The sequence below is a fragment of the Solanum stenotomum genome, chromosome 4 (assembly GCF_019186545.1).
Source record: "Solanum stenotomum isolate F172 chromosome 4, ASM1918654v1, whole genome shotgun sequence".
Classification (NCBI taxonomy): Eukaryota; Viridiplantae; Streptophyta; class Magnoliopsida; order Solanales; family Solanaceae; genus Solanum; species Solanum stenotomum.
Genome location: NC_064285.1, coordinates 63,984,668 through 64,056,756, shown reverse-complemented (window position 1 = coordinate 64,056,756; position 72,089 = coordinate 63,984,668). Strand labels below are relative to the sequence as shown.

At 32.1% G+C, this 72,089-nt stretch overlaps 6 protein-coding genes across 18 annotated transcripts; 3 read left to right on the top strand and 3 right to left on the bottom strand.

Moving 5' to 3' along the window:
* The first annotated feature begins 8,383 nt into the window (after positions 1–8,383).
* On the top strand, positions 8,384–13,613 carry LOC125861909 (palmitoyl-acyl carrier protein thioesterase, chloroplastic). The gene is made up of 7 exons (XM_049541813.1): positions 8,384–8,640; positions 9,528–10,143; positions 10,243–10,376; positions 11,153–11,266; positions 11,529–11,700; positions 11,785–11,853; positions 12,920–13,613. The coding sequence occupies exons 2-7, from the start codon at positions 9,634–9,636 to the stop codon at positions 13,181–13,183; spliced, it is 1,263 nt and encodes a 420-aa protein (XP_049397770.1). The 5' UTR covers positions 8,384–8,640; positions 9,528–9,633; the 3' UTR covers positions 13,184–13,613.
* A 5,405-nt stretch (positions 13,614–19,018) lies between these two features.
* LOC125861860 (serine/threonine protein phosphatase 2A 57 kDa regulatory subunit B' kappa isoform-like) lies at positions 19,019–23,894 on the top strand. 12 transcript variants are annotated; one of them, XM_049541757.1, is made up of 6 exons: positions 19,019–19,431; positions 19,801–19,857; positions 19,943–19,999; positions 20,222–20,277; positions 20,765–21,983; positions 23,325–23,894. In XM_049541757.1, the coding sequence occupies exons 5-6, from the start codon at positions 20,826–20,828 to the stop codon at positions 23,685–23,687; spliced, it is 1,521 nt and encodes a 506-aa protein (XP_049397714.1). In that variant the 5' UTR covers positions 19,019–19,431; positions 19,801–19,857; positions 19,943–19,999; positions 20,222–20,277; positions 20,765–20,825; the 3' UTR covers positions 23,688–23,894. The 12 variants fall into 12 exon arrangements, with proteins under 12 accessions (XP_049397714.1, XP_049397712.1, XP_049397716.1 ...); XM_049541755.1 differs by lacking the exon at positions 19,801–19,857 and adding an exon at positions 19,531–19,575; XM_049541760.1 differs by lacking the exon at positions 19,019–19,431 and adding an exon at positions 19,701–19,717.
* A 5,026-nt stretch (positions 23,895–28,920) lies between these two features.
* Positions 28,921–34,218, bottom strand: LOC125862560 (uncharacterized). Its single transcript, XM_049542668.1, has 2 exons — positions 34,062–34,218; positions 28,921–31,092 (listed from the first exon to the last, which is right to left on the bottom strand). Exon 2 carries the CDS (start codon positions 30,982–30,984, stop codon positions 29,260–29,262), a length of 1,725 nt encoding a protein of 574 aa, XP_049398625.1. The 5' UTR covers positions 30,985–31,092; positions 34,062–34,218; the 3' UTR covers positions 28,921–29,259.
* A 380-nt stretch (positions 34,219–34,598) lies between these two features.
* Positions 34,599–40,633, top strand: LOC125863139 (deSI-like protein At4g17486). 2 transcript variants are annotated; one of them, XM_049543289.1, is made up of 4 exons: positions 34,599–34,956; positions 37,911–38,198; positions 39,224–39,304; positions 40,131–40,633. In XM_049543289.1, the coding sequence occupies exons 1-4, from the start codon at positions 34,791–34,793 to the stop codon at positions 40,268–40,270; spliced, it is 675 nt and encodes a 224-aa protein (XP_049399246.1). In that variant the 5' UTR covers positions 34,599–34,790; the 3' UTR covers positions 40,271–40,633. The 2 variants fall into 2 exon arrangements, with proteins under 2 accessions (XP_049399246.1, XP_049399247.1); XM_049543290.1 differs by having other exon boundaries at positions 34,650–34,956; positions 40,134–40,633.
* Positions 40,634–41,185: 552 nt separating this feature from the next.
* On the bottom strand, positions 41,186–52,946 carry LOC125862598 (uncharacterized). The gene is made up of 10 exons (XM_049542712.1): positions 52,881–52,946; positions 50,765–50,841; positions 50,047–50,161; positions 46,858–46,894; positions 46,599–46,668; positions 46,203–46,307; positions 45,011–45,161; positions 44,841–44,923; positions 41,423–41,516; positions 41,186–41,342 (listed from the first exon to the last, which is right to left on the bottom strand). Exons 2-10 carry the CDS (start codon positions 50,793–50,795, stop codon positions 41,258–41,260), a joined length of 771 nt encoding a protein of 256 aa, XP_049398669.1. The 5' UTR covers positions 50,796–50,841; positions 52,881–52,946; the 3' UTR covers positions 41,186–41,257.
* Positions 52,947–64,962: 12,016 nt separating this feature from the next.
* Positions 64,963–69,239, bottom strand: LOC125863176 (cytochrome P450 734A1-like). Its single transcript, XM_049543346.1, has 5 exons — positions 68,903–69,239; positions 67,466–67,689; positions 66,671–66,912; positions 65,837–66,287; positions 64,963–65,470 (listed from the first exon to the last, which is right to left on the bottom strand). The coding sequence occupies exons 1-5, from the start codon at positions 69,168–69,170 to the stop codon at positions 65,012–65,014; spliced, it is 1,644 nt and encodes a 547-aa protein (XP_049399303.1). The 5' UTR covers positions 69,171–69,239; the 3' UTR covers positions 64,963–65,011.
* Between the last annotated feature and the right edge of the window lie 2,850 nt (positions 69,240–72,089).

The window sequence follows — 72,089 nt, the reverse complement described above, 5'->3', positions numbered from 1 at the left end:
ATAAATATGTCGAATGTACCAAATATATTTTTAATCTTGTAGTCTTAAACATGTCATGTGAAAAGTTAGAATTAAAAAATTATCAAAAAAGGTATTATTTTTAAATAGACTAAAAATGAAAGTAAGACGAACATTTCTCTATATATGTCTCTGATTTAACGAAAAAATTTAAGAGTCTTTTTTCAAAAATAAATTACTTTGTCGAATCCACTACTAAAAAATCACTACAATATGTTTAGTAGACATTTTCACAGATATTTTGATTGAATCGGTGAAAAAATATATATATACTAATGTTTTCACACGAAAAAAATAGGAAGCTTTTAGTATTTCGGTAAGAATCTGTTTTTCACAGTATGTATTTCTAGTGAATTGATTCAATGAGAAAATTATATTTTATAACATAAATTTTCCATTCATTAATAATAATAATAATATTTATTTTTAGTAGGGATCAAATATCATGACATAAAATCATAAATTGAAACAAAGGTAACTTAGCAAATGTGTTTTTGCCATATGAAACACCAAATTACAGGTCAATATGAAATTTGTTTAGTTGCCAACAATCTATCAAATGTGAACTATACTCTTATGTTAAATTAAAAAATATTACGTTAGGCATACGTAATTTACATTTGACAGATAGAAATTAAAAAAAAATAAATTGGGTCAACTAACCCAACTCGAACGTAATAAGATGATTCAAACGAAGAAAATAATTTATGATAGATATTAAAATTTGAATAAAACGAAAGTGTTAATATCTATATTGCGTTTTAAGAGTTTGAACACTATCCTACTTCAATAAAAAAAAGTGATTATATTATTATTTTTACTTGTGTAATGATAAAAACAAGTTTAGATGACCGATACATGTGTTTTTTTAGCTATAAATTAATCCAATCATTACTAAACAAAAGCCCAAAAAAGGATTGAGAAATCAAGCTCAAATTGAAGATCGTAAAGTTTTGATCGGTAAAAAGAAAAAAATGGGCATAGAGCGGAGCAAATTTGGGAAAGTGGGTAGAGATTAATATTATTGAGTTCGAAAATAGAGTTTTTATTCAAACCTCACGATATAGAAAAGTATCGTCATAATAACTCGATTTGTCCGATAAATTATTTGAGAAAGTCGATGTTTTAATTAGAATCAAATCACAACTTATTAGTTTAGTCAAATATTTTTCACAAATTTAACTTACAAACCGTCTAATATTTACTAATTATGGTTCAACACTAACAAACTAAAATAGTAAATTCTTGGTCCGATTATAGATAAAAAGAAAAACGAATACTAGCCTTCAACCTCAATTCGATCTAACTTAATTAGGGTTTGAACCTTTCATTTTAAATGTGAGAGGTATGAGATTTATCAAGTTAGCAGCCTTTAACCTCGATTTGATCCAATTTAATTATAAAGTGTCCAAAATTAAGTTTGATTTGAAGAGTTCCAAACAATTCTTTTAAGATCTAGCTTAATTTCTTCTCTAAATTGAACCATGCACACCTTTATAAATTACTCCATATGTACTGTCTAAATTGGGGAAACATCAACTTTAAGATTTATCAATTTTATCGTTCATGAACCTTCTATTTTTTGCAATTTCTTAATAGATCACATCAACTTTTCAATTTATTTGCTGAATATCCATAGTCCCATAACCTCATTATATATTCAATATGATCGTATAAGTGAGTCGTAAGAATGATAGAATATATATGTGATATTTCACTTTTGTATTAGTAGGATAAAAATGTTTTTATCTCTCAATTCAAAATAATTGTTTTCAAAAAACATTTAAAAAAGACGAGTAAAAAGAATATGATAAAAAAAATTAAAAAGTATTAACAATAAAAACAGTAAAGATAATCAAAGTATATAAAAAAACAGTAATAATAGAATTTTTTTTTAAAATAATTTATTCGTCATACAAGATCATGGGTGACTTCAATCTACACCTTTTTATGTGTGAAAAGATTTTAGGATGTGGATTTATTTCTTTTTCGAATTTTGATATTCAGTATTCGCTTGATACTCGATTTATATGAATACAAGTCAAGTAATCTTACTTTGAAGGTTAAACATTCTCTATTACTACTCAAATTAAAAAAATTTATTTGATAATAAAAAAATATTTATCATTTCACCGCAATATTTAACGATGTGTGGTGAGATACATATACATCGATGACTTTAATGTCAACATTTTTAGTTCGTCGATATCTATGGACTATAGATAGAGACAATGATATATCCAAAACGAAAAAAATTATTAAAATATTTTAAGAGTTATACTATAAGCTGTGCGTGACATTTTTTTTTAAATGAAAATTTTGTTAAAATTATATTCACCCAAAGAGTTTATTGACTTTTTATATCTTTTTGCTATTCTACGGATTGATTATTAATTTACGTATAAGAATAATACAGAAATATTGTGAATTTAAGCAGGAAGGTTCAAAATCAAATTAAAATTTATAAATTACAAATCCATTACTGCTTGAGTCGTTAGTGGTTGGAATTGAAGTTCCAATGTAGAGACAAATTTTATTACATAAAAAGTTAGGCAGTCAAATCTCTTTATAATATTATTGTTGATTTTTAAATTTTTAATTGTTACAGAGACTATTTGTTATATACTTATAATAATAATATTTGATATTTAAGTAATAATTTATTGTTATAGATGAAAAAGATACATGAGATCTAATTTCTCATTATTATTTTTATTATCGTAATTCCAAGCTTAATCACATTTTGCATAAGGAAGTAAATTATTTTAATAATGGAAATATATATTCTTATCGATAATATTCATAATGTATTAAAATATTTGGTCAAAATTCCTTTTTATTATTGAGAATCTTACAGATTCTATTTCTATAAAGATGGTTAATCATTATATTATCAAAAAAAAAAATTGTTACACAAAGATAATTTATAAAGAATGTTCTATTATAAAGATGCATGGTTGTTGTTGTTATAGGTAAAAAAATCGTTATAAAAAAAATAAAACTTGATCGTTATAATAAGACATTATTATATAAGGTTATTAATAAGAAGATTTGACTAATAATATATGTATTTATCCGATCAGATCAATTAAAAAGTAATTTAGACGATACTATTTAATAAATGACATGTTACAAATCATAATAAACTAAATTATTTTGATATTACACACACACATATATATATATATATGTTTGCGTATAATTTAGATCAACTATGAAACCAAATCTTGTTCGAAGCAGCACTTCCAAATGGATCTATCATATGCAAATCAAATTTAATCGAGACTTCAATATAAACTTAGACACCGGACGAGGAAAAAAAAAGTATGGCCAACACGTTATGCCATGACATAAAGTTGAAAAAATTAAGATTACACATGGACGACTAAAAGGAAAAGATATGGAAGACCATTTTAGGTGGCAAAGTTAAGCATTATAGTTCAACCATAATAATTAACATTGAAGTGGTGATAATTCTAGAAGCAACTTTATCCTAATAGATTTAGTGACGTTTGATCGTGAAAATAAATATTTTTTCAAAAAAAGTTATATTTAAATTTATGTATAAATATATATTAAAAATTGAATATATTTTTTAAAAATATATGAAATATGTTTTAAATCTGAAATATAATTTAAATAGAGTTATTTTATAAAAATAAATTTTTGAGGATAATTTTTTTAAAAACAATTAAAGGTGAAAACAGGATTTAGGTGTTTTTTTACTTCAAATTTCAAATACAATTTCAAATTGTACATGAGAATTTACTGACAAAACACCGATTTTAAAATAAAGTAAAAAAATAAATAAAATATTCTCACGTTCGTAAATGGGTCCTTAATATTGTTGTTATTATTAATGAAAGTAAAAGATTCACTCACATTTTCTTCTTTTAAATTATTAATGCATTTGAAAATTTATTTGGAATAGAGAATTTTTCAAAAGAGCCCTTCGAAGGACGAATGTAGAAGCTCATATACGAGGAGTTCAGTCAAATTTAATAATTTTTATGTCACGTACAAATAAAAAAATTAATTTTGAAATTCAAATTTTAATATTTTGCTGCTTAAGGTGTTTCACAATTAATATTAAAAATGATATATGTATAAAAAAATTATTAAAATTAAAATCTGACTCTGCAACTCTTAAAAAAAAGTTTTTTTCTTGAAGAAAAACAATATAGAATGCGTATAATTCGTTGTTTTTTAAGAAGTTTATTTTCATTTCCTATTTTTTTAAATAAAAAAAGTCAATAGAAAATTTCAAGGCAAATATTTGGGGATTTTTATTTATTATTGATTATTGATGATAGATTTATTCCTAGACGCAATACTATCCTATCAAATTAAATATTGTTGTTATTAATCCAAGTAAGAGATTCACTCCCCTTTTCTTCTTTTATATGAAAAACAAATACTTAATTTCGACATTTGAAAATTTATTTGTTAAAGAGAATTTTTTTAAAAAGGTAGAAGGTAGAAGCACAGTTACTAGTTTATTCAAATTCAACTTAATATAAGCTTAAATTATTTGGTAACCTTTTTTTTCTTTAAAAAATTGTTCCAAATGAATAATTTTTTTTTTAATTCTACTAAAAAGGCCTTTTGCTCTAGTTGTGTTGAATTGAGAGGTGTGAAATAGGTGGGTTAAAATGAATCGTTGAATTGAGTCGAGTCAAGTTATTAATATGTCTAAAAGTTACTTGAGTTGAAATGAATCAGGCTAGAATGTGATTTATAATTCAATTCACATAATTTTTAAGTTTTAATTATTATCTTTTAAAATATTATTAATAATTTTTAGTATCAATAATTATTTTTTTACTTTATTATGACTATATATAACATATCAAATTGATTTAAAATTAAAAAAAAAAAACATAATATATCAAAATTTAATTTTTTCTTTAAAGATTGATAAGATTTCTCATAGGTCAAATTGGATTATATTTCAACTCAATTTTTAATAGGCTAAACTAATAAATAGACGAATCAATGATCCACTCAAATTTAAACATATTAAAGTGCCACATTTCCATAAATTAATTTTGCCACCTCTAATTGAATCACAAATTCTCAAATTCATTAAAACGAAATTAAATATCAAACAAAAAATTAGGCAAAAGTTTGGAAGACCAATATATGACAAGAGGATAATTATTCAAACCCCCGCCCCCCGCCCCCCACCCCCACCCCCACCACACACACTTAAGACTAACACTTTGTTTGGATGTACGTACCTACTATTTCATAATATATTATATTATATAGTATTATATAGTTTTGAGGAATATAACACTAAAATAAAAGATAAATCTATAAAAAAAGTAAAGTACGGAATGTTAAAGCTATCAATTATAAACATATAGGGTAAAAAATAAACCAAGGTTATTAGACAATAAGTAAAGACAAATTGAGAGAAGGAAAAGACAACGCTATTACAATAAATCAATTATTACATAAAATGAGACCAATGTAATATAGTTTGAACCATAACACATATTTTCGCGTATATTATACTAATAAAATAATTGATTTATAGGAAAATATTTTCACAATGAAGTGTTTACTATTATGCAATAAAAACCCGAATATAGGTTGGCTGATGGCTGTCATGAACTCGTTAATATCCACACAATATATTTGTTTTTTATTAAAAAGTATTTATAAGTCAATTACGTCTTTTTCTCAAATTATCTTGATGTATTTATATAAAATATATTAATATCTATAATTCCCTATAAATAACAATAGTATTAGGCTATTAGCTGTAACAAAATTCTTCAACTAATTAAGTATGCTTTAAATTAAAATTAAATGTTGCCACTGAATATTTCAAATATAGAATACATAACCACGTGTTAAGTTAATTATATTATTTAAAAAATGAATTATGAAAAAAGATAATATATATATATATATATATATAAAATAACTAGTAAAGAAAGTCCGGGCTCTGCCCGGGCCCAACATTAATAAAGTTATATTGTTACTCTCTCCGTCCCATATTAGATGAGAAGTATGCTTTAAATTAAAATTAAATGTTGCCACTGAATATTTCAAATATAGAATACATAACCACGTGTTAAGTTAATTATATTATTTAAACAATGAATTATGAAAAAAGATAATATATATATATATATATATAATAACTAGTAAAGAAAGCCCGGGCTCTGCCCGGACCCAATATTAATAAAGTTATATTGTTACTTTCTCCGTCCCATATTAGATGAGAAGTATGCTTTAAATTAAAATTAAATGTTGCCACTGAATATTTCAAATATAGAATACATAACCACGTGTTAAGTTAATTATATTATTTAAACAATGAATTATGAAAAAAGATAATATATATATATATATATATAATAACTAGTAAAGAAAGTCCGGGCTCTGTCCGGACCCAATATTAATAAAGTTATATTGTTACTCTCTCCGTCCCATATTAGATGAGAATCTTACTAAAAATATTTCTTTCATATTATTTGAGCACTTATTAAATTATGATAGAATTAATTAATTCTTTTCCATTTTACCCCTACAATTAATATGACCATTCCTATATTGTATGTGTATTTTTTGTAACTCATTTTAATGTGCATTGATATAAACAAAGGGCAAAATGGTGAAGTCTTCCAAGGTATTAATGATTTTTTAATCACCGTGTAAAGTTGGAAGTGCCCATCTAATATGGGACGGAGGGAGTATAGTTTATGTATTGTTATAAAATTAGTAAAGATTGTTATAATATATTTTGTTCATAAGTGAGCTAATATAGAAACTTATTTGTCATTTGTCTTTTTAATTTCAATTTTAAATAGCAAATAAATGTAGCGATAAGATTGAGGGTAGAAATGAAGCATATCTTTCTAAATTTAAGTAAAAATAAACAGAGTAGAAGTAACATTAGAGTTGTCGATAGGACGATTCATTCGGTTATTTTAAAAAAAATTATATCATTCAATTTTTCGACTATTTTATAATGTATAACCAAAATTAAAATTTTAAAATCATCCCAATCCTAATTTATGTGACAGAAGCAGTACACAAATTAGTCTTTTTTTGTTGTCTTGTAGATATTTTAAGTTATTATTTATTGTAAATTATAGTACTTTTTATTAAAGTTTTTAATAACATATGTTACTTTTTATGTTTGAGAGTTAAACCAACTTTTGTTTATATGTCTTTTAATTCTATATGTGTTTTGTCCTTTTCCATTTTGAAAAGCCAATACTCTCTCCATTTTATTTTATATGTCATTTCTTTTTATAAATATATTGGTTATTCCCTCTTCTTATTGAAACACGTGTTGACTTGTGGTGAATACTTATTCCCTCTTCTTATATAGTAAAGTAATATATAATAATAATAATAAAAAAATAAAAAAAATTTAGGAAGTCCATAAAGATTTAGGAAATGAAATAAAGTAGAGGACAACCTAGCAAAGCGTAAGAGTAATATAGAAGTTTTTGGAAGATTAATGATATATTATATGCCCACTTTCTTGCATTATTTTTGAAAATGAATATTCTATTGGTGTCAATTTATTTGGTTATTTTTTTAGTCTTAATTTTTTTAAAAATATATTTTCTATCTTACTTTTAGTGAAATCTTAAATAAAAAAAAAGTTGAAAAAAATGAACATATCGTCACATAAATTAAGTAAAAGAATTATTTAGGTGTTATATCTTAGACTGTCAAGCTATGTAACGACCTTTCACATGTAAACAAGAATTTTGACAAACTGATAAGTATTTTTTATGAGATTTTAGATTTGAGCCTTGCTGTTTATTGAGTACATACTGTTTGACACATTAACTAAACATAACTGTTTTAATTTGATCATCTTACTTTTTTTTAAAAAAAAAAACATTTAAAATTTTTTATTTTTTTTATTTTTTTAGTTACACTTTAATATTAACTTTCAACATTCAATACATTATTACCTTAGTCTAATCTATTTGTTTGCTTTAAGTTGGTAATCCATAGGAGGGGCAAGTCTAGTGTCAGCAACCACGGTAATTCTAGCTCTTATATAGGATGGGCCGATCGATCCGCTCTAGATGTGCATTGATCATCTCGTTTCTTCCATCGATAATGCATTCTTGGCCTTAATTGGCTCGTTTATAGAGTGCTAAAAGCAAATCTATACTCTTTATACATTAGTATGAAAGAACACGTTCAAACAAATTGAAACAAAGGTCATAACGTAGTTTCCTTTTGATAAAAAAAAAAAAAGAAGGAAAAATGGTATTTACGTAAATAAGGGGAAAAATAAGGTTAAAGTTGTGAAGTGAAACGCGAGGCATGAGGAAGCCAGGTGGATAGTTATAAAAATGGGTTAACACTGTATCGTTACCACCCAGATTCCCTTCTTTCTCTCATTTTCATTTTTTTTCTGTTTTTTCAAAATTAAAATTAATTTTATTTTTTTCTCTAAGCTTTAAAACAAATTTAACAAAGAAAAAAGCACCACTTACAAAGATCACAAACCCTAGAATTTGTTCTGAAAATCTTATATATTTTGATCGGGTTTGCTGATCAAATTTGTACTCTTTTCAACAAAATTATTATTATTATTTTTTACAACTGTTATACATTTTTAACAAGCCCAAAAAGGTTAGTATTTTTTTTTTTTAATTTTTTTGGTTGATCTGGTTGAATTTTGGTTGGATTATGTGTGGTATAATGTAGTGGGGAAAATGTTTGTAATTTGAGCGGAATGTGGAGGATTAGAGTTTTTTTAAAACTTTTTTTTACGGTGGTTTGAGGCTCAGATCTGTTGTTGTTATTATAGGTTATGTTTGAATTTTGTTTGTCTGGGTGTTGTAGAAGGTTTTTATTTGTTTTTGAGGAATTTTTTTGTTAGTTTATAGCTATTGTTATTGACAAATTGTTTGAAATGGTTCAATTTGGAAATCAATTCGTTAATTTCAGCTCTACATGCTTAGAAATTTATGATAATAATTGTAGTATAAAGATTTGTGGTGAAAGATGCAAGCTTTGGTGTTGTGTATTAGATTAAATGGAGGAGTGACATTTTTTTTTTGAAATTCATTGTGGTGCTGGTTTGGTTGGCTGGGGATGGTGATAAGATGAGTGGTTTTAATATGAAGAGGTGGTGATGATGTTTAATTAGTTTTATAAGAATATTGGGTGAGATTTTTAATTGTTATCTGAAACTGTATTAGTAATTTGGGGGTTATGGTGCATGCCTATGAAAGCCTATTGTTTCTGTTTGGCTGCAAAAAGTTTATTTCTTTAGAACTATTGTAAATATTCAAGCTTTTTTTATGAGTAGCTACATGAACAAATTTTAGATTCTTGAATTTCGTAGCTATGTAATAGTGATATGTTATCTGGAAACAGACTCTCTATCTACTCGAGGTAGGGGTAAGGCCTGCATATACTGTATGCCCCCCAGACCCTGCTTATGAAACTACAGTGGGCTTGTTGTTGTTGATGATATTGTTGTTAAGTGATGTTTTACTTACGTGGTGTTGCAGGAAGAAAGGTGTCAGTCTTTGATTTGTTTTGGTGTTCGTTCGAAATCCATACACAATATAATTGGAACTAAGGGAGACTGACTTGCTAATATACAATAGTTTGTTCATGATGGCCACTGCTGCTACTTGTGCATTCTTCCCTGCTGCTAATCCACCTCCTGACTCTGGAGCTAAATCGTCTGGAAATTTAGGAGGAAGTCTTCCTGGAAGTATAGATACACGGGGGCTTAATGTTAAGAAGCCTTCTTTTGGGAGCCTACAAGCTAAGGCCAATGCACAAGCACCACCTAAGGTGAATGGAACAAAGGTAGGCGTTATGGATGGCTTCAAAAATGACGATGAGGTGATTTCTTCACATCACCCAAGGACTTTTATCAACCAGTTACCTGATTGGAGCATGCTCCTCGCCGCCATCACGACAATTTTTTTAGCTGCTGAGAAGCAATGGATGATGCTTGATTGGAAGCCTAAGCGTCCTGATATGCTCGCTGATCCATTTGGATTAGGAAAAATTGTGCAGGATGGCTTTGTTTTCCGTCAAAATTTCAGCATCAGGTCTTATGAAATAGGGGCTGATAGGACTGCGTCTATAGAAACAATGATGAATCATTTACAGGTATTCTAGGCTTTCATTTCCATTTGTAAAGAATTATTGACTTTAAGTTGTGGAAGCATCTTGTTTTGATAATTTCACGAGCTTGAGTTGGTTTTGCAGGAAACTGCTCTTAACCATGTCAAGAGTGCTGGACTCATGCATGGTGGGTTTGGATCAACTCCAGAGATGTCCAAGAGAAATTTGATCTGGGTCGTTACTAAAATGCAGGTTGTGGTGGACCGTTATCCTACTTGGTAAGTTTCTACTTGTACATGGATGAGATTACGTCTCTGACATGTTGTATTAGATAAAGTTCACCAGTTTTTTGAACAATCTTTGTTGATCAATGTTTTAGGCAATTCAAGATTGAGTGTCATACTCCAGAATTTGTTAATGATGTTTAATAAAAATTTCTTTGAACACACATTGGTGTAATGTGCTTAACCTCAAGTCAGTTTTCTTTTCTTATGTAGTCCTATAGCCTGTTTGGCCAAACTTCTAAAATCAGCTTATTTTGAAGAGTGCTTTTGGGAAAAAAAGAAGCACTTTTGGCCTTCCAACTTGGGCAAACAGGCTATTAAAGTGTTTTCATAGCGTTTTGCTATTGTGTGATATGGGAATCACTTCGATTAAATTGAATTTAATTTGATTCCCTTATGTTAATATCTGTGAAGTCTTTAAGAACATGATCTATTTAAATGGGAAAATTTTGTTTTACATAATCAGAAATATCTCAAGCTCTTTTAGGTGCGAAGTAACCCTCTGTCGTTGATTGTTTTACTCATTTGCCATCTAGCTACTAAGCATTTAATTTCCCTGTTGTGAATTACAGTTGTGGACTATTCATAGGAGCAATATTAGGTTTTCTTACATTTGTTGTATAGTTGAAGATTTGAAGCCATTTCGGATATGTTGGGGGATTATTCTTTACTTTTCCTACTGATCACCCTATTAATATTTGTAATACTACATGCACAGTTTCTTTGACATGGGAGATGAAGATCCTTTGACTGATTTCTTTTTTTCACAGGGGTGATGTTGTTCAAGTAGACACTTGGGTAGCTGCATCGGGGAAAAATGGTATGCGCAGAGATTGGCTCCTCCGCGATAGTAATACAGGGGATATATTGATGAGAGCTTCCAGGTAGGGGCATTATTGTCTAATCTACTTCAGTTTGGTTAATTTTGACACAATGATCAGTTATCTTCAAGTAAAATGATCTTATCATTCCTACTTAGGTTTGTCTCTATAAGGTTTCAACCTTCGCGTTGGATTTGGTTGTTTTATGACTATGTCGTAGCTCCTGTTCTTTTCTGTTGCATCTTTGGTTGCCAAACATGAAGCGCTTGATGATATATTCATTGGTTCATAACCGTGATGTCTTTATGTTTCCATTTGCTTGCAGCCAATGGGTTATGATGAATAAGGAGACGAGGAGATTATCTAAAATACCAGATGAGGCTCGGGCTGAAATTGAAGGTTATTTTGTTGATTCACCTCCTGTTATTGATGAGGACAGCAGGAAGTTACCAAAACTTGATGAGACAACAGCAGACTACACTCGAACTGGTTTAACTGTAAGTTGAAGTATTCATCAATGGTGACTTTGTCGCACCTAAGGACATCATTTTTATTATATTCTGATTTGTTGAAATTTACAGCCAAGATGGAGTGATTTAGATGTTAACCAGCATGTTAATAATGTCAAGTACATTGGCTGGATTCTTGAGGTAAGACCTCAGCCGTTTCCTCCTCCTTTCTAAAATAATTTTTTCTTCCCTGTTATTGCTTGTAATATATTATGGTTTATAATTAGGGTATGTTGCATAATAGATGAGGTTAGGTTTCATCGTGTTCTGAAATTGTGCGGGCAGGACAATGCAGAAAGAAAAGGAAAACTAAAAGGTTGTGTGTGCACACACTAACCCAACCAACTTCTGTATTTATTGGATTTGTAGTGGTATTGGATATACTAAAGTTTCAGATAGAGCTGATATACATTCAGTGATGTGTATATCTGTTAGGAGCCATTTGCATAGTCCATTAAGTTATGAAACACTTATTTGTTGATGTTACTGCTCCATGCTTGTATGCTCTGTACTGCTTTTCTATTAGTTGCCATGTTTTTTCTTCTCTGTCGTTTTCCCTTTTTATTACTACTTTGATTTGCTTCACTTGAGCCGAGTATCTTTCGGAAACTGCCTCTCTGCCTACCTGAAGTAGGGGTAAGGTCTGCGTACACCCTACCCTCCCCAGACCTCACTTTGTGGGATTTCACTCTAAATGTTGTATAGGGCCACCAATTAGTGTGAAAAGTGTTCCATATAATTGAGCACAGTAATAAACTTTTTCCTGTCTTCTAGCTGATAAGTAAAATGTCTCGCTATTTCTTTTATTTTTTATCTAACAATAACTAGTTTCACCCCAGGGGATCTTGTTGTCCCTGTAAAAGGAGTAGTAGTTATCATTGTTGGGGTATGAGCATGAAATCCTTATATCAACCTTAAACAGGAAAGCTTAATGGACTCAAGTGAGCATTGTGACATGCATTGTACTGAAAAATCGATGGTCATTGATCTCCAACTTTACTGGCCTTTAGTGCTCATTCTCCTTGCCGTTTGCATAAAGCATAAATCGTTTGCCACAATAGTAGTAATAATTCTTTTGGGATTAGTGGGTTGCAGAATTCCAAATTTCTCAGGTCTAATGGTGTACATTAATAAAGAAATATTCTCTTAAAAGTGCTTCAAAATCTTGAGAACATCATGTAATTTCGGAACATGTCATTGGCTGCAGAGTGCACCCATGCAAATACTAGAGGGTTGTGAGCTTGCTGCCATGACTTTGGAGTACCGCAGGGAGTGCAGAAGGGACAGTGTGCTTCAGTCTCTTACCTCTGTACTTGACAAAGGAGTCGGTGACTTCACCGACTTTGGGAATGTTGAGTGTCAACACGTCCTTCGACTTGAAAATGGTGGAGAGGTTGTTAAGGGACGAACTGAGTGGAGGCCGAAACTTGTCAATGGAATTGGGACCCTAGGCGGATTCGACTTCGCCTGAGTTCTTGGAGACTTGATGTAGCTCTATGTCACAATCCTTTGTGAATCCTCCTACTTGTGCTCTTTTGATCTTTATATATATATATTCCCTCTCTCTATATCTATATCTTTATCTATATATATATATATGTTTCCTTCTTATCCCTTTCCCCATTTTTTTCTTCTTTTTTCCCCCTTGCCTCTTTTCTTTCCCTTAGATATTATCAGTGAAATTATCAGTGATTGTAAGTATAGTCCTTGTGTCTAATGTCTTTATTTCATTTAGCATTATTGCCCTATACTCCAAGAACTTTCTTATCTTTTGTCCCCTTTACCTTGCTGGCAATTAAATTTGGCCTAGAAATGACATTGCTGAACTGGACAGCAAATGGAACATTTTTTTTTATTTGTGGCAGTTCTTTTCTTTATCTGTAATGCATTATATTTGTTCTCATTGTCATGTGGTCCAATCTCATTTTTGTCATCAATTTAATGTATGGAAGTTTCCTCTTTGTAATTCCTCCTTCCTCATTCCCCCGCTGTGTTTGATTGGTCACAAAGTTTTTAACGCATATGCTTTCGGAACATATCATAAGTTTGTAGACTTGTGGTATTGTTTAATTCTTTATTTGGTAAGATTTCCATCCTATGTGTAATTGATAGTTATACTACGTATCGTGAAGGATACGATGGTTTCTTTTCATCTGTTCAAATTTTGATAGATAGGATTAATCGATATTTGTGATGGTAGAGTAGATATTTGGTGGAATTAGTTGATGCATATACATTGGTAAAGAATTTTAAATATGAAAAGGTATCATTTGGAATGGTATTAAACAAATATCACTAATAATTATTAATCGATGATGTTTAAACATGCCTAGTTATATCTTGGAGAAGAATGTTAATTAATTTCACTTTTACAAACTTTTTGCATTTTTGTTGTGTCTTTTAGTGACAACGGCCTCTCTTTTTTGTTGGTGGGTGAGTATCTTTTTATCAATCAAAGTTCAAATTTTCAATAGTAGATAAGGATATATCATAAAAGTAGAACCAGACAATCAACTTTACAGATAATTTTGGATTTAGAATAAGTTGTGGAAGACATTAGACATACTTTTTTTTTTTTACTTTTAACTTCACCTGCTAGACTATATTTGTTACGATTCAAACTCATGACATGTATTGTTCACAGCCGATCAGACCTCACATATTTATTCTTTAGGTCATACCATTATTGAGTTCAAATAGTATACATACCTTATGCTTATAGATGTATATCGTCCTAAGAAGTTCCTGCAAATCTTTCGAGAGGAGAGGTAGTTTTGTGTGTAAGCATAACATTTTTTATCGAAATTGATAAACACATCATTTTCCTGTTGGGGAGGTACCCATAGCACTCCGATTTACCTACTCGCGTCTTGTATGAATATGCAGAAAGATATTCTTCACTTTTTTCTTCCACGTAATGAGTGAAGATGTCTTATGCACCTCTTTTTCAAAAGCTTGTTAGAATAGAAGTCTTTCCGTCCTTTTCAGATTGCCTTCATCACTTGTTATTTTCTAACTTCGACTACATATTTTTCAAACAATTATTGAATATCTTTAGAGATCTTTTTTTCTTCTCCATAATTTAATTTGTATGTGTGAGTTTGCTCACGTTATCAATTTTAAGTCCGAATAAAAGAAAAGAATTGTCAAGAATAATAACTTCTCGATCCCATAAAGACAAGGACAAGACATGTGCATCTTATTCTTTATAGACTTCATTGCACTAAATATATTGTTCTAGTATTTTTTTCCTTCATATATAATTTGTTATTAATTAAGGCTACTAAAGGATCTTAAAGAAACCAAAAAAAAAAAAAACAAAAACTTCAACTTTCTCAATCTTGAAATTAAAACTATATATTTAAAAGAAAGAGGCTTCTATTGTCAACTAACAAAGTACTTTTGCTTAAATAAAATTTGTCTTCAAAACAAAAAGGAGGATGGAAATGAATGAGTGGTGGAGAAAAAAAGATAAAAAGCTGGTGGAGAAAAAAAGATAAAAAGCCAAAGACCATGTTCTATAATAATATCACCTTGGTATTTTTTTGATTTTTTTGTCTAATGTCTGATATTCACATTAAAGCCTTGCTATTTCGGATTCACACTACGTAAAACCTCATTCGATGGGAAGTACTCTTATCAAAGATTTTTTCATACTTAGAGCTCAAACTCGAACCCTCTAATTAAGATGGGTATATAGTAAACAACATAAAGAATCTTGAAGAACAAAATAATGTGTCAACCATGAGACTTCACATGAGTAGGGAACAATTCATTAACTTTGTCTTAATTGTGAAAAAATAATAATAATACAATATCCAAATATCTCTCTTATCACATGCTATTTGCTCTTTTTGGTACATTTGTCACATGCAAAAGTGAGCCAGAGTGGATAGGAATATTAAGAATAAAAAGAATATTGATTAAAAATTAAGATTAGGTCAATCATAGAATTTACTATAATTAATTAGACACAATTTTTTAGATGTTACAAGTGACAGTTTCTATCTAGTTTAGTTTATCTGCCCATAATAAATTTATTGTTTTATCTGGTCTTCTTGGATTTCTTATTTGGTGCCAATCATATGTTTTTTTTCACAAAAATAAAAAATAAAAATCTAGACATCAATATTGATATCTACTTTCCCATAGTTATTTTGTTCCTTTTCTAATTTTTTTATTTATTCATAGTGATGTTCAAATTAATATATATGCGTATAATAAAAGTTTATTTATATTTGATATTTATATTGAATTAATAGATTATTCTTTATAAAATTTATTTAGTGTTTGACATTCATTTTAAGACTTCAATTAATTCGATTAAAAAAAAGTTTCGATTAATTTAAATTTGTGCGATGTAATGCCCATTAAAAAAAGTAAAATAAATTAATTACATCGAATGCATGTGTATATAAATATATAAGATCACTCTAGCTATCAAAATTTAGGTAGTTGGTTGTTGAACATACATATTTTTTTAAAAAAATTTACTAAGATTTTGATCCTTAATCTACCAAGAATTCACATACTTTATTAACGGTTAAACCACATTTTTAATTTCATGTTATCTTGTTGTTATTTCATTGCATATATTTTTTTGTCAAGTTGAAATCAATTTTAACACAATTAAGATGAGGACAGTGTAACTAATTAAGCAATAAGTGGATTTGTTAATTAATTAGCTTTAGAATTGCGATTCAACAATTTGTTTTGGTACACCTAATTAACAAATTGATACACTTAACTCTTGCACTAACTCTAAGGGTGCATTTGACATGAAAATGTTTTTCAATTATTTTATATTTAGTTGGTCAAAATATTTCATTTGAGAAAATAAGTTTTTTAAAAACCAAAAAAATAATTTCCTGATACAAGTAAGAAAAATAAGTGTCATAAGTATATTTCACGTTGATTGTTGCTCTCTATTCTCAATACTCAACACTCACGACCCCCCATCCACCTCTCATCCCAACTCCTAACCCTACCTCTACAACATGCTATCCCCATTCTATCTAACTGTTCGTGAGATGATATTTTTTTATTTACTTATTAAATATTAAAAAATAAATTTTAAAAATCACTTGTTTTCAAAAAAATATTTTCTGTGGAATTTTTTTCTTCCTTCATCCCAAACACACCCTAAATGAAGTTTTTTCCCGATAATTAAAGAAACTCAATAATAATTATCACCGCAAACAAAAAGCATATAAACCACCTAATTAAATACATGTTTTTTTAAATGAAAAGTGCAAGAAAATAAAACAAAAAAGACACATAAAATTAGGCTAAAATAATGGTATGCAATTGGTCCAACATATAATCCACTAGCTATTATTACACATGATTTAATTTAAGTTGCAATGTATTTGGACTAATTAATTTGGATCCTGTTTAACAAAGTAAAAAAAATAAAATAAAGTGTATACCGACATAAACATTTGTTTGAAAAACATTGATGTGACATAATCTTCATTTCATTTATCCACGCTTATATGATTAATAATAATTATTATCAAGGCATACACACTCAAAAATAATAATAATTGTTGTTAGTTTATTTTGGGCAATCAATCACCATGAAAGCACTCAACTTGGGAAAATATTCACAAGATGAGAGTTGCGGAGATATAGAAATTAAGATGAATGTGTGATTTTATCAGAATAGAAATGATCATATTCATAAAGATGCAAGTAGCATACGTTGAGGATAAAATGCAAGAAAGTCGCTTGAGATGATGTGGCATGTTTTGTGTCGATCTATAGATAGACTGTTCTGTAAATGTGAAATATAACAAGTGAAAGTGTAAAAAGTAGACAAAATAGACCTAAAATCACATAATAGTCTCAAAGATTTGTAGCGCAATTGCTTGATATCAATACAGACTTAGCTAAAGATAGAACATAATTAAAGAAAAAGATTCATATAGGTAATAATCACTACTTAAGAATATATTTTGGACTCGGATGAATATATTTTTAACTTATTTTTATTTTTAATCTATTTATTATGATAATGATATGATGAGTTTAAATATTGAAATGAATATTTATACAATCAATTTTCACTTGTTTAGAACTAAGACGTAGTTATTATTATATTGTATATAAAACACACGAATAGAAAAAAATAAAAAGAGTGACCACGTGATTTTTTTCTTTCAAAAAAGTTTTACCCAACTTTTTCTTTTTAACTACTACATTGTAATTATATAATAATATAATATATTTGAGCAAATTCACTTGGTCGTCCCCATGACTAATAAGATTTACATTGATGTTGACGTCTAAGAATGTGACCTAGTAATTGATAAAATTAAAATAAAATCGTGAATGATTTGCCGTTTGAATTTATAAAATCTAAATACTAATGATGATGTGGAAAATAATTGAAGAGAATGAAAGACAAAATCAATTTATAAAACCTAAATATACTACTAATAATTTATAGATTGGGCTAACATAAATATTCATAATTTTTGTGATTGAACAAAAAGAATAAATAAATAAAGGAAAAAAAAAGGATAGTAGAACTAACAAGAATCTTGTGAAATTATATCACGAGCTGAATGTGTCAACAACAAAGTGTGTATCTAAATGTATATATATTTTTTATCTTCAACTCAAACGTTCGATATTCATATTTTGAATTCGAATAGCATTCCTCCATTCTTTCTAGTAATAAAAATTATTAGTGTATCATAAATAAACTTTTTTTTTTTAATAGATCTTTTAATATGTGAATCTGAATTGATCAGAATTATTTTTAAGAAAAAAGCACTACTAAATATTCGGAAAAAATAATTAAAAATGTTAAATAATTAAAAACATATTTACACTATTTTTTTTTTTCATCTTTCACCATCAAGGTTGAGCTAATCAAATATTTGTTTCCAATCGACAATAACAGATACGTATAAGCCAAATAAATATCAAAAATATATTTTAATTTTAGAAAAAATCCTTTTGGCCAGAATGATATTTTACCTTTTAAAACATTTTTATCCTTTTAACTTTAATACATTTTAATAATAATAAAAAAAGATCAGTTTATTTTAAAATAAAATAAAATATCATAAACCTTTTAAATTTTTGACCAAATTCTGGCCATTTAGCATTATCGTTAATTTTAATAAGTGATAATTAAAATATGAATCGTGAATAGTTAAGATAACAAACTCGCAAAAAGTGAAAAAAATAAAATAAAGTGGTTTTACGGTTGGTGTAATGAAACAGTATTTGACAAAGTAAATAATGTTAGGAGGAAGAAGAAAAAATAATTAATATGAGTACATAAGAGTCACCATCTAATGCCGGCAATTTCTGTGAAGATACCACTGAGTCATTCAAGCTGTGGCACTTGGATCGAGGACAGAGAAAAATGGAAGAGAGAGAGGCCATTGTAGTTGTAGAGTAGTAGTACTACTGCTTAGTTTAAGACATGAATGAACAATCAAGAATTTGAAAGAAATTAGTGTGTGTGTGTGTGTGTTTTTCTTGATAAAGGTAATCAAGAAAGAAAGAAAAAAAAAATGGGCTCCTCAAAAACCCATCATTGTGTCTTCAATCCCAAGTTAAAAAAGAAAGACATGATGTGATTGCCTCCATTACCTGTTTTTTCTTCTTCTTACCTTCTCTCTTTATTAGTATTGTTAAAAAGTTTCAATCTTTCTGTAATTTCATCTGAGGAATCTTTTGAGGAAATTGACAAAACCCCAGGTTCTAATTTTCACTATGTTTCTTAGATCTTTTGTAGAAATGCTGTGATGGTGCTAAAGTTTGATTCTTTTTTGGTTTCTTGAATTGTTGTTGGTGTAGTTTTGGGCAATTTCATAACTTCAGAGCTGATTAGCAGAACCCCAGGTTCTATTTTCACTCTATCTGTCAGATCTTTTTGGGAAATGCTGTGATGTTGCTAAAGTTTGATTCTTTTTTGGTTTCTTGAATAGTTGTTGGTGTAGTTTTGGGCAATTCCTAACTTCAGAGCTGATTAGCAGAACCCCAGGTTCTATTTTCACCGTCTGTTAGATCTTTTGAGAAATGCTGTGATGTTGCTAAAGTTTGATTCTTTTTTGGTTTCTTGAATAGTTGTTGGTGTAGTTTTGGGCAATTCCATTACTTCAGAGCTGATTAGCAGAACCCCAGGTTCTATTTTCACTCTGTCTGTTAGATCTTTTGAGAAATGCTGTGATGTTGCTAAAGTTTGATTCTTTTTTGGTTTCTTGAATAGTTGTTGGTGTAGTTTTGGGCAATTCCATAACTTCAGAGCTGATTAGCAGAACCCCAGGTTCTATTTTCACTCTATCTGTCAGATCTTTTTGGGAAATGCTGTGATGTTGCTAAAGTTTGTGGTTTCTTGAATAGTTGTTGGTGTAGTTTTGGGCAATTCCTTAGCTTTAGAGGAGATTAGCAGCACCCCAGGTTCTATTTTCACTCTATCTGTCAGATCTTTTTTGAGAAATGCTGTGATGTTATTAAAGTTTGATCCTTTTTTTGGTTTCTTGAATAGTTATTGGAGTACTTTTGGGCAATTCCTTAGCTACAGAGCTAATAGCAAAACCCCAGGTTCTATTTTCTTACTTTGTCTCTTAGATCTTTTGAGAAATGCTGTGATATTGCTCAAGTTTGATCCTTTTTTGGGTTTAAGTTGTTGGAGTAGTTAAAGATTTCAACTTTAGTTGTTCAAAATTTGCTGAAACTGATATAGCTCAAGTTTGATCCTTTTCTTCACAGTGCTTACTTTCTTGGCCTCTGAATGTCAGTAATCTACTAATTGATCTTGCTCAGTGTTCCATTTTGTGTTGTGGTGGCCTCTGTGTAAATTCTGTCCCAGATCTGAGATTTATGCAACTGTAGATTTAGGAATGAGATTTTGGTTTTAATGAGCTTTTAGATGAAAAAATTGATATGTGAATTTAAGATATGTAGTTCTGATAATAAAGCTGTCTTCTAAACATTCTGGTTATGTTTGCCACAAGATATGTTATTTTCTTCAAAGTTTTGTTGTCTTGTGGTTTGTTTTCTTATGCTTTTTTCTTTGAAATTTGCATAGGTAGATTATTTTGGAGTGTTGACTTAGGTTTAGTCTAGCTGCAAGTTGGAGCAACGCTACTATGCTTAAGCAAATTCTTGCAAAACTTCCTAGGAAATCATCAAAATGTGATACGTTTGATTCATCGGGAAGCAATTCCTGCAACAACACCTCAAACCTGGGGAATGGAATTCAATTTACCAATAGTTGCACCGTCATAGCAAACAGGCTGAATGTAGTGAAACGGATGTCGACAGCAATTTTTCCTGCGAGTATTGTGGCTGGTGGTGAGTCTGTGGCACCACATGTGCCCTTTAAAGATGTTTCAAATGCGGAGAAGCAAAGCTTATTTGTAAGCAAGTTGAATCTCTGCTGTACCATTTATGATTTCAATGATCCAGATAAAGATTCCGCAGAGAAGGACTTGAAACGACAAGTTTTGCTGGAGCTGAATGAGTTTGTTGCTTCAGGATCTGCAAGATTCACGGAATCAGCAATTGCTGCAGTATGTAAAATGTGTGGAGTTAACATGTTCAGAACTTTTCCTCCCAAGTATTTCTCAGCTCGTGGTGAAAGTGAAGATGAAGAACCAATGTTTGATCCAGCTTGGTGTCATTTACAACTTGTTTATGACTTGTTCCTTAGCGTAATCGGCCAAGGTTCTCTTGATGCAAAGGTTGCTAAGAAATACGTGGACCATTCTTTCATGTTGAAACTGCTTGACCTATTTGATTCTGAGGACCCAAGAGAAAGAGAATGCTTGAAATCAATATTGCATCGCCTTTATGGGAAGTTCATGATGCACCGGCCTGCTATTCGAAAGGCTGTAAGCAATATCTTTTATCGTTTCGCTTTTGAGACTGAAAGACATAATGGGATTGCGGAGCTGCTGGAGGTTTTCGGAAGTGTAATTAGTGGTTTTGCTTTACCATTAAAGGAAGAGCATAGATTATTCTTCTCAAGGGCCTTGCTACCTCTACACAAGCCAAAATCCTTGGGTATCTATCATCAACAATTAGCATATTGTGTTGTACAGTTCATAGAAAAGGAACAAAATCTGGCTAGCATAGTGATAACGAGATTGTTGCGATATTGGCCAGTGACAAGTAGTCAGAAACAATTGATGTTCATCAGTGAGTTGGAAGAGATTTTAGAAATGATCAGTATTCCAGAGTTTGAGAAAATCATGGTGCCACTGTTTCGTCGTATCGGCTATTGCCTTAACAGCTCCCATTTCCAGGTAATATTTCTTAAGCAAAACGCTCTTGGATTGCCTAACTCTCAAACTATTATGGTCACAATAAAGAGGGAGCTCCATGCAGTTGTTATGGTCTCTCCTTGAGTCGAGGGTCTGTCGGAAACCTCTCTACCATCATTGGTACATAATTGAATTGGTCTCGGTGATGTCTCAGTCGACAGAATTGGAGACAATAATTTCATATGCATGTTAGATAAATAGCAAATTCAATGCTCAGGCTTAAGGTTATGGTAATTTCAACTTCAAATATTGTGTTCACAACTTTAGAATGGTTTGTGAAGCTTAGGATGTCACCAAGCATGAAACTTTTTGTCATTTCATACAATTAATAGACTAGTTTTTGTGTCTTTGTAGACCATACTGATTGTTTTAACTTTAAGTTGAACGTTAGAAGCTGGCTTCGCGAAAGGAGAAGGAAAAAAGAAGACCTAGGAAGTTGGATTTTGAGATCTTACCTATCATTTTATTGCACCCTTCCTTTGAAAATTTTTGTCAATAGTGAAATTCTTGAAGATATAGATTTCTTATCCGTAGAATTCTTGAAGATTTATTGTTAACAACAAAGCCACCTATTTATCATCTCTTGATCAACATGCTATGTCTCCCATTTCTTTGTGGGATATCTTCTAGCCCTTGAAAGGGCCTTCTCAGCATCTTGTTTATCTTAATATCTATTCGTTGTCAAGGTCTCAGATTCAAAGCCCAATGAAGTTAAACACACTGGGTGATTTTTGGAATCTGTCCATTGCTTGGTGGACAGAGTTACCCGGTATTTGTGTTGGTGGGAGGTTACAAGTATCCCGTAGAATTAGTTGAGGTACACACAAGTTGACACGGGCACACCACGGTTATCAAAATAAGTACATCTATACTTTGCCATAGCTCTAAACTCCAAGTACCCCCGAGAGGCTAATTTTACTTTGTTATCCCAACTTTGACATAAAAGATGCATAATCCCTTTTTTTCCCCAAAAGAATACTGGAATGAAATGGGTCCGAATGGAGCAGAGTAGATAATACTTATATAGAATATTCATATAGCTGACCAAAGTTTATGATTGAGTTGTAGTTGTTTTTCTTTTTCCCTTCTCTTGTGGGAGAAGGTGGGGAGGGGGTTTGTTCCACTTGTACAAAAAAAGGAAGCCCGGTGCATGAAACATTCCGTGTTCACACAAGGTTCATAGAAGGGCTGCACCCCAAGGGGTGTGCGAAATTGGAAATTTGTTTAATATCTGGTTAATTATTGTTTCTGTTTTCTTTTTCTTCCGAATGTAGACTTTCTTGAACTCATTCAGACTTTCTCCCTCTTTTAACGAACTTGCAGGTGGCTGAAAGAGCACATTTCTTGTGGAACAACGATAACGTCCTTAACCTTGTGATGCATAACAGGCATGTGATCATGCCAATTATTATCTCAGCTTTAGAAAGGAACAGCCAGAACCACTGGAATAAAGCAGTTCTTAACCTCAGTCAAAACGTGAGGAAAGTCTTTTCCGAGATGGATGAAGAGCTTGTACTCGAGTGCCAACACAAGCTTGAAGAAGATAATGCAAAGTCAAATGTAGCAGCTGAGAGACGAAGGTTGACATGGGAGCGCCTAGAAATTGCCGCTAATTATGAACCTGTTACCGTTCCTTCTAATATTCCAGGTCTGGTTAAACCCCCCACCTGTCTCGTTTCTTGCTAATTTGATCTTGATCGATAGAAAGAACCATTTTAGCTCTCATTCACGCGGTTTTTATTTCGTGAAGAAGTAAAAAGGAAACATGCATGTCCTGTTTCTTTAGTGTATGAATTTCGTGTCTTGGAATATGGATGTATATAGGAGATGCCACAAGGCATCATGTTCACATTTCAACTATTTCCCAAAGCTGTGCTAAGTGACTTGCTACTACCATTTACTTATTCTTTTGGCTTTTTAAAAAGATAAGTCATTTGGTTGCACTCACTTACACTAGGTAAAGGTAAGTATCGGAAACAATCTCTCTATCTCTACCTCTACGAGGTCGAAGTAAGGTTGACGTATACTCTATCCTCCCCAGACTCCATTTGTGGGATTACACTTGGTATGTTGCTGTTGTTTGGTTGCACTCACTTACATCACAGTTTTATTTTTTAATGCAATAGATGTATGCATATGGCTGGATTTACTGTTGAAGTTACAAGTTTGACACAAGTCATAACTCAGTAGTTTTGTTCCAAAATTCTGTATTTGTTTGTATCAATTCAACACTTAATAAATAAAAAAGAGGTTGTGGTCCAAAATATTTAAACGTTAAATCCTGAATCCGCGCACCTAGGCAAACACTACAAAGGTTGGTCCGGTTTAACTATTACTTTTTGTTGTATTAAAGCATACCTTGATGTTGAATTAGTCTTGGAACTAAATATTTGGCTAATTTAGCATCGAAGTGACGGAGCGTGTAAAAAGAGAACAATGGATAGTTAATGTATGAAGTTTGCGAAAATAATGATAAAATGCTTTTTTAACTCTTTAAACTATATAGTACAATGTCAAAAAGACATGAAAATGTGAGTAGGTCACAAGCCAGCTAGGGTCATAATATGTTAGGATACATAGACATGTGAACCATTGTTGTCTAGTTGTATTCTACACTTGCATAGTTGTCTTCCCATTAATAAATGCCAAAAAAATAAATTTAAGAAAAATTGAGAAAGCACTACAGCAACCAGAGGTATGGGCGTTACGATTAATGAAGTGAGTGAAAATCGTAATATATACACCATAATTTTTTGAATGAAGGATGTTCAATTAGCTATCTTTCAATTGCTATAGTTTTAACAATATAATTTTCTTTTATGATAGAGAGTGTTCAATTGACCACTCTTCGATCGTTATAACTCTATCCTGCTTGTTGACGATGAGTGTCAAATGAAAAATAACAAAAACTCAATAGAATAATGAAGATTTGCAAAAAAGTTTACTTTAATAAATATCCGATAAAATAATTAAGGTGCACGAGATAACCCTATTAATTAGACAACTAACCATCTTCTTAATTCCTTTAGGTCCCCATCATTAATTATTCACCTCTAGTTCTTTAATATTCTAATCAATAATTCATATTCTTAATCCTAGGCATTTCATATATAATTTTTTATGAAGGGTGTTTAATTAGCCATCCTTTGGTCGCTATATAATTTTTCAATGAAGGGTATTCACTTAGCTATTCTTCAGTTGCAATAACACTAACAATATAATTTTTCGACAGAGGATGTTCAATTATAGCTCCACCCCTACTTGTTGGACAGAGTTTCTTACTATGAGTGTCAATGAAAAATAACAAATACCCGATAAAATAATTAAGGTCTACTAAGATTTTGCTATATCCGATGAAATAATCGAGGTGACCAAAGTAACCCTATTAATTAGACAACTTACCATCTGTTTTTTTTTCAGCCTCCAACATTAATTATTCACCTCTACTCCATTAATATTCTTTATCAACTTTCACATTCTTTTTATTAGGCAATTTTTCATATATTTTTCACACATAGAAAGAAAGAAAATGGATGCTCCCCCAAAATATCAAAATATGTCATATTATGATAATGTCAAAAGGCAACATGAAGAAAAAGGATGCCTCTATGCTTGGTTTGTTATTATTTATATTTTTAGTTTTACTTTATTAGTGAAAAATAATAATAATTAGTAGAGTTACATGAGAATTGACATAATTATTTTATTTTTTCAAGGACATTTTCTGCTAATTTTTTTTTAATATTTGAAGTTGAAGTCAAAATTATTGTTTGGACTTGAATTTTACTTCTTCTTTTTGATGTTTTGTGAGCGAAAATCGGTAATTATTTCACTTGAGATTTTTCGACAGTTATAGCTCCACTTTAAATAGTTAATCGTTAACTAATTTGAGATTGATGTGTAGTTGATTAATAGATATATAAGTAAATTTATATAAATATTATCATGTTTATTCTAATTTTTTTTTATTTTTAATGTGATTTTATAAATCTTGAAAATGCAGTATGTTTGCGATGTGTTGCTGCTTCTGCTGCAATGAAAGGACCTGTTGTTGCTGTTAGCACAAATTAATCATCATCGTCGTTGATTATGTTATTCAGATTCTTCAAAAATATTGTCTGATGTGTGTGATTCTCCAAAAATTATGTATTTTTATATGATTTGATACGAATACAATAACAGTTTTTAAGAATTCGAGCAAAATAGATGCAGAGTAGCTTGTAATGTTGATGTTTCAATAAAATTGGATGTTAATCGATTATGCTATGTTTTATATTCTTGTAATGTATTTAATTTCTCTTACACTAAGTATTGTATCGTTACTATACCTACAACGTTTGTTTTGATTGTTACTTAAAAATGTATTGTATTGTATTGTTAAATTTTGTTGTTACGTAACAATAAAAACCCCTATTTTATGGAACAACTGATTTGGTGTGTTCCCATTGTTACTTAATTTCCTTTTCCAATTATATCTTTACATAATATTTCAAAATACTATTTTACCCTTTACCTTATATTATTTAATTCTAGTCAAATCTCCTACCCTAGAATAATTAAGGATATTTTAGTAAATTTATAAATTACAATACAGTACGATACAATCAAATCAAACAATTAAAATGTTATTAAACAACAACAAACAATACAATCTAGCCAAACATTGTATCTATCATACAGTACAGTACAATAGAGTACAATACAATACAATACATTATGAAACAATGGGTAACAATGATCCAAATAGAGTGTAAGTGAACTTTCTTCATTTGTTATACAATATCACTATGGATTTATCATTTTATATTATCAGTGCAATTTAACTCATTATAAAAAAAATACTTGCATTATATTTCACGATACTATTTCTATTGATTATTACATAATTATAATCTTTACTTGCACAAAATAAAGTGTAAACATAATTTCACAATTTAACTCCTTAACAAGCCAAATCATGACATAAGTCAATAATACCTGCACAAAAAATCTTGTGTACATCACTGATTTGGAGTCGAGGTGTAGAATAAATATAACCTCATTATATCTTTTTTTTTGTTTGAAATATGTATACATAATTCAAATTGAAAGCAACGAGTTAGGTTGAACTTGCAGAACTTATTCTAAATCCACACCTTTGAGCTATTTCATGAATGAAATCGATCTTTTAAAGCGTTAAATATCTTTTCATTAATTTCTTCTTGAGGAGGTAAAGGTTGTGGATTTCTAAGACAATCAACAAATCTTCGAACACAATTGTAGATAGGTCGACACCAAAGAAGAAGAATCCCTATTTGTCCAATCATTCCCCCTGTGAAAGCAACAATAGCTAGGGGCTCCATGTTCTCGCGATTTCTTCTTTTTTGTTATAACAAGTTAAATTATATTGATATATAAATTTTTTTTTATTATTAAGATATATATAACTTGAAGGGGGAGTTTTTTTTCCACGTACGTTTAATTTTTTTTGTTAGGTGATATTGTTTTGAGTGAATTAAATTGTATTTATGGTTTTCATTAACGGAATTGTAGCTAATATAGCTGTGAGAAATTTATTGCCTATTACTCCATTTGTTCATCCTTCTTTTATTTGTTATGTTGTACTTTACGAGAATCAATTTGATTAATTTTCAAATTCTAAATTAGATTATATTTATTTGATATTTTAAAATAAAATCCTAGATATTAAAAAAATTATACGGAAAGTACTATAAATGTAATATCAATATGATGAAAAAATACATCGTCAAAATTCATATCGTTTGACTCTAAAAAAGGAAACTATGACAACTAAAGAGGAATTGAGTAACTATTACTATTATTTTTTTAAAAATCAGTTTAGACTTTTGAAACTTTGAGTTTTTCTTTTCAAGTACAAGTGATTTTCTTACTAAGTTTCTTATATTCAAAATATTATTCTAAAAATATTTATATAATCTAGACAAATAATATGAGACATAGACAGGAGTGTGAGGTTGAGGGTGAAGAACCTGTTTTCCAAATTGTTTTAACCAACTTAATATGGAAATGTTTTCCTCCATGAGTGATGAGTATTACCGACCAAGATTGTGGTGAGATAAATAGAATTCCTCTACCCTTAACTAGGGTCTCAAATTCGGGTTTGGAGTATGAATAAAGTGATGAGTATTACCGACCTACGTTAATTTTTTTTGTTAGGTGTTATTGTTTCGAGTGAATTAACTTGTATTTATGGTTTTCATTAATTGCAGTTAATATAGCTGTGAGAAATTTATTGTTATGTTGCGTTTTATCAGAATCCATTTGATTAATTTTCAAATTCTAAATTTGATTATATTTATTTTTGTACTACAAATGCAACTTTTCTCATATAAAAAAAAATATATCTTAAATATAGTTAAGTCAAAATTCATATCGTTTGACGGTTAAAAAGGAAACTATAACAGCTAAAAAGGAATGGAGTAGCTATTACTATTTTTTTATATATATCAGTTTAGACTTTCAAACTGGGAAAATTTGAGTTTTTCTTTTTAAGGACAAGTGATTTTCTTATATTCAAAATATTATTCTAAAAATATTTATTTATAATCTAGACAAATAATATGGGACATATAGGCAGGAGTGTGGGGATGAGGGTGAAGACCTTGTTTTCCAATTTTTTTTAACCAACTTAATATGGAAATGTTTTCCTCCATAAGTAAGAGTATTACCAACCAAGATTGTGGTGATTCATCTACCCTTAACTAGGGTCTCAGATTCGAGTCCGGAGTATGAATAAAGTGATGAGTATTACCGATCAAGATTGTGGTGAGATAAATAGAGTTCCTCTACCGTTAACTAGGTCTCAAATTCGAGTCTGGAGTATGAATAAGTTTTAGAGGATACTTGCACCTCTTTCTCTTCTAATTAATTGTATGAGTGAAAACAGAAAAAGACAATCTTGAACTATGAGAATTTGCTTTTGATAACAGAAACCAAATAAAGTATAAAACACATTTCCTCACAATCACTGAGATAAGAGTTATTGGGTTATAATAAGCAAACCCTATTTTACAATATATGAAGCTAGTTGAGATCTCTAATCTTACATCTTTCTACAATATTTTCTAATTCTATTTCCAAGAAAGGAACCTAAAAAGATAATGAAAAACTTCGAGAAAGGGCACTAACCTTAGTGGCGGAGAGTAGAGGGACGGGTCTATTATCCATCATTTTGAACCTCTTCCTCGAGAACTTTTCAACTCGAAAGAAAATAAAGGGGATTGGGGTGGCTATACATCTAGAACTGTTGTGTACTTTGAACAACCTCTGTTTTACAGGTTGTCTTGTAATGTCCAGTTTGATTGCACTTACTACAATGGACAGTATGCTTTTCACGATTAAGATCTTCCACACATAATCGCTTCTTTTCAGGTCGTCCAGGTGGGCGACGGAACTTGGGTGGTCGGACTAGTCGGGTTCTAGACCATTCAAGTTTATCAGGGATGGGGTGTACCTCTTTACTATAACACTCGCGATAACTAGCTGCAGTGAAATATTTATCTGTGAAGGCATACACATCCTTTTTATATGATGTGAGAGCAGCAACGGCATGAGAACATGGTATCCTATACAACTGCCAATCACGGCAAGAACAAGATCGGGTACCTGTATTCACAATGTCTGAACGCTCTGCTGAGATAACTTCAAATTCAACTTCATCTGACCTTAGCACTTGATATGTGGAAGCATGAGTTCTTCCGTCCATAATGCGTTTCTCAGCAGATGGAGAAAGGGTAGAACTCCATGTGCTACTCCTTGATCGCCGAAGCTCAAACTCTTCTGTTAACTTACAGTGAATCCGTTTAATCACCTGAATAATAGGAAGCTCACGTGCTTCAAGAATCCATTTATTGAACTCATAAATGTTTGAAGAGAAATGACCATATCTTATTCCGTCAAAATGTATTAATGCCCAGTGTGAAGGAGGATACTGTTGAAGCCACGTTGCGGCATCTGAAGAAACCTCCTCAATTTCAGCCATTTTCTCTTTAAACCCCCTGGTGGACGTGGAATACGCAGCTTTCCACAGGAGTTGCACAAGCCTTGAGTTCTTGAAATCACTACTGATGCTTTCACTCAGGTACTGCATGCATATTGCATGACAAGAAGAGGGAAACTTCCTTTTCACAGCATCTGCAATACTTTTCTGTCCATCAGACAGAAAAGTAAGAGGTGGTATCTTCTCAGTGCTCATCTCTAGAGCTTTGCGTAACTCTAACAAGAACCACATCCAGCTATCATCATTTTCTTCATCGACAACACCAAAAGCAAGCGGAAACACTCCACCATCACCATCAAAAGAAGTTGCTGATACTAAAGTACCTAAGTATTTGCTCTTAAGCTGGATACCACCAAGACAAATAACAGGCAAGCAACCATTCAGGAACCCATGAAGAGAAGCATAAAAGGAAATGAAGAACCTCTGAAACCGACTATCTGAACCAGCTGTAAAAACCTCAGCATGACTTCCAGGATTTGTCTTCTTGATTTGCTCACAATATGCAGGTAATAGACAGTACCCTTCTTCGGAAGATCCATATATAGCTTGCAGCCCTCTTTCCTTGGCTCTCCAAGCTTGCTTATATGGTATAGTTATCCCATACTGTTTATAGATATCATGCAAAATGTCTTTTGGCTTGTAATTTATGTTATCACGCAAACGCTCCTCTATGAAGTTCACTATCCAATCAACAGAAGCCTGATGATGTCCATTTTGTGCATTTTTACCGCAAGTATGTGTTCCCTCAAGGCTTCTTATAGTAAAGGTAGGAGCATTGGGAAGCTTAATAGCACGAATACGCCATGGACAACCTTCTGAGGCACATTTTGCAATGTAGCGAATCAGGTCACTTTTTACTATGCGAAGCTCAAAATGTTGTGCAATAGCAGCCTCTTTAATTGCATTGCGGAAGGCCTTGACATCAGGAAACTCTTGGCCAACAAAAATGTTTTGATCCTCCATGAAATAGCAATTTATGAGATCGCCACTTTTAAATGGCTAAAGTCCCCAGTTAACTTATTGGGAATTGACATGTGAAGGAACTGAAGAAAGCAGCCAATGTATCCAAACCTGAATATTCAACAGGGAACTTCATTAGCATGGGCAGGCAGTTCGAAAATGCACAAATCTTTCATGAATCCTCTCAAGCCTTTATCAGAAAAGACCAAAGGGTTAGATGTAAGGTGAAAAAGATCCAGATACAAAAAATTTGCAACCATGCACACATAACAATGTGACTTCTGCTCGACCTAGTTACTAGGACAGGTTAATGTCATCACAATCAACTGTGTCATAAGCACAACACAAGCAGGTATAACAGCTGTTCAGGATAATAATTCTTTTCCAAACTGCTTTCAGTAATCCGTGAATAAGCTAGTTTAATACCCAAGTATCCATATGAACTATTCAGAAAAGGGAAAATTCTTTTGTCTATACGTTAACAGAAAACTAAATATCTGAACTTCTAAAACCCTGATAAACTTTTTTTCGGGGTTGGGGGTAGGTAGGTAAATGGCGTTCATCAGAAAGCAAACCTAGCAGGGAAATTAACCTGTGTGCAATAGTCAATAGGTATACGACACCATAGAGATTTAGTTTTTTTAAGAAATAAAAAAGGTAATAGAACCCTATAAACCTTATAAAACCTCAACTTCTTTTGAAAACAATCAGAGTCATCCCTTCGGTCCTACCCACATCCCCAAGTCATTCACGGAAAATATAGTATTTGCAAACTACTATAGTTAACTGAGATTTAATTCTTGATTATATCACCGAAATACACAACCAAAAGAATCTTGAACAAGTTTACAAATATAAGAAACATTTAGGCAGATGAAGCAAACACTCCTAGATGATGCTCCACAATCCCAGAGTTCTTAAGGAAACAGACGAAGGAAGGCTTAACACCTATCAAGTCCTAGGTCATTAAAATTCACACATCTGAAACCATCTTTCTGGGAAATATAGGCATTACAACCTTAGACATGACTATGTAACAGCACTAAGAACATCACAATATCACTGTCTGAGACAAGGGAGATTTCAGTCAACGAATATATCAGTTTGACCTCTCTACTTTTATGGCGGGATACAACTAAGCTATATGGCTTGCTGGCTTGGTCTTCATCCAATCGCTATAGCTCATTAATTTTTAACAGCATTTATTTAGACTCAATTTATGTAGTTACAAAATGAAAAGAATAATTTTCAATAAGATTAAAAATGAAAAGAGCAGTTCCTTGGACATAATGCAAAAAATCCCATTCGAAATCATAATATCATGTGTGCATCAGTTTGCTATAAGAGATCCTTGCGGAATTTTGGAACAATTCAACTTTCTAAGCACACTGGATTCTAAAAAGACAAACGAATGAAATAACTTCATATGTCCAAATAAAAGCGACAAATTGAAACTAAATACAGTTCACTAGACGCAAGCAAGAAAGTCAGAAACCTGAACATAGAATAAATGCAACAGACTTGAGGTTATGACCTGTTGCATAATCCCAATCATATCATACTCCTGCTAAAGATCATCCAGACATTAACTCTAGTAGTATAGAGAAATATTCATTCCATATTAAGGATAAAACAATCTATTTTTTGTATTTTTTTATGACAAGGGAAACCTGCAGCAACTACCCTTTGGGTGTGCACAGGGTAAAACCCCCGCTCCTATGCAATAGCTCGCAAACCACATAGGAGAGGTAACCCGCACTAGGCAAGCCCGGTGCGACGAGCTCGACCCAGAAGCAAACCCCTTGCTTTCGCTGGCAAGGGGTTTCGAACTTGAGACCTCCAACATGGAAGTCCCAAGCCCAAACCACTGGGCCACCCCGAAGGATATCGATTTTTTGCTTTTTATATGTCCAACAATGTGGGATTTCATCTATAATGATGAACTGATGAATATTTCTACAATCAAAAACTGTAATCAAACTTCTAGCCCAACACACATAGTAAGATGTCCCATCTAATCAATTTCACATTCAGCTAGAGGTCTTCGAGTGCAAACTCTCTCTTTTTTTATGACAATCAAGAAATTTGATGTCTCGAGCTTTGAAACTCGGTGGATAATAGGTTCATCTCTCTACCTATCTCAGGTTACTACCACCCTTGATTCCCTAATCAAGCTTCGAGCTCGCGTCTACCACACATATTGCACGAGCATTCACAGCATGAACAGACAAGGTATCTAACATTCCTTCATAGAAATTACTATCCTTTGTCAAACTCTATGTTGCTCGGACTCTTCAAAAATGTCAACGGATGCGTGTCGGATTCGCCAAAAGTAGTGTATTTTTAGCGAATCCGACATGGGTGCGATATCAAAAGTGAAGAGTCCGCGCAACTTAGGTCAAACTCAAGTGAATTGGTTTTTGGTCCAGCGTCAAACCAAAACCTGGCGGCTCTTTGAGTATGGACTTTAATCCTAAAACTCACTCAAGTTTGTTTCGACGAAAAAAAAAAATCAGCTGCATATCGTAGCTAAAACGATTGAAATTACCTCCCCAACCCTGCCTAATCTAATTGTGTGTGAGCAACCACTCATGAAAAGTCAACCTAGATGAACTCCATATGACAGAAAAACATCATGGATTGATACGACTAATTTCTGATAAAAGCATTACTAAAATACTACTGCTAACCATTGAACAATACAGAAAAGAAGAACCTTTCTAATATAATACTACTGCTAAGCGTGTGGCCTAGTGGTCAATGCAGCAACATGAGGTCTTACGTTCAAATTCCAGCAAAGACAAAAACACTCGGTGATTTCCCATTTGTTGTTTTAGCCTCCTGTTCCCGTGGGTTTAGGTAAGCTGGCTCGAAAAAAAATAAGCATATAATACTGCTAAATTCTCTGTAACTTAAAAATTATAGTACTATATACCCGAAAGAAAACTCCAATTCCTCAATACAGAAATAAAAACTAGAGAATTGTACCCATGAAAAGAACATTTCCAATCGGAGATAATTTTAAAACTAATTTTATCGAGGAAAATAGTAAAAAATCCGGCAAAGTTGCGAGCTTTTACCTAAATCGGAGTAGTATACGGCGGCTATGAGCTGAGAAACAGTAAATTGGCAGGCGTCGGAGATTGATTTGGGGATTTCCGGTCACCGTGGCCGATTTTTCGAAACCCTAATTCGATGTTCACAGAGAAGGAGAAAAATATTTGTACTTACCCGTATTTTGCATTAATTCTAAAAGACAAATTTGCCCTTTTATATTTTAGTTTTATCCATTTGTGGTGAAATATATCGTAACCTTCTAAATTTATCAGTGAGTATTTCGATATTTGAATTAAGACAGATTTAGAAGTCGAATGAAAAGTTTTACCCTTTAAAGAAAGAATTATATAACATGTGAATCAAAATTAATCGACTAATATATTATCCATTAAATGATTTTAGACAATAGAGAATGAAGGGACCCCAACATACCCTAACCCTCCACATGATTTATTTTGTTTTTGTATGACATAAGACTAACAAAATATTACAACAATCTAAGCAGACAGTAGACTATATGTTCATTTACCAATTTACCCTTGTCTTTTTTCCTTTTTTTGTGATTTCCATTTTTACAAAGTTCAAACCTTTTTCTCTTTGCCAGAGAGACAAATCAAGAATCAAAGGCTATTTGCTTTTACCAAAAAAAAATAAAAAAATAAAAAAATGGACTCAAAAAGACAATCTTTTTCCTAATCCCAGATTTCCCTTATTACAGAAATTTCAAAAAAAAAAAAAAAAAAGGGAGTCAAATGGGAGAAGAAAGCACCTCAAATTCCAAGCCTGATGATAATAATAATGCAGCTAAAAATGATGGAAGCTATGAGACACCAGTTATATTGAATGTATATGATCTCACCCCTGCAAATCAGTACTCAGTTTGGCTTGGCTTTGGAATATTTCATTCTGGTATTGAAGGTAAGACAAAAGATTTGATCTTTTTGGAGAATTTCATTTTTAAAATCTTGTTTTTTTTCTATGTTCTAGATTCTAACATTGTGTGAAATTAGATTTTTTGTTTCTTTGATTTTGCTTGCTTCTTGTTGTTAGAATTTAGATTTGTTATTGGATTGTTTGTTGTGGGGTTGTTACTTTTGAGCTCTTGGGAAGGGGGATTTTGGAGGGTGGGTGGAAGGGGGGGTTGGGTTGGGTTGGGGTAAGGCTTTACCATATCCTGAAAAAAAAAAAAGAATTTGTTGTGGGGTTGGTTGTTAAGGAGTAAGGGAGTTTTTGGATTATTAGCAAGATCTTTCTGTTTGTTGATATTGAGTTTTGAGTTATTAGATGAAAATGTTAAGTAGGTGGTGTTTGTAAGTTTTCTTGATCTTGTTTGTTTCCTTTTGATAATGGGGGGTCTCGAGTTCAAAACTCCCTGCATGCTATCTCAGTGTGGTTTACCTCTTCTGTGTGGTTTGCGAGCTATTACACTTGAGTGGGGTTTACCTTGTGCAAACGTGACCGGTAGCGGAAAAAGATATGGAATCTTTTGTTATCCAGTGTTAAGGTCATGGGTGGGTTGAAGTCTGAATCAATTGTCACTGAAGTAGTAGGTGCAATGGGAACTTTGCACCCACCGGCTTTAAACCTTCCCGATCTATTGAAAATCTTAATGGATCTTGGGTGCAAAACCCTTAAGCCCCAAAGGTGAGAAAAAGAGAACGGAAGAAAAAGATGTGAGGCTGACTTTCGTTATCAAAAATATTTATTTGAAAATGATTCTGAATAAGTGCACTCTTGATCTTTCTAATATCAAGTTGATGATGGGGTGTTTAGCTCATATCAGAGATGTGAAATCTTTGATACTCCCTCCGTTTCAATTTGTTTGTCTTATTTCCTTTTTAGTCCGTTTAAAAAGGAATGCCTCTTTCCTATTTTGACAACTCCTTACTTTCAACTTCCACATGATTTGTTTAATACCGCAAATATTACAGTAATTTGGGTACATTCAACAAATCTTTACTCTTTCGTTTAAAACCACAAGTTTCAAAAGTCTTCTTTACTTTCTTAAATTTCGAAACAAATTGAAACGGATTACTACTTTCTTTGTTGTTGGGCCAAAAGAGAAAGGCTTGTAGATTTGCACAGATATAAGAGATTAGTGGGAGTCGTGTAATACGCGTGGTATTGAATGATTATCAACTTAGTGGGTAAGCATGAAGCCATAAATTTTGCAATGGTCATCGTAAGTGGATGCTGGGATTTTGTTTGTCGTTGTCAACGAATAGGTGAGAGTAAAAGGAATAGCTTATATATATTAGTTGCTTGCTAACTGAGGAGCTCATGGAACGTGCAAAAGTAAACAACAGTTTACCAGTCCATGAAATGGATCTCGTCTGTTTTACTTGTTTAACGTCTCTCATTTCATTCTTCCCTACAATTTTCTGAATTTTTAAACTTCTGAGGGTCATGCTTGTACAAGCATTACTGTCGCAGGACAAAAAATTCTGCTAATATGGTGTGTAGATATCTTATACCATTGCTTCACCTTCCCAGATTCTTGAGACATTGAAAATGTCGAGAACTGCCAACCCCGAAGATGGAAATATGGCACTTCTCTACCCCAACTAACATTTCCTAGATTCACCTGTTATATTAATGTTGTTATACATAAACTTCCTAATAATTATTACCCAAGAGATCCTGATAAGAAAAAATTATGACCAGAGTTGCAAGACAGTAGATGCAACTTATTTTGCTCATACAGTCTGGAGTATTCAAGATAAGCCATTTCTTTATGGAAGTTTTATATTCAGCTTAATACTTGGAATAGTATAGTATGTCAACCGCTAAAATTTGTAGTCGTTGTGTTCAGGGATTACTGATCTGGTCTCCTAAATTATTTGTTAGATATCTATGAGCTTCCTATATCTTGAAAGTGGCAGTTTCATACAGTATTGATGGAACTATTGAGAGGTAGTGAGACCTGAAGTTTCAGTTGTCTCAGGAAGATAAGAATTCTACAACCTTCTTTCTCTCTCTCTCCCCCTGCTGCTCCTTATCCCAGGCACTTTTCGCTCCACAACACACAAACTATTAGTTTAGTTAGAGAGATGAACCATATACTTCTTTCCTGCATTGAGTCCTTTGTCCTCCAGCACCTCATTTCTCTCTCTCTCCACACCGATTCCCATGGACTTTTGTCCTCCTTTAGTGTTACTATAGCATTTCATCCACAAAATGCCAGAGAGTGGTGCTCTTTCTCCACGGTAGTGGCATCCACGTTTACTGCACTGTGAGAAGGGGAGCCTTGGAAGTAAAGTTGTCTCTGTCTGATCTATGGGTCAAGTTCGAGTCGTGGAAGCAGCCACTAATACTTGTATTAGGATAGACTGTCTACATCACACCCCTTAATGCGTGGCCCTTCCCTAGACCCTGTTAACGTGGATTCTTTGTGTGTGGGATGCCAGTGGCATCTTTGAGCTTTTACATTATCTTAGGATGGGTTGTTTGATGATTGGAGGTTAAATCATCACCTTCAAAATTTGGAGCCATAAAAGTTCAAATAAGAAACATAAGAATTTTACATTGTAATTTTGCATCAAGAAAGTACATAAAACCCCATAGTGGTGTCTAGTATGATAAGATGAATCTCAAACTGGTCAAACTACTTGAGGAAAATTTGTACACTTATTTGTCATCTAAAGAACTTAATTCTTTAACTGGCTATGTTCTTTTCAAGAAAAAAGAAGAAAATTTTCAATTTGGATAAACTCTTTAGGTTCTTTTGTATGTGAAGTATGCAATTTAGAACTAACATATGCTGAATACATTTATATAAAGCTCTTCAATATAGCATATTAAATTACCTCTTGTTGATTGGAGTTTGAATTTGTTTTTGCTCTCTGCATATGCCAATGGAAAAAAATTTCCAGTCCATGGTATGGAATATGGATATGGAGCGCATGACTTTCCCATAAGTGGCGTGTTTGAAGTGGAACCTAAGAGCTGCCCTGGTTTCATCTACAGATGTTCAGTCCCATTGGGTCGTATTAAGATGCCTCCCTCTGAATTTCATGCATTTCTTGAGGATGTGGCTTCTGAGTATCACGGGGATACCTATCACCTCATTTCCAAGAACTGTAACCATTTCACAGATGACATAGCACAGAGATTAACAGGGAAAGGGATTCCTGGATGGGTGAATCGGCTTGCCAGGGTTGGTATGTATATTTGGTCCACTAAATTATTATCATGTCTTTTTCTGAATGCTATGTAATGATTTCTTTATTACTCTATTTGTTATGTCTGCTTTGCGTCTGTATGTTGTTATGAGTTACTTGAGCCGAGGGTCTTTCATAAACAACCTCTCTACCTCCACAAGTAGGGGTAAGGTTTGCACACACCCTACCCTCCCTAGACCTCACCTAGTGGGATTACACTGGGTATGCTGTTGTTGTTATAAATTCATTTTCCTCTAGTTTTCACTTCTTTTTGTCCACATTTATTGTTTCTTTGTGATATACTGGCATAAAACTGAAGTGAGCATTCAGGTATATGATCTACCTTAGGCATCTGAGGGTGTGTGGCAATTTACTAATTCTGAGATTTGTAGAAGGCACAATACTAAGCCTCTTTATTTTGGTGCATCTGAAAATCTTGTCTTAATGTTGTTGTCTGCTCTAATTGACTTTTGTGAGATTGAAGTGCTTGACATACATGCTAATGATCTCATCAAGTTATATATGCAATTTGATGGAGTTAAACTCGTCCAATTCTTGTGAGCGTGATATCTACAAACCATGTAAATAAAGGGGGAATAAAATGCAATTTCATTATCCTTTTGTTTGGTTCTTCATAAAGATAAATAGTCTCTCTACTTAACGGATGTGAGGTTTCTTACTGATATTCGCTAGTGGCGTTAAGTCTTTTTTTGCTAAACAAAGATATTTCATTGGCAACAAAATTTACACATTACCTTAAGTCTTCGCAGCGGCGGAGCCAGGAATTCAAATGAGGGGATTCAAAAGAAATGTCCTACACCAAGGGGATTCAACAACTTATTTACTTGTAAAAAAATCATTTTTATCTATTTACATAGTATAATTTTTCAATAAGGGGGGTTCAATCCCCCCCACCCCGGTCTTCGATATTCCCTTTCATAGTTGGATAACCTCTCAATGCAATTACCATATATGGCGAGTCAATGACACGTGTCTTAAAAGGTGTTGGTTATTTTTAATTTCAGGTGCTTTCTGCAGTTGTCTTCTTCCTGAGAGCCTCCAAGCGACAACTGTTAAACAGCTTCCTGAGTACCATCATTGTACAGGTAACATGATTCATATCCTTGTAATGATAAATAGAAAATGCAATAGCTATTCTGTGAATCAGTATTATTAAAAGCCTTCGCTTTGTTACTTAAAACAATGAAGCGAGCGAATCAAAGGGATATCACTTTATGGATGAAGCCACGGGCTTTGTAAAAGTGTGTGCTTCAAACAATGACATGTAAAGTGATCCCAACAAGAGGTGGCCAGTTCATTCAATCTCATCTTTCAGGGGTTTCATTAGTATCGGTATTACTGCATATTGGACATTGCAAATAGTTATTCTAATTGCAATTTGATCATTCTAGTACGAAATTCATATATGTTCAGTCTGCTTTAACTTTTATGTCATGAAGGATTAGGGTAGAAGTTAAGTAGTCAAGTGTTGTCGCACTTTAGGTGGGAGAGGCAGGGTGCTTGCCAAATCTCCTCCTTATTAGTAGTATTTAGTAATCATGTAGTTTCTTATTCTTCAATGTGTTTTACTATCTGTTATTTCATGTGCGTCGTATCTGGATATTTTTCTTCTTCCAACTCTACTCTAATTAACTTCTCTTTTGAGCCAAGAGTCTATTGAAAATAGCCTCTCTACCCCCACAAAGGTAGGAGTAAGGTTTGCATATATCTTCCCCTCCCTAGACCCCTCTTGTGGGATTACGCTGGGTATGTTGTTGTTTTATGGCGTGAAATGTGAATTGTTACCTTCACTTCAAGTCCCATGGATTTTGTTGTTTTCTTCCGCTTTTCATTTTTGGAATCACTGCTTTCTATATATCAGTTTTCTTATACATGTTCACTCACTCAATAACAACTCTTTCTTTTATCCAGAAGAAGATGGAAGTGGATCAATGACATCTACAACGCCCCATGAACCAACTGAAAGTGAAGACGGAGATCAAGATAAGCACTTGTTGTCATCTCCAATCGGAAGTCGTGAAGTGGCTTTCATAAGAGAGACCCAAAGGTGAAAACATGCTACCTGCAGGAGATTCAATATGTATTATTGGTTTATTAAAGGCAATCAACTTATCCCATAGGGCCACTGCTCAAATTCTCCATTTGCTTCCTATATGTATTACTAGTTCATTGATTTTAAAACCTTTTTTGCTTTTGGTTATTAAGGTTTCCTTTAGTGTGCAATATGTAGTAGTTCAAAGTGACAGGATTGTGATCTATTGAGTTATGCCTTTGTTAGAGGTCACAAATATCCATGTAAACATTCTGAGTTTGGAAGATGAAAACAGGCCAGTATTTGTGAAAAATGAGATACCATACATTTATTTAATACTACCAAATACTCATAGAGGAAATGATGATCTCTTAATTAGTTACAGTTTGAATAGAAAGTTAGTAACTGTGGAGTGTTATCTTGCTTTTCGATGGATTTAGATTTGGTGGTGATCCATTTCTGAATGCTTTGCACTGCTTTTCTTATTAGTTATTATATTTCTTCATAGTCGTTTTTCCTGCACTTGAGATGAGGATCCTTTGGAAACAACCTCTCTTCCTAAATAGGGAAAACAAACTGTGTACGCTTTACCCTCCCCAGTCCTCATAGGATGTCATTGGGAATTGGGAATGTTGTTGTTGTTGGTTTCTTGTGGCTGTTGTTTTGATAACTTGTCTCTTGGAAAAAATAACTGCATGCTATTCAATCAAAGCAACAGGGAGTTTTTTAGCTTCCATATACTACTAAATTGTCAAAATAAATCATGTCAATGGACATAATTTTATCTCTCATCAAATGGTATTAAGAATAAACACCCAAAACATCATTATCGTTGTGATTAGATAATACAGCAGTAGGCCTAAAATGACCGCTGAACAATGTAAAGACGCAAAATATTAGAAGGTGAATCAGTCAGTCCGCGTTTCTGCAAATTTTCAACACATTAACAATGATAATGCTGATTCTCCATATTTGTGCAATGAAAGTTGCCCAACAGAAGTACAACTTATGATTTTCCCTCAAGTCCCAATTTTGAAGTTAGCCAACCACAAACTTCATCCATCTCCTCTGGGATTGTATAGTGGCCAAGTCTGTCAAACACAAGTCAAAGAGTCAGTGATATTTCTAGTATCAAGGACGGAATAGTATCAGAAGAGGTAGAAATACATACGCGGTGTAGGATTTGAATGCCACATCTTGAAATCCGCATGAACGTAACTTCTGAGAAGATTTTTCACCATAGTTATATGGAACAACATCATCTCCTGAGTTAATCAAACATAAATATATCATGTAAGACTATTAGATCAAGATCTAGCACCAATACCACTCTTTGCAAAAACTGTCTTGCTATAAAAGGCACAGCAGCAAGATTATCATGTGATAGAACTCCCACCCCCCACCCCTCCCTGGTCTATAATAAAAAGGAAAAAAGAAAATAAAATTATTTTGCACGTTAAAACATTTGAAATAAGAAATGCAAATTCTGATAAATACACCTCTATTCATAAATATTATTGGAAAGGAAAAGATGAGAGCTGGAAAGAAAATACTATCCTAGGGAAATGGTTATAGCAAGAAGGAAAAACTTCGTTTCATCAGTTGAAAGAGCACCTTTTTTTTTTTTTGCAAGTCCAAAAGGAAGAGAGAGAGTGCTTGTGTTTGTGTCTATTAAGGGAATAACAAAGAAAAACCTATAGATATTATATAGGCATAATACATAAATAAGGCCTTTAACTTGGCCTCATTTCACATTTATGCCCTCCAACTTTGGGTATGCACAAATAGACACTTAATTTCTAGAGGACTAGAGTAAAAGCAATTTTTAGATTCTTCTATATTTCCCTTCTATCAATTTCTTAAGGTCGTTGTTTTCCTTTCTAAATTGTAGGTCTCTCCTTATATATAAGGATCAGAAGTATCAATCAAAAACAACATACCCACTAAAGCCCCACAGTGGGGTCTGGTGAGGGTAGTGTGTACCCCTACCTTGTGAGGGCAGGGAGGTTGTTAGCGATAGACCCTCACCTCAAGGAGATATGAAAAGGAAGCAGTAATAACAAGCCTTAACAGCAGGAAGATACTAAGATAAACAAAGTGAAAGAAACAACCAAGTAGTACTCGAAACCTAAGAATAAGGAAACATAAAAATGATACTAATACCCCTGGTACGTAATAAATGATATTAATATGCTTGGCAACCTACTATCCTTCCTACTCTGATACTCGACCTCCACACCCTCCTATCAAGGGTCATGTCCGGTAAGCTGAAGCAGCGTCATGTCCAGCCTAATCACTTCCTTCCCAAGACTTCTTTGGCCTACCTATCCCTCTCCTCAGGCCGACCACGGCCAACCTCTCACACCTTCTCATTGGGATATTGGCACATCTCCCTACACATGTCCGAACCATCTCAACCTCCCTTCCCGCATCTTGTCCACCACGATGCCCACTCCCATCTTGTCCCGAATCAGAAATATCAATCATCAAAGATATTACTTTCTTTTTTTTTTAACTTAGTAACTTGGTATTATATCACAACCAGTACATGGGTTGTACTGAAACCTTATATACATATGTATTGCAAATTTCACTGCCCTGAACCTAAATTGAGTCTAGAACATCAACTATAGAGACAGTTTCATTTGAGTATATACCCGATTACACCAAAAACATAACAACATAATGCAGTTTAGTTTAACCTTCTGCACACTATTCTCTATGCTCTCAAAACACCTAGAATTCCTCGCTTTCCAGGTTGACCATCATATAGCAGCAGGGATAATTCTCCATCTATCTCTGTTTTTAGCATGTACTCCTGCTCCCTCCCAGCTCTTCAGAGCCTCTGAGACTTTCCTGGGCATGGCTCCATGGCTCCATAGCTTAAGGGTGTAAGTGCAGTGTAGAAACAGATAGTTCACCGTCTCATATGTTTCCTTAGAAAGAAAACATCTTGAGCATAAGGTTATCCCTTTCTTCATCACATTGTCCTGAGTCAAAGTTGCTTCTTTGGCCAATAACCAGATGAAACAGGATATTTTGTGAGGTATCCTATTTTTCCAAATTTGCTTCCATGGCCAATTTAGATTATGATTACTAGGTTGGTCCATCATCTTGTAAGCTTTGTTAACTTTGAATACCCCTTTGTTGTTACCACTCCACCATAATTTATCCTCCCCAGTATGAAGCCCATTAAAGGTGTCCACTGTGTTAAGGAATTCAGCAACTCTCATAATTTCCCAGTCATTTAGCTGCCTCCTAAAGGCAAAGTTCCATCCCTGTGGCGTCCATAGCTCTGCTATGGATCTTTGTTGGAACAAAGCTAGATTGAAAATATCCGGAAATAAAGCTTCCAAGTTGCCTTTTTCATGCCATTCATCCTTCCAAAACTTGGTCTTTCTTCCATTCATCACTTTTTTCTTTGAGTAGTTGTTCTTCACCTCATCCCACATGTCTCTTATAGATCTCCATAAACTGACCCAATATGGATTAGTCACCACCTTTGTCATTCAACTGTCTTCCTCTTCATATTTGGCACCGATGATCGGCTATATGAATCCTCTATATCCACCATTCCACTCTATTCAAAACTCTTTCATACCAATACTGATAAACAACATATTGTCAAGACAAAATTAAGGGTTATCTATCTCATATTTCATTTTGAACACTGTTTCATATATCTCTAACCTTGAATGGCTAAACCAAATGTAAGTGTTACAACTAAGCTTATTAAATGCTAAGCAGTTGTATCACTTATATGGCTTCCTTGATTTCATTGTTTTCTGTTATTAACTACAAATTGCATTCTTACAGATTGTAGGACTTCTAGAAATTTCCCTCCATGTGATTTTATGCTATCATCCCTATTAGTAGTTAGTACCTTAATAATCATATTGTCGCATACACATATTAGTGAATTTGTGGAGATCTAGTAAAATATGCCAAATCATTTCAAGTAATCTTCTCTTATTTCATCCTCTAATGTGCTACTAGAACGCTTTACCCCATTTGATTATGTTTAATTTTGTACAAACGCACATCCATCTTAGTACTGTATTTTTAAAACACTCATCTCATGAATATGGTGGGCTCTAGAGGCCCAACATTTGTTCTCGATTCCCCAATCATCTCATGTAGCTTTGCACTAATGAGCAATTACAGCCTTCTTCCGGTGAGAACAACTGGGACAATTGATCAACAAAGGTGCCTCGAAACAAAAGAATTTGACAGCTTGTGTTTTAATATAGAGATGTTTTTAGATCATTAAAGAGAAATGACAAGAAAATTCTTCAAATTTATGCATAGATCAGGCAATGAACAGTACTTATCATGAAAGTGAGTATGTGACAGAAGACGAGGCAAGGAACTTCACTAACAAATATAAAGCAGCCAACCCCCCCCCCCCCAAGGTAGGGTGAGTGACAACTTAAAAAGTAGGGAAACTTAGGGGCATGTTCAAACTGACTAGGCAGAAAAATGAAGTATTTTACTCTTGTTCTTCTTTTTTTGAGAAAAAGCAAGTAGAAGAGAAAATGAAGCATCCCTGATCAAAAAAAAAAAGAAGAGAAAATGAAGCATTTTAGTACCTTTGCCATGACAAAGAAGAATGGGCAATGATGTAGCACGGTTTACAGCCCCCTCTACCCCTTCTAATTTGCTAGTGAGAGTCCTGCCAGAATAGTAGCAGTCAACACAAAAACAAAAACATCATAAATGTCTCTGAAGAGATTACAGACAAGATTGCAAGAAGTCAAACTTTGCACAGGGAAGCCAGCCACTTAATCCAACAGCTGCACTCAGATTGACAGGGTACGAGTTGCCATTCTCATACTTCCCACGGACGAAGCAAGTGGCAGAGTAAAGGGAGGTTGCTGCGCCCATGCTAAAGCCTCCAACCCCAAGTTTGACTGTAATACACAAAATAACAAAGCAAAGAATTTGATTCTTTTTTATAATGAAGAATAAAAAAGATACATTATTAAGATCCCTTGATCATAATGGAGAGAAGGTTTGAATGATTTTCAGATGTTACTGCTAAAACTTAATGGATGTCTAAATAACAACTAGGTAATGGGATAACTAAGTTAGAAATAAGGAAATTCACTCTTGCATAACAATCGTATAACACAACAACTTCCGAGATGTTGGACAGGAAATAAGAAATCCAGCTGGTTGTGCAAATTGATAGGTATTTGTGTTTGACACTGTCATTATGGTTAATACATCTAAATGGTACAGCCAAACAACTTTTACCCCCCCCCCCCAAACACACACACGCACACCAAAAAGAAAAGAAAAACAAAGGGAGATTTCATATTCACAAACACCAGATCAGAATGAGGTGCGTTAAAGTTCAAGTAGTAGACATAGTCACACTAAAAAACTCAGCAGCATGAAGAGTAACATTTTGAAGTTTAAAAAAAAAGAGGGAGAAGGCAAGCTAAAAATCCTTTATAGCCTGTTTGACCAAGTAGTAGACATAGTCACATCAAAATCTACTTCTTTTGAGAAGTGTTCTTTGAAAAAGTACTTTTGGAGAGTAGCAATTTGTGTTTGGCTAATCAATTTGAAAGTTACTTTTGCCAAAATTAGAGCAACAATTTGTGCTTGGTAAAGATACCAGAAGTGCTTCCCAAAAACAACTACTTTTTTCAGCTGCCATCCACTACTCAAAAGCTCTTATTGTTTTCCTAAAAGCTAGGTCAAACATCTCAACTCATTAAAATAAGCATTAAAAGAACACTTTTGGCTTCCCAAGAGCTTGGTCAAATGGGCTATTAGTCCGGCATCATCATATATAGCGTTAAAGCCATTGCTTTGTCGCTTAAAGTGTCAGAAGTTATTCGACGCGAGGAGTTATTGCTTCATGGGTGAAGCCATGCACTTTAGAGAAGTTGGTGATTCAAATAATGGTACACAAGTTAGTATAACAGGTGGGAGAAACTTACTATGAGGGGGCTCTGTAGCCAACAAACTTGCCACATATGCTGCTGAAGCATCCAAACCCTCGTTATCGTCAATAGCATTTTCAGAAAGGTCATTGACATCAAACCCTGTTACAAAAGATGAGAAAAAATAACGCTTTCTTTATTCCTGGGTTTCAAAGCATGACTTCCAACTTAAACTAATTCCAATGATGGATTGGACAATGCTTTCAGATGAGTCGCAAATTAATAGAATTATCCAATTTACACATCCTGCAATGTACATCCACGCCAGGATTAAAAGTTCGTTTCTAAATTACATCCACATTGGAAAATGATGGGCATAATCTACAAGCACAAAGCTTACAGGCAGTAGAAGGGAAGCCTCCAAATAACATAATCTACAAGCACAAAGCTTACAGGCAGTAGAAGGGAAGCCTCCAAATAAAGTTATTGGTCGTTGGGGGGCAGTTGGGCAGATCCATTTAATCTGCAGCATACAAAAAAGAGCAAAATCACGCTAAGCTACCACAACAACGAAAGATTAAGGCATGGAGATGAAAGAGCAATATACCAGAGCCTACTAAGAGATTCTAATAGCAGAAAGTTATGAGATATACATGTTTAAGAGTCAACAAGAGATATTTTCAAGTACAAAAAGCAATATTTGGATCCTTACATTGGGAAGAGGAAGGGTCTCCAAGAGGCTGGACCAGCTGCCAGGAAAACCAAAAGTAAATTATAAAAGGTTTAGTTAATATGTTTGAGATATTTATTTCACAGAGACTCAAGTTATATATAGCATACATATTACACCGTGTATAGCAGGCAAGAACATTTAGAGAAGCTTGACATCCAAAATAAGGAACTCGTGTAGTCATAAATAGCAAACAATTGACTCAATATTTCAAGAATTATAGCTCACTTTCATTGCAACAAAAGAAAAGGATTCAATCAACCATAAACTTAGCATGAAACAACCAATGTCATTGCTAGATATATTTCAATAAAACTGAGATACTTAATATAAAAGAATGCAATCATACTTATCCTAAAGCTAACATATAAGTAATAAAATGACTAAATTTCAAATTAAATGATGAATTATATCCTTAAAATTAGGACACTTCCTATAGCCTACCTGGACTTACCACTAAGAGCATCACATTAGAACCAACCACTAAGAGCATCACAATATGGAACCCAGTAATAAAAAAGATTGAGAAAAAATTAGCAGGATGCCAGAAGAGGTATTTGTCAAAAAGGGGCAGAGATGTACAGGTCAATATCACACCACATGCATCCAAACATATTACATCTCTACTAGATGCACCTCCTGCTACCGTTACCAAAAAGTTGGAGAAACTATAACAGAATTTCCTCCGGACACAGGATGTGCTAAAAAAGTTTCACCTCATGAATTAGAAAACGAACACTTCCTCAATAAACTATGGATGGATGGATTCGAAGATCTCAAGTTGTTCAACAAAATGCTCGTAGGGAACCCACTTTGGAGGTTCAGCAACAATAGCATAGGCTTTTTGGAGGACAGCACTACTCAAAGCTACGCACCTCATCCATGAAGGGGTGAAGGAATGAAACTATTATGTTGCCTTGTGGATGTGGATTATGGAGGACTACATGAAGGTGTAGGAAGTTCCATGAAACTTTTAAGTGTGAAGTAGGAAGTGGAACTGGTGCAGAGATATATGCTGAGTGAGACAACCTGAACTATCTTTAGCATATGAGTCAAAAAATACAATAATCTACCAGGTTCGTAGATACAAGACAGTGGAACTTTTTGAGCCTTGTCCTTCAGAGGAAACTTATATGATTGGAAGATTGATGAATTTCAAAACCTCATCCTCACTTTTGCATGGAATATTTCATCCTCAATGCTCCCTAACCCAATAAATGACAGTTTCCAGGTCACTTAAAAACATGTAGCAGTTTGTGGCAGCATTTTTGGAATGAAAATGAACAAATGAAAACACCATAGATGAAAACCATAAGTGTGTAAGCATAGCAAACTGTATCTTGAGTTTTATAAATAAATACTTTGATCAATTAATAAAACAACAATAGAATGTTCAAAAATCTTGTCTTCTTCTAGCTCACTTCAACACATTGAGATCACCATTTACAGCATTTGCATCGACTGCTTCTTTCAACTCACCCTACAGGTGCAGGGATTTGGCTAAAAATAATTCAAATAACTAAAAAACTAGAATTATAAAAATATGCCTAAATTATGGTAGACTATTTGGAAGGAAGGAATGCACAAATTTTTGAGAGCAAGTTTGAATCTGTAATTATTATTAAGTACAAATGCATCTCACATTTTTTTTGGTGTAACATGGCTATTACAAATGATATATAGAGGTCATGATAGACTTCTTGAGTTCATTGCACATTCAACAGTGATATTGACTTGGAAATATCTTTAAAGCAACTTCTGGTTGCGAAATTTTTAATACAAATATCTTTTAACAATAAAAAAAACACGCCTAAATAATGATTTCACCTAGCTTTTATTTTGATTTCAGATATCATTGTATCTGTCTCAAATTTCTCAATTGATTTTGGTCAAAATTACCCAAAATCGATTTACCATATCCGGTATGGATCCCATATCCATGTCGTGTCAACACGGGAGCAGCACCGAAAGTGAAGAGTCCGTGCAACTTAGGTCATAATTTCAACATTTTCTTTATGTTAACCGAGAACCCTGAGGGCTAGTGTCTCACGGTTCAAAATTCAATGGATAATGGGTCAACCCCTCTACACTTCTCCACTTAAACACCATGCTTTTGTCTATAGCAAGGTTCGAACCCATAACATGCATCTAACCACGTGTCGCACTCTTACCACTAGACCAAAGTTCGGGGGACAAAATCATAACTTCAATATTTCTTTTGAACACGTAAGTAATGGATATATTGATTAAAAAGTATCTAGCAGTCAAAAATCATAACTTTAAAATTAACACTGCTATTAAGGGAACTCTATGCCTGAGGTCAGTTATGGTTTTCAGGTTAGTCTCCTTATACAGTTTGGTTTCAGTGAAACGTATTTTGCTGCTTCTTCTTTTTTTCGCTCTTTATCTTGCTATTATATACAGGTAATTAGTCTAAAAAAATTCTGGTATACTGGGTTGCTGTTACTGACTTACTGTAGGAAATAGGAGAAGGCAGTTATTGACCTATGTGGCAATTTAGATAGCAAGTTTTTCCAAGTAGAACATTGATAAGTGAGTCTTACCAGACAGAAAACTGGCATGATTAACAGTATTCTCTTGACAAGTTGATTTTTTCTAAAGTTCTTTCCTCATCTATATCCCAAGTTATTATCCTAAAAAAATTACCTGTCATATTAAAGCAGACTACTCTAAGAAGGATTTCAGCACATCTATGTCTTTACCTACATAAAGTCAATCTTTGTATATCAATTATTTTGGTTAGTATTCTATCTCTTCAAAAACTAAAAGTAACAAAAATACTTTTTTTTAGATTGGACTAAATATATTTGCAAACTATTAACTTAAATGAATGCTTATCATAATTTTAAACATCTTTGACAGTACATATCTCTCTGATGATAGGTAATTTAAGAATTCTTTCTCGGTCGCTATGGTAGAACAATGCAACTAACACGACGTATAGGAGGTACTGAGGTAGTGAATATTTAGACGTATTTTGTTGTTGAATAATGCTAAACCTTTCAACCTTACCAGTTTCAAAAAAAAATAAATGCTAAAACTTTCCTGATCCAACATCATCCAAGCAAATCACTGAGAGACAGATATATACTGAAACAAACGGATCTTAACAAAGAAGCAAGAGGTAAAAGGAAAGTGTTACAAGCTTACCTCGAACCATTGTCCCCAAGGCCATGCAGCCAGACAATGGTTGCCTGGTGTTTACCTTTGGGCTTCACCACATAAGTTTGTCCAAACTCAAATGCCCTTCGAGCAGTTCCGGCGACTGTAATAGATGCACATGAAGGGTTACTAGTATTAGAACTATTGAAGGAGACAAAAATAGCACGTTACTGGTACATCTTCAGATGATCAATAACACTCTTTTTCCTTTGATGAGTAATAAATGCGCCAACTTGAAAAAGGAAAAGAAAAGAAACTTTGAAACGAACTAGTGAGTCAAGGGATATAGACACAAATACTTTTCCCTGTTATTCAGTCTCATTTCTATACTTTTTGTGATCTCCATGATGAAGACACAATAGTTCACAAACTTTTCTTTGCTTACCATTATATATGCAAATTAGTAAAAATGCACTGTAAGAATATTTAAGAGTTTGGTCATGCCGTTAGAACCAAAACCTTTCCTTTCTTTTTTTTAAAAAATGTATTGTGAAGCCATATTTTTTTCATTCAGCATCTTTCATTATTGACACCCTGAGAGAATAATAGGAGACGAAGTATTCCAACAAGACTGGCTCAGAAACAGAAAGCTAGATTCTGTTATTTAGTTGCATTTTGGGAAGGCGACCTTGGGATACCATTGAAGAAAACAAAACAGTACAATCTGCACTGGCCATAAGACACGAAAACAAACTATAAAACTAACCAGAACCCATGGAAGCCCCAGTGAAACTCATACTGCTTCCACTATATTGTCCGCTAATTTTTATCAAACAATGGCACCTGCAAACACCAAAAATCAGCTTTGCATATAAAGGCATCTGAAAGTTTGAACTTAGAACTATAATTACTCAGCAATTATCAGTATAAACTGTCACTGACTTAGCATTGCAACAGCTCCTGATGCAAGACTGGACATATTTAGGGGGCAGCAAGGGTGGAGTATCACATTCAGGAGGGCTCTAAATGATCGGGAATCACGAGAAGTGGAATTCTTTAAGACATTGGAAGAATTCAATGGTCTTCCAGATAGAGAGGATAAACTACAGTGGAGGTCACATCGGGATGGGGTCTTTTCAGTCAAATCTGCTTATCTTTCAGCCAATAATTCAGACCAGCAGATTGCAAACTGGCCTTGGAGATATATCTGGAAAGTTAAAGCCCCTACAAAGGTCTTATGTTTCTCTTGGATGGTGACAAGAGAGGCTTGTTTGACTAAAGAGAATTTAAAAAGAAAAGGTTTCCAGTTTTGCTCTAGGTGCTCTCTTTGTGGCTCAAATACAGAAACCAATAACCGTTTGTTTCTTCATTGTTCTTTCACTGACCAACTGTGGCAACTTTCCTATATATTGTTAGACTCAAATGGTGTATGCCAGCCAACACCTGTGACCTACTTAAGAGTTGGAATAGTATCGGAGGCATAGTTAGACAGAAGAAATGGTGAAGATTGGTTCATGCTTGTACTATATATGGTGGACAATACAGAAGGAGAGGAATTCTAGAGTTTTTGAAGACAGCAACAGTTGTTTACAGAATATCAAGATAAAGTGCTCTCTTCTGTTTCATTTTTTGTGCAAAGAATGTCTAGCAGAGGAGGAAGATTCTTTAACAAATTTGATAGGTACCTTGTAATTGTTTTGATGTGTAATAGTTGGTTATGATCTTCTTCCTCTATGTAAATACGGTTTTGGCACTGCCCTAGTGCTTATTATTATTATATACTTGTTACATTCTCCCAAAAAAAAAAAAACTATCATTGACATGCATCTTTGCTACCATTAGTCACATTTTACAAAAGATTATCTTAAAATAGTTGAGTAAATAAAATTTAGACAAACGTGCACCTACTGCCCTCTCCAACCATTCCCCCCTTTCCTCACCTGGCTAAAAGCCTCAACCTTTAAAATCAATGGTTTCCAAACATTTAAAACTAAATGACCAAATAAAAATTCCAGAATTCCAAACATCATTTCAAACAGAAAAGGAAAAAAAAAAATAGAACAAAAATCTTTACTTACATAACTACTCTCTTCACAAACTATAAAGCATCGTTGAGCCAACAACATAACCAGTGTAATAATTCCATAAATGAGGTCTAAGGAGTATGGTGCGTACACGGCCTTACCCCTGCCTCAAGAAGATAGAGAAACTATTTCCGATACACTCTTGAGTTAAAACAAAAGGATATTCCACAAATGAGGTCTAAGGAGTATGGTGCGTACACAGCCTTATCCCTGCCTCAAGAAGATAGAGAGATTGTTTCTAATACACTCTTGGGTTAAAACAAAAGGGTACCTAACCATCCATTCAAATACAATATAACTAAATACTGGTGCGGAAGTTATTGCTAGGCTAAAAAGGAGATTTTTCTCATATGGGTAATCTTAGTAGCTCAGTTGATTGGCTACCTGAACTCCCACCTTGTCGGATGAGTGTTCGACTCCCCTTTTCCTGCCCCTCTCTTCACTAAGTGCCCATCTACAGCTCTAGCTCAACTCCCACCTTGTTGGATGAGTGTTCGATTCCCCTTTCCCTACTCCCTCTCTTCACTAAATGCCCATCTACTCTAGACCTCAATTGCTCAATTCTTGGAGGGCAGCTTTTCCCAATATTGCAATTACAGTGAATTAGTAGCTAACAAAATCTAACCATATTAGCAAAAAACAAGCAAATTGAAAATCAATCTCAAACCACAAGCAATAATCTAAACAAATTTAACAAAGAAAGACGAAAACAAATTGCATTTGCATAATTTAAAAAAAAAAAACAAAAAAATCGACGAAAGCTGGAGAAAAATTAGGGCTTTATGATGGTGTTCTTACCTGAATCTCTGGAAGAAAAATGGAGAGCCGGAGATTACAAAGACGAAGAGATTTTATTTTATTTTTGTCGCAACGTTTATAGGAAATTATTTCAGTTAATAATTAATTGCCCCTAATTTTTAATTTTTATTTTTTTACTTCAAATAAATTAGCCTGTAAATTTGGATCTCAACTTAATTTTACCTTCACATTCAACTACTTTTTCTTTTTTTTTTTTATTTTCCACTCAATATTATATATATTTATACTGGGATGTTCAATTAAATTTGACTTCACAGATTGCACATTTCATTTGTAAAAGCAACATTATCTAACAAGATTTAGTTAAGGTTGGGAGGATTCTGAATCATATCACTATAACTTATGTTGATTTTAGACAAATATTTGATTGGAACTGAAAAATATTGCTCTTTTCTTTTTTAAAATACTTGTCATTTTTTTCGTTTTGAAAAGTCGATTTTATTAATGAGCTAAACTAATTTAATATCAAAAAGGTCTATGAATTGTAATTTTTTATATATTGATAATTTAAGAAATGATATTGAATATAAACTTCAATCACGTATGTTTGAATTAGGTTCCTAATATATAAAGTGGTAAATTTTTAGACAATGGTTATAGCTTAAATGGTGGTCCAAATTGGCTATTTGTGAATGAGCCAAACCTAAATATAGAATTTTTTTCCTTGGGCCTATTATGATTATAGCCCAATCCAGATGAAGCAGAGCCCAATTTATATTTCTTAGGCACAGCCCAATTTATATTTATTTCTTCTTTTAGTGAAAATATGTACTAAAAGTGGCAAATTTGATCACTATAAATGAAGTTTTTTGTAAAATCAGTTTATATTGCAGATTATAAATTGTGAAAGTGGCAAATTTGATCACTATAAATGAAGTTTTTTGTAAAATCAGTTTATATTGCAGATTATAAATAAATAAATGTGTCATTTCTCTAACAATATATATGTCTTATTGGGATGTCGATTATATAAATAAAACACAAATTCTTTCATTTATCTCCTAATTCGACTACGATTGTATTTTTTGTAACAGGATACAATTTGATGCGAACTCACCTTGATTTGTGACAATGTTGGTACTAGAGTTACTTTAACCGGGTTTTGTGTATACATCAGGTGTATATAAGTTTAGTAATATTGAAATTTATAAGTAAGATGGATCGGGCTAGGCACCACATTTACTTGTGTGGGCTTAAAAGAGTCCAATAGGTAGCTATTGGGCTTCCATTAGAATCATCAAGTGTAATTAAAAGCCCAATAGCAGAATTTGGCCCATTAGTACCTTGTTGTATAATGAAGAGACCATGTAATTGCTTGTGCATTCAATTCAAGTATTCATAGCTAAAAAACAAAAAAAACTTTCATTTTCTTATTACCTTATTGTGTTTATCCCATTCAATGTGGTTAACAATTTCAATATATAGTCGAAATTGGTAAATTTTACCAATTCTAGATTTGTCTTGTAAAGGTAAATATGATCATATTCGCAGATAAGTTCTGTGGTGAAATGCTTAGATTGTCGTACATTGAGCTATGATGTTTATTCTCTTCTCGCTTATAGAGGAGATAACGGCTTACTCGAGAAAACCAAACTTAACCAACAAAAAACATCTTATTCACACTGAGTTAATTTAAAATTAGTTTATTAATTCATGTTACCAAAATGACACACTTGATTATTCATGAGTGGGGGATTAATAATACTCATGTTAAATAGCCTTTTCATTGGTGCAAGTCTCCCTTGAATAGAATAACAGTATATGCAATGCAATCTCAATAAGTAGATACGAAGAACATAGTATGTACGCAATCTGATTCCTATTTTAATTAAGTGGAAAAACTGTATCCAATAAACCATCAAACTAAATAAAAAATAATCCACAAAATTCCAAAGTATCAATCCAAGGTCAGAGGGCATTAAATTTTTTGATATGGGGAGCAGAAAAAATTATTGATTTAGATTTATTATATTAAAGATTGATAAAGATACTTAAGAAAGAAACCTACAAATGAGTTGCACATTTATAAAAAAGTGGTTCCACCAAATCCTCTGCCATTGTCTTTTTAGCATCTTTGATGATTGCTACTCCCATGTGATTATGCTTCCTATCTCACAGGAAGAAAGTAGGAGAGTAGTAAATGAGTCTAGGTTGGGATTTTAGACCTCCATCACCTAAATTATTGTCTTATATGAATAAATTAAGATTTAAAAAATATCATAAAATAATTATTTTTAAAAAATAAGAATATGTTAAAATTGATAGGGGAGAGTCTATATCTCTATATTCATTTCATTCTAGACAAACGGTTATAAAGCGCCAATAATTTAGGTGAGAAGCGATCTAAGAGGATCAGGCATGAATCACACGTTAAGAAAATGGTAAATGAGATAAGGGATCTTAGCTGGTGAATCAAGAATATAATAATGAGAATTTGAACTTGATTGATAAGTTGATGATTTGAGCTATATCGAAAGTAAGTGAAAAACACTGCTAATTGTTTTTTAAAAAGATAAGTAGAGAGTAAAGAAAATGGTTTATTTGGATTAATTGTCTGATCCAGATTGTTGAAGCTTCTCAATAGTTTGTCTAGAGCCTAACGACTTTCTTAAACGAGAAATAAGGTAAGTGATCGAGTTGACAAGTTAATAATATAATAATAAGAATTTCAATTTATGAAATTCGTACTCGATCAATAAGTTGAAAGTTTGAGCTATATTAAAAGTAAGTAAAAACACTACTAGTTTTTATTTTTATATTTTGAATTTAAGTGGGTAAACAAAATAAAGACAACAGAGGTTAACGACTCTTAATCATTTGTCTAGAGGTTAACGACTCTATCAGACATAAATCATACGCTACAAATTCGAACTCAATCAATAAATTGAAAATTTGAGTTATATCGAAAGTAAGCTAAAAATATTATAATTATTTTTTTGGAAAATTAAGTTGGGGTAAAATAAAAAAAATTAAGTGATTAATTACATTATCTCTTGTCATCTTGTGACATATTATGACAATACTCAATTTGGTCCCCAATTTCACACACAACACCACTTAGGACATGTGACATTTACAATTGCCATATGACAACATGAGATAGCTTTCATCTTCTTTATAGTTTTTTTCAGAATTTGGCAAGTCATTTTCTCTTTAATTATTGTCAATGTCAATGCAATAAATTAAATTACATAAATAGCATAGGTACATTGCATTTTTAGCCCACCTCAATGTCACATGATACCTATGCCTTTAATTTGAGCAAACATTAAATTACAAGAACAAAATAATATAAATGCAGAAGAGAGGCCAATAAAATTTTTTGAAATTATATTTATATAGCCATCATTATTTAGGACAAAAAATAATGCAACATCATGGCAAAAATATGTCAATATTCTTGGAATGGTTCGGTCTTGTTTTTTTTCCTTTTCAGTTTTTGGTCAATACCTGTTTTTTTACCAAACTAATTCTGAATTATGTCGAAAAAATTTCATATTTAACTTGAATTCGATATGTTTAATTAGTCTTTATCAAATCTTACCCCCCAAAAGAGAGTGCTAATATTTATTATTTAGTTTCCATCTGGCAAAAGAAAAGGATTGCAGAAAAGATATATTTCTTATCTTATTAATAAGGAGAAGTAATGATAGGGCAAGGGAAGATATACTAAAGATCAACTAAGTGACTCTCTTGTTTTTTCTGATTATTAATGTCATTAATGTATACCATCAGATTTCTCTATAAGAATATTATGCTATAACAATTATGTTTTTTATTGAATTGATTTTTTATATTACGTTATACTATGGTTCTCTGTGATATCATTTCACTATGGCAATAAAAAAAATACGAAACAAATAATATTATTATAGAGAGATTTTACTGTATATCAGAATCTAAACAATACAATTTTGAACCATAGGAAGTAACTAAGAATGATTATTCCTCAATAATTAAAAATAATTAAAGAATTATGGCCCTTTGCCCCTTTGTCACAGACAAGAACATTAACATTTGGCAGACACAAGCCAACTTATTTTCTCTGGCATGAATGCTTAAATAGGAGACATTTATTATTTATGAATTATGACAATAATAATAATAAGTTGTTATTATTATTATTATTATTATTATTATTATTATTAATAATAATAATAATAACCCCAGATCTTAAGTAACCATTTACTTGGGATCTCTGCTATCTACAAAATCCTAAAAAAAATATCCATTAAATGAGCTGGCTTAGTTCCTTTGGCTATACAAATTTGCAGAGTATGTTTTAGAAAAGTATAATATATATATATGTTCTTGTTGTCATACATTGTCAACTCTATGATATTTTGGATTCTTTTTTCAAGATATATACAAAAAATAAAAACAATCAAGAATTGTAATGGGAGCAATATAATGTTTTTTCTCTTTTATCAGGAATCTCAAATTCAAGATAATTCAACAAATATATACGTACGAAAATTTTGTTTACCCATTGTATACTTTTTTAATGTATGTAGGATAAAGGTTTCATCTTTTAATAGATTTTGTATGGCTATGATCCAAATTATCAAAATTCTAAATATCAAACATCAGATAAAAATAAAAAATATATATATTAAAGGTCTACATCCTTAACTTTTTAGCTCACATGATTTTGTGTCTACTTATCTTATTCTCGTTGGCAGTTAGTTGTCAGAAGTGCAAACCTTTTAATTCTTGTTTAGTAGCACTAATAATTGTAAAGCTTTTCAGTGCTAATTACCTGATTAGTTACAGTGTTGGACATTCCTTGAAGCCTTTTAAGACTAATTTAAAGTAGCCAATTAACTTTCTACAACAAATCATTATATTATACTCTATTAGTTTTAAAAAGCTATTTTCACTAGACAAATCTATTATTTAGAATATAATGTACTACGATTATTGGAAGTTTTTTTTAAAAACTATTTGATATTTAAAATTCACTATTCTGATTAATTCAAAATTTGGATTATAGGTTGCCTAGCTCCTAAAGAGTAAAACGATTCCTATCTAAAAGTTTAAATTGTTATAAAGAGTAAATATCTAATTACTTAATTATACTATAGTACAATATGTCTCTTCACATATCAGCCATTTTTTTCCATGAGATTTGAACTCATGACCTCATGTTTATACTATGTTGTATTGCATGATTATCTCATCTAAAAGCTTAAACTGTTAGATAAAGAGCACATAATTTCCTATTGAAATTATCTCCATTTTGAGGACTTTGAAATTCGAGAGAGAATTCTGACTAAGGGTGAAGAACTCTCATCATTTCACCACACGATAAAAAGTCAAAAACTATTGTACAAAAATCAATAATTCTTTTTTTTATTCAATTTATTTAACCATCCCCAAAACAATAATTTGAATTATATATGTTTAATAATTAAGTTAACTAATTAGAATGTTTAGTTTGTCTTCTAGTAATGGTTGGGAACATTGAACTTAGCTCAATATTTAGAAGCGTGCTTACTAAAAAGCACAAAGTTTCCTCTTATGTTTAAATTCTTAATTAAATAATTAATTAGTACTAAGAATATTAGGATATTAATAAAATGACAATGAAGAAAAGGGTGTCCATTTTGAAAAATATATATATAATTAATCATGCTTAATTCCTGTTTGTTGCATGTGGCATACAGTATAATTATAGGCACCTAATCAAGCAATTGACTTCATCTAATTAATTAGTAGTTTGTTAATTATAATTTGTAACTTTAAGTGGTACGAAATTGATTAATGTGTTCCTAAGTTAAGCATACACGATGACAATAATAGTTAAGTAAAGGTGCATATGGAAAATCGACTATGAAGTATAATGTACATTAAAAAAATGATCAGGAATGTACATAATTATTTATTAGTTTGTTAAGGGAAGTGCTAAATGGCCAGAAATATAAAAAAATTATATTTTAAAATATACTGATCTTTTTTTCATTTTTTAGTTAAAAGGTATTGAAGTTAAAAGGATAAAAATGTTTTAAAAGGTAAAATAAATTAGGTAAAATATCATTCTGACCAAATTTTCTGGCTAAAAAGATTTTTTCGTTTGTTAATATAATAATTAGTTTAATTTGTAACTTCAAGTTGTATGAAATTGATTAATCTGTTCCTAAGTTATGCGTACACAATGTACAATTAATTTAAGGTGAATATGTCAAATCCACAATAAAGTACAATGTACATAATTATTTAGTAATTTTTAATAATAATTAGTTTGATTTGTAACTTCAAATTGTACAAATTGATTAGTGTGTTCCTAAGTTATGCGCACACAATGTACAATTAATAATTAATTAAAGATGAATATGACAAATCGACTATGAAGTATCATGTACATAACTATTTAGTAGTTTTTAATAATAATTAGTTTGATTTGTAACTTCAAGTTATACAAAATTGATTAATATGTACAATTGATAATTAATTAAAGGTGAATATGGCAAATTGATATGGAGTATAATGTACATAATTATAAATTAAAGGGCGTGCAAACTAGATGCATAATAAAAATTATTAAAATTATTACTATCTAAATAAAATATTAAAAATTCAGGTGGCTATGATTCTTCCTAGCACATAACTCGAGGCTAACGACGCAGTAATAAAATGCTAATTAAGTGACATTATTATGAAACATTGTGCTGCCTAAATACAGACTATAAACAATACTATACAAAGGGTTGTGTTTAGGAATTCACAATTATTTTCTCCGTCTCAAAATATTTATTGCTTTTCTTGAGCCTTATCAAAAATGATATACTCTCTATGTCCCTAATTACTTGTCCACTTTTCCTTTTATAGTTGTCCCTATTTACTTGTCAATTTTGACAAATTAAGAAAGGGCAATATTTTTTTACCTATTATACCCTCAATTAAATGATTAATTACTTTGAAAAATGTAGAACTTTTCATCCACTTCATAACTAATAGGGGTAAAATGGTAAATTCACTATGTCATTAAGTGTTTTCTTAATAGGAGTGTCAATTGAAAAGTGGACAAGTAATTAGGGACAGATGGAATATTTATCTCTATGTGGTAGACATAAGATTGCATACACTCAATCTCCATACCCTTATGAGATTACACTCAGTATGCATGTTATTTCTGTCGTTTTTTCAAAATACTTATCGTGTTTTTCATTTATACGCTCTTTACAAAAGCATTAATTAGGAGCAGTGTTTGACTCTCTTCATTTAATATTTATTCCATTTATGTGCTATAATTGAAATATTTTTAGTCTTTAAGAGCAATTATAATTAAGGATAAAATAAGAAAAATAATTAATTTTACTTTCAATCTCTAAAATAACAAATATTTTGAGAAAATAATTATTATTTTTAAATTCACATTTCACAATTAGAATTTATTAAAGGAAACAATTATGGAAGGTTACACATGCCTCAAGGCATGCTTTGGTTCCTATTAACAAAACCCTATAAGACAAATTATAATTATTTTTTTTTAAAAAAAGAAATGAATGAGCTAGTAACAGAGATTAATATAATTAATTGTGTAGTGTTTTACCAAGTCCCAAGAACATGCAATTTCATGGGGACTAACAAAATTCTTAGAGCATGATGAGAAGGATTAATTTAGAGAAAGCCAAAAAGTAATACAAAAAGGGAATTTTGTTGCTTTTGATCTTTGCTAAATGCAAAATTACAAAGCCCTAAAAAGTTTTTTTATGCATGCTTAGATATAAACAACCCCTCACTAAAAACATATTTTTGGGGTATTGAAAATGTTCTTTACTTTTCACATTTACAATGTTTATAGATCAGTTTGTACGTATTTTGATTAATTTATCAGATTGTTATTTTAGAATTTTAAGATAATTATTTTCAATTATATTCTTAATATCAAAGAAGTATGTAGAATATTTAGAGGAAAAAAATATCAATCTACCTTTATTAAATATGGACAACTTAGTAAAATCACTACTTTTATTTATTATTTTTCTTTATGAATGTGAAAAGAGTCAAAACGATAGTTAAAATAAGATGAAAGAAATAATTGTCATCTCTCACTAGCACAAAATACTTTGTAAGTCTACATGTAAAAAAAAAAAAAGATAAATACTCCCTCTGTCCCTAATTACTTGTCCATTTTTCCTCTTTTAGTTGTCCCTAATTATTTTTCCATTTTGACAAATCAAAAAAGGACAATTTTCTTTACCTATTATACCCTCAATTAATTATTTTGAAAAAGGTAAAACTTTTTGAAAACTTAAGTTTTTAGTTCATCCACTTCATAATTAATAGAGGTAAAATGGTAAACTCACTATGTCAATAATTGTTTTCTTAATAGGTGTGACAATTGAAAAGTGGACGAGTAATTAGGGACAGAGGGAGTAAAAAGAGATCACTCGGTATGTATTTGTCTTCACTTAAATTCAAACTCTAAACTTTAAAATTTACACATATTTCATCGACCATTAGTGTAACGAGTTGATTTCTGTCGTTATGGAAAAGCCAACGGGGAAAAATTTTGGGTCAAAAATTTTTTTGGTAGTAACTTGAGAATTCCTAGCCTAGTCCAGATTTGGACGAAATCGGAGTCATGTGAGTCTAGGGAAATCTGGTAACGATTGGGTGATTTAATAAGGAATTTGATTTCATGAGTAGATAACTAAGACTTTAAGGAGTCCGTATGACTTTACGAAATTGAATTCGGGCAAGTAGAACTCCCAAAATTGATCTTAGCGTGAACATGTATTTTTGGAGTGTCATGGGATGAATGTGTGTTGTGAATGGGGGTTTGGAATCCTTAAATTTGCTCACTGGTTTCGTGCAAGCCGCAGTGGCGGGTTCGAGGCCTCCGTAGCGGGACAGTCACGGTTTAAGTAGGAAATAAATCCCAAAATCATTTTATTATACACTTTTCGACTCTGAGAGCTAAGGAACGACCCAGGGCAAGGTCTTGACAGTTTTCCACCTTTTCTAATACTAAAGTAAGGATTTAACTCCCCTAATCCGTATTTCGATCCGTAGAACGTAGTTTCTTGGGTAATTATCGATGGCGGAGGGTTTTGATCTGGATTTATGGTGGAAAAAACCCTAATTTGGATATTGGGATCATGAGTTTGATCTAGGGTTGATAGAATTGATTGTAATCCAGGTAATTAGGCATCGTTTATTGATTTTCGTGTTATATTGATTGTTTGTAGACCAAGAACAAACAGAAAGAATCCAAAAAGGGAAGAATCAAGTTTCTTAGGAGGATTCAAGTTTCGTTCAAGGTAGGTGATGGTTGTGATTTCATGTTAGTGTGATGTATGTTAGTAATTACTCTATTATAATGCATGTATGTATGAAAATGTTGCATTATTGATAACCTTAATTGTAAATGAATATGAATGAAGAATTGTATGCCATAAATCAACTCTTGATTGTATGATTATGAGAATGTACATTGTGATTGTGGCTTGTTGAATGGATCGGGTGTTACGTTTCGACATGCTAATTGGGATCGGTTGACATGTACCGGCATAAACATTGGAACGAGTGTCATGATCCGACACACTAACTCGGATCGGTTGCCACGTACCGACATAAACATTGAAACAAGTGTCACGATCCGACACACTAACTTGGAACGGGTACCACGTACCGGTACACTAAGAGTTTAGATATGGGTTCCATGAGAGGACCATTGAATTGTGTTGTGTATCTACTTGTGATGATTACGTTCATATCTAATGATGATTGATTTTGGAAGATTGTATGTTGCTCTAAAATGATAACCAATGTGTAATATTGAGAACGTGAAAAATGCTACATTGATCCTGAAAAAATGGTTAATATTGTATATGTTCAGCATATGCCTATTTTATAATGTTGTGGTTACTTGCATGTGTTTCACTTATTGGGATAGCCACGTGATCCTACAAGTACATTGTAGTTGTGTACTGATACTGCAGTTGCTTGTTCTTTGTTGAGTACATGACATCTTCAGGTGGCTATTGACAGACCTCGCTTAGAAGATCAGTGATCAATCGAATTCAAGGGTGAGCCAGTTCTTCTGGGCTGCCATGAGTTCTCTTTTCGTTTAAGTCCACTATTTTCGGACTCAGACTATTTGTTTAAGGTGTTGTTTAGTATCGGGGTTGTACCCCTTGTATTCTTAGACTTGTCGTTAGTAGAGTTTTGGTACAATGACTTTCAAGTTCTAGTGGTTATTCCTCCGCATTATTTTGGCTAGTTTATTTAAATCTTTGGAGTTTATGGGAACTCCGTATTTCTTTTGGTCATTGAAACATGCTTCCGTATCTTTAAATGCCTTAGTTTGATTTAGTTGTGTAGTTCTTGGTTAGCTAATTAGTATTAATGGTTCTCTTACCGGAGAGTTAGTGTTGGTGTCAATCACGACGATCTGGGTCGTGAGAATTAGATTACGCGATGCATACCCTTTTCTAAGTTATTGAAAAGGGGTACCTCAACTTCCAAGAATGTACTTTGCAAAGCAAACTTAAAGCAAACTCTAACTTTACACATTGCAATAATAATTTGTATTTTTTTTGTTGCAATAAATTCATGGACTTTGTAAAGTAAATAGACATAAATCTCCTCTACTACTATAGTCTGAAAGACACTTCAACAAATTATAGTAGTAGTACTAGTAACTCTTTATCATTAGTACATGTCAGTATCAAATAATTGAAATTGTTCATTAATCATTAATGTTATATACCCTTAATTATTAGGGAGTAAACCTAAGTGGAAAATTCATAATTGAATATGGTGTACTACTAATAACCAATACTCTATTTAAGAAAATACAAATTAATGATATTCATTTTCCTTCTGCACCTTTTTTACATTTTTTGTAGAAATTAATTAATTTATTTTCTGATGTTACACTCAAATAAATGAGTCTTCAATAATTTGATAACTTTAGGCGCAACTTCCTTTCAAATATTTGACAATTCATTCGAGAGTTGAGATATCAGTCACAGAGAATCGTTAATGTTTTAATGAAGTCACATTCTATGTGATTTTGGATGTGCTTAAAAGTTCAACTATGTCAAAACAATATAACATTTCTTGAAAAAAGAAGATTTTCTCTATTGCCCCTCAATTGTTTATAGTATTGAATTTTCTTAAAAGTAGTGTTTATGTTTTTTCACATTTGGTCCAAAATCCAATGTGTGCTTGTTGGGACTATAGTTGCGGCAACAATGGGCTCATTAGCGTGATTCAATGCCCAATTTTTGTATTGATTTTACCAATCTATTGGTAAACTACATAAACTAAAATTTATTTGATCCTCTTTTCATTCTTGCACCATCCAAAGTAACAAGTGGCAATTATACCATTGTCTCAAAAGTTTTAGTTTTGTTGGTCCTTTTGTTTTTGGCTTATCATCCGTTGTTCGATAGTCACTTTGAAGTCCGACAAATCTATATTCGCGTAGGAAAGTTTCACTCTGAAAGTGTATGATTCTTTGTTTATCTATAATCACGGTATTGCAGTGTTGCAGATTCAAGATTTAGAATCAATGGATTCTAGGATCTGACTAATTAATTGATTCTTCTATATATACAACATTGTAGATTCACAATCCAAAATTAGACAATGTAAATATGACCAAATCTTTTACGTCTACTCTACATTTGCCACTGATTAATCGAATCTTATATTTTCTTTTTAATTAATTTTTTTAAAAAAAGAGATGCAACACAAACTACCATTCAAGAAAAAGAAGGATATAGATGAGAATTTTACAAAATTGTACTATGGCTTGAGCCCATATACATACATTACATACACATATACATAAGAGTGGGAAAATGATGGAAAATCTACTAAATTGAGTCACTATGTAATAATAATCCTAACATAAACATGCCGAAAATCCAAGAAATTTTGGGCAAAATAAAAAGACAAGGCATGATGATGACCTACTTGATTGGTTAGTTAGTAGTACTACTATTTGGTGAACAAAAAAAAAAAATCAAGAAAAAAAGGAATAAAATAAATTTTCTCCCTACTCCTATAATTAATCCTTGCAACAACATATTTAATTTTTTTTTTCTTTTCTCCAAGAATATATGCACTCACACACCAAAAGTAGACTAGACATGTTATGAGCTTTTGTCAATTGTGGGGTCATGAGTCAACCGTTGTTTGAAGATGACGGGTGCACCATATTGAGGATGAAGTAGCATCAACACAGTTGGAGCGTGTTTATATTGTGGTGATAATCGTAAGACGTATCGCTGAAGTATAATTGCTAGAGTCAACTTAGTTTGCAAGATGGCTAAGTTCTGACCTATGCATTGGCGAACTCCAAGCCCAAATGGAATGTACCCCACAGGATGCTTAGCGGCTCGAGCCACCCCTTCGGAGAATCTACAAGGGTTGAACTCGTTAGCATCGTTACCCCATATAGCTTGATCATGATGAATCGCTAGAATCGGAATCAATACTTCGGTCCCGAGAGGGATTTTGCATCCTCCGAGATCCACATCAGCCTTTGCTCTTCGAATCGTCGCGACGATCGGAGGGTAAAGGCGCAAGGACTCATTGAGAATCATGCTCAGCTGCAACACCAAATCATACCTCAATCAGATAAATAAATTTAAAAAACAAAAAAAAAACTATTTTTTTATGACAGTTGGCAGCTTTTCAAAATTAATTGGTACTGAAGTAATGTTGTACTTAGCCTCTACTGGTGGTGATGGAATCCACACAAATAATTTAATAATTTGCAAGTACAATTAGCAAATTAATATTAAACTATTCGTCACTCAGTATTTACATCAAATCAATCAATTAACTATAGTCAACCGATATACATGACTCCTTTTGTCCCATTTTATATAATGAACATTCATGTTTATATTTAGAAAACAATTTCACTCAAAATTTTCCAAATTTATTCGATTTAACGAAGAGATTGTACCTACCATTTTAAGCTTGGCAAGATCATCTTTGGAAGGTATGGCACGTGAGCCGCACACTTTGATCACCTCGTCGCGTGCTAGGTCTTGCCACTGTGGATGCATAGCTAGTAAGACGGTCGTCCACGTCAGCAAATTCGACGTCGTTTGTTCACCAGCAAAGAAGAAAGTTTTGCATTCTTCAGCAATATCATTTGCAGTGATCATGGAGGGATTATTATTATGATTATGTGTTGAAGAACTATGATGAATTGGGCTGTTAATGGATGATGATAATTGTGATGATTCCTTGATGCTTGCTTGGATCATAAGGCCCAATAAGTCTTTTGGCCCATTGTTTTCTTGCATCTCATTCTTCTCCCAATTATCTGTCCTTTCTTGAATCAAGGTCATTAACAACTTCTTAACCTCCGTGTCAAGTTTCCACGATTTGATGTTTCGCTTCGTGGGTAGGAACCTATTGACAAAAAATAAAATAAAAAATTAGCATTTATTCTTTGATTATACTTAAGTAATAATAGTAGAACTAGCGTTCACTGGTCACTTTGAAAAATAGCTAGTCGCGGATTTTCAAATATCATGATAATGTCCTAGAGTTTCAAATTCCATTTATGCAAAATGTGCAAAATCCCCAAATAGCCGTTTTCAACCCTAGCCACTTTTTGCCTTGTTTTTAAACAAATAGCCATAAATTCCATAGGTGAAATTCGAAGGCAATATCCTGGAGTATCAATTATAGAATTTGAAACTCCACGACAATGGCTATATTAACGGGAACGGAACTTAAAGAGGGATCTCGAAAAAGGTCATACGAAACGAGAAATAAAAAATAATTTGCACCTGTAGCCAGGTATGAAGACTTTTTGAAATGCTTCAGAAGCAAGGACCATTTGTTGAGCTTGTAGCCTAAAAATAGCTTTTCCTTGTTTATAACTATGGCCAAAAGCTGTTTGTGCTACAATGTCTTCTGTTAGAGTTTGAAACCACTCTGATACTTCAATTTCTATCTCTCCATTCTTTAAATTTGGTGTCAATTTGTCCAACATTTCAATCACTTTGCTAGCTGCCCCTGGTACTAACAACTATACAAAAAAAATTAATTAATTAACATACACTAGTTAAATGAAATAAGAATCTATAACATGTAACTCTTTTTTTCATTTTTGAGCCTCTGAAATTCACTAATTCGAGTAATCCAGAGTAGTACGGTAAAAATTCCACTATAGGAGGTTACTCCATAGGATGAAATTCACAAATAACTACTTTTCATCCCATGTATTTAAAAAATAGCCACTTTCTAGAATTTCAAAATCCTCGAGGGAAACTCGAGGATAATGACTTGAAATTCACTTGTGGAATTTGAAAGTCTAGGACAGTGCAGAAAAGTGGCTAGTTGATAATTTTTTTGCAAATAGCCACTTTTAGCACATCTATTTGAAAAATAGCCTATATCCTAGAATTTTAAAATCCACAAGTAATATCCTAAAATTTCACTTGTCAAATTTTAAAACTTCAAGACATTGGTTATTTACCAACCGCCGAAAAGTGGTTAGTGTTATTTCTATGACTCCATTCTGAAGGCCCGAACCTAATTTTTAAAAAAATGGTGAAATAAGAAAGGAAATTTTAACTTACTTTGAGATTTTCCATATGGAAAGTAGGGGTAATAATTTTCCTATGATGAGCCCATTTTTCACCTTTGAGACTAAGAAGACCATCTCCTTCAAGTTGTCTTATCAATGGATGAGCTTCATTTTTCTCATAAAATTCAGATTTTGTAGTGAAAATTTCTCTAATAAGATCAGGATCAGCCACAGCCAAACGTGGTGTTGGCCCAAACCACACTAGAAATGTTGCACCTGTAAAAAATATTTAAAAAATTTAACTTAAACCCGTCAAAAAAATGTATAATTACTATATACTAATGTATATTAGCTAGCGATTGTAATTATTTTTGGCCAAACAACCAAAAATACATTCATAGTGTTTTCACTCACAACTCACTTGTCTGATTTCTCATACAGTCGCTCAACTAATACTTACTATTATCATCAGCGAGATAATAAATAACTATTATTTGAGTGATTATCTGAGTAATCAACTCGAAGAAAAAAAACAAAAGAGTAATGATGAGAAGGTGGAGAATTTTACACAAAAATAGAAATGACAGAAAGCAATATGTATTTATGAAGAAGTTAAACACAAAAACAGTAAAGAAAAATGAAATTGGCAAAATCAGTGATTCAGTATTTTCAGAGAGGATGGATAAATGTAGACCCTACAATAAAACAGAAAGGGGAAAAAAGCAAAAAAAGAAATAAAAAAAAATGCCACTAACAAACATTATAAAAACTTCATCATCAAGAATTATAAGTTACAACAAAATCTAAAAGAACCATAAGGACAAAAAAATGAAACAGAAAAAAGAGATAAAGTTCATGAAAACCCCATGACTATGATGTTCCAAAACATCAAAATTCTTTTACAAAAATTGGACCACAAAAAAAAAATCTCTAAATTTAATTATTTTTTTTAAAAAAATTCTGCAACAATGTTCTGAAACACTGAACTTCACAACTTCACCAACTCATCAATATCAGAAAAGAAAAAGGACATTTAATTAAAGAAGTAAGTACAAAACAAGAAAGCCAGCTTTCAATACTTGAACCTCAAAAAAAAAAAAACTTTATTTTTGTTTAGTTAAATCCTACTTTAATTTGTTTCAAGAAACTCCAACAATAAACACTCCAACTTTTCAAGAAAACTCAAAAACACAAAATTTGCAAAAAATTGAACACTTTTTAATAGTATCAAGAAAGTTAAAAAGACTTAAACTTTATAACAATACTTATAACCCAATACTCAAAAACACAAAATTTGCAAAAAAATGAACACTTTTTAATAGTATCAAGAAAGTTAAAAAGACTTAAACTTTATAACAATACTTATAACCCAACACTCAAAAACACAAAATTTGCAAAAAAAAAAATGAACACTTTTGAATGGTATCAAGAAAGTTAAAAAGACTTGAACTTTATAACAAACCAATTAAGCAAAATTTTAGAAACTTACCATAAATTTTCTTCCAATGATGATAGAAGGAAAGAACTCTTGGTAGAATATTGTGTGATAAAGGCATAGTTTGAGAAGAAGCCTTTAACATTAGACTAACAATTTCTTTAGCATTTCCAATGAAGAATTTATAAGGTGGACCTCTAATACCTTGTTTAGCAAAATGTTTTTCAATTTTTCTTGGTCTTAACCATAAATTACCAAAAACTCTTATCATAAAAATTGAAATCAACAAAGAAACTCCAACAAACTTCAACCAATTTTCCATTTTTTTTTTCTTCTTTTCTAGTTTGTGTTAATATGTTTTGTTTTGTGAGTGTGTTGTTCTCTTTTTAAATGAAAACAAAGTATTAGAGGAAAAGAGAGAGAAGTTTGTTTGGCAAGGCCAACGGCGTAGGGGCCGCCATTGGAATTATAAGGGTCAACGAATTAAATAAAATTATAAAAAAATTAATATTTAATAAAAACTTTTTTGAGACAATATTGCCCTTGTCTTTTTCTATTTAGTTTTTTTTTCTTTTTTCTTTTTTTGTCTGTTGTTTGATATTCACATAGTAGTAACCTACTCTTTTTCTTTTTTTATAAGAAATCGAATTCAGAATATGAAGAAGTTAAAGATATACTAATATATATAAAATATTTTAATAATATAAAAATTTTACGGAAGAGAATTTTGATGAACGCATTCAGGCTTACCTAGTTTTGCCTTTGTTCACATTGAAACTTAGATTTAGGCATTGTTAAGAATTAAATTGAGAGAAATAAGCATTTGTGTAGGCGTCATGTTGAATAATAATGGTTAGGGGCATGGGAATTAACGATTAGAGGTATATATGTGTTTAAAATTGAATAGTATTAGTAAATATATATAACTAACGACGAATATAATTTTCTTTGAAGAGTAAGTATAACAATAAATTTGATTGTTTTTCTCTTTTTCTATTTTTTTTCTACTCGATGTATGTTATTCATATTAAATTTCGAATTCAAATATTAGTGGGAACACATTTTTGAAGGCAACACTTCATTTTTTAAAATTCAAATTAATTCTTTTTGTTAAGAACGAAAAAGTCTCAGCTATCCTACCACATAGTCACATTAATATTCCATTGAATCTATTTTGGCTTTTTTCAACTTTACACATATATATAAACAATGTATGAAAATGAAAAAAAAACCATTATATTATCACATTTGTGGTTTCAGCAAGAACCTACCAACATCAAAATTGATGGGCTGTCTTTATATAGCTCAAGTCTTATGACCATTTCATATACTTTTTTTTTTCTTCAAGAAAAAATCAATTTTAGCTCAAAAATCTTGAATTCCACTATGAATTTAATTGGACTTTATTGCATTGACCAATTTTTTTTTGAAAATATGGAGATTAACATTAGCATATAAAATAATAACTATGTTTTGATTTAAAGATAATTGATGTCAACCAGCGATATGAATATTTTCACTAACTTATGTCGTTCTATTTAAGTTCATTTTGTATTCTGTTTTACAAGAATTTATCATGATAAATTTATTATTTTTACATTGATTTTCAACTTACTGTCATCAGCGGCAAAACCATCTTTATATTTATGAAGTCAATTTAACTCGGTCAATAATTTTGATTTAAATACTCTATTATTTGGTTGAATTCAAGTCTTAGCTTAGCATTTTGCTAGCTTTAATATTATGTTGGTTCAACTATTTCTTATGCTTGAAATAGCTATACAACAACTACTTAAGCTTACTTTTTCGATTTACACCCATTATCTCAAGTTTTGAATTAAACTAATCGATGGTCATAAATAATTTGCGAGAGAAAATTAAAATTTATTACTGAATAATCCGTAGATAGAACATAAAGATCGTAAAATAATTATTAGACAAAAAATATTATAATTCAGAATTGACAAATTAAAAGAGTTCACCTATAACCATAACCATTTCACTTTATTCAAGTACTTTAAGACCAATAATGTGAACAAACTCAGATAAGTAAAATTATTTTATATTAATGTGGCATGCTTTAGGAAAAATGGAATATTAAGCTAGTATAAATGCTTGCATAAGATGATGGTATGGATGATCTAATTGTTGAGTAATATTATTTTAGTATGTGTTTTGATTAGTTGGATGGCAATTTTAATCACAAGCATCAAATTCATGGCAACCTTAGGAGATAACAGACAGGCATGAGGTGTAAACTTGCTACTATTGTTTTAGGAATATGTTGTCACATGTTATCTAATTTTATGCAACTACTAACAACCCCCTCCCCTCCCCCCCCTAAAAAATTTAAAAAATTGAAGAAGACAGATATAAATATAAAAGAAGAAATAGAAACTTATAGATGGAATGTCAATCTATAAGTACTCAACCATACTTGGTAAAAAATAATCACAAATGTTTTTTTAATTATTATTATTATTTTTCTCTTGTTGTTCGATATTCGCATTGGGACATGACTATATCTGGATTTATGCTGGAAAGGTTCACATTGAGAAGTAAAGTTAGCATTTTCTAGTAAAGACGACTTTGTATCAAAGAAGACTCAAACTTGAGACTTCTATTAAGGATGAAAGAGTACTTACGACTCCAACACAGTTCTTGTTGGTGTATAAATTTTTCTTAAATCATAACTAGATAAACATCATGCATTATTTATTTAACAAATATAATTGAGTTCTACCATTCCAATTCAATAACGAAATTTCCTTGGGAATATTAAAGATAATATATATGTATTTGTGTGTATATATACTTATCTTTTCTTGAAAGTCGTTTTACTTAGTGAAATTTTCATGTTTTTAATTCTCATTTTCTTAAGCATGGAAAAATATATATATATCCAATTTTAACTTTTAAATCTCGAATTAGCGTGAAAATTTTGAGGGAAAATATTAATAAAATATTTTTAACGTTTTATTGTATAATTTATCCCCTTCTTTTTTCTTAATAAAAGACTTTCTTCATAAAGTTGAAAATTTGTTAGTATGAGCTGTATATATTTATTTCAATAGGCCACCCATTATTATTATTTTTAAAAATGTTCTTGCTCGCCATGCACAAATTTTACTACCTAATAAAATATTTGGGAATTAGCATTTTTAATTCCTTAGTGTTGATAAATTCTTATTCTGGTCCTTCTAATTTATAATAATTCAGAATACTTAATTAACCCTATAAT

Coding starts and splice junctions, on each gene's coding strand:
- LOC125861909 (XM_049541813.1), top strand. CDS start 9,634: ATGATGGCCACTGCTGCTACTTGTGCATTCTTCCCTGCTGCTAATCCA. Junction 10,377..11,152: donor GTGGACCGTTATCCTACTTG/GTAAGTTTCTAC, acceptor TTTTTTTCACAG/GGGTGATGTTGTTCAAGTAG. Junction 11,854..12,919: donor ACATTGGCTGGATTCTTGAG/GTAAGACCTCAG, acceptor CATTGGCTGCAG/AGTGCACCCATGCAAATACT.
- LOC125861860 (XM_049541764.1), top strand. CDS start 20,826: ATGCTTAAGCAAATTCTTGCAAAACTTCCTAGGAAATCATCAAAATGT. Junction 21,984..23,324: donor TTAACAGCTCCCATTTCCAG/GTAATATTTCTT, acceptor ACGAACTTGCAG/GTGGCTGAAAGAGCACATTT.
- LOC125862560 (XM_049542668.1), bottom strand. CDS start 30,984: ATGGAGGATCAAAACATTTTTGTTGGCCAAGAGTTTCCTGATGTCAAG.
- LOC125863139 (XM_049543289.1), top strand. CDS start 34,791: ATGGGAGAAGAAAGCACCTCAAATTCCAAGCCTGATGATAATAATAAT. Junction 34,957..37,910: donor ATTTCATTCTGGTATTGAAG/GTAAGACAAAAG, acceptor AAAAATTTCCAG/TCCATGGTATGGAATATGGA. Junction 38,199..39,223: donor GAATCGGCTTGCCAGGGTTG/GTATGTATATTT, acceptor TTTTAATTTCAG/GTGCTTTCTGCAGTTGTCTT.
- LOC125862598 (XM_049542712.1), bottom strand. CDS start 50,795: ATGAGTTTCACTGGGGCTTCCATGGGTTCTG. Junction 41,517..44,840: donor TCTTCTTTGTCATGGCAAAG/GTACTAAAATGC, acceptor TGATTAACTCAG/GAGATGATGTTGTTCCATAT. Junction 41,343..41,422: donor GCATTCAAATCCTACACCGC/GTATGTATTTCT, acceptor TGTGTTTGACAG/ACTTGGCCACTATACAATCC.
- LOC125863176 (XM_049543346.1), bottom strand. CDS start 69,170: ATGGAAAATTGGTTGAAGTTTGTTGGAGTTTCTTTGTTGATTTCAATT. Junction 66,913..67,465: donor TCCATATGGAAAATCTCAAA/GTAAGTTAAAAT, acceptor TTTTTTGTATAG/TTGTTAGTACCAGGGGCAGC. Junction 65,471..65,836: donor ATCTTGCCAAGCTTAAAATG/GTAGGTACAATC, acceptor TTGGTGTTGCAG/CTGAGCATGATTCTCAATGA.